This window comes from Gracilinanus agilis, chromosome 3 (genome assembly GCF_016433145.1).
Source record: "Gracilinanus agilis isolate LMUSP501 chromosome 3, AgileGrace, whole genome shotgun sequence".
Lineage (NCBI taxonomy): Eukaryota > Metazoa > Chordata > Mammalia > Didelphimorphia > Didelphidae > Gracilinanus > Gracilinanus agilis.
Window position 1 is genome coordinate 165732872 of NC_058132.1, and position 72089 is coordinate 165804960.

Sequence of the window (72089 nt, forward strand, 5' to 3'; positions counted from 1 at the left end):
CATGGTGTTCTTCATGTACAGCGTGTTCTTTTACAGGCTTCACATATGTGAAGGGATCTCTGTTCTCAACTTTGACACATGTCTGGCTAGTTAATAATATTTGATGAGGACTTATCCATTTAGGGTCTAAAATGGATTTCCTTGCAAAGTTCCTTATGCAGATCATATCTCCTGGTTTAAGCTGATGTAAGCTAATGTCTAAGGGAACTCTCTGAGTTAACAGTCCAAGGTTGTGCAATTCATCCAATCTTTTCTTCAAAGTTTTTATGTATTTATACAGCTGACATTCAGCTCCAAGGTGTGACAAGTGAGCTGATATCTGGGATGAACAATGCCATAGAGCATGACCATTGTGATAATTAGATTAAGTCTACACTGCCCATCTTTAGATTTAATCACCAAAGGTGGGAGTACCTCCAATCTTGGGAGGTCCTACCCCAGGTATGCTAGAGTGAGTGATGAATCAGAATCGACTGACCCGCCCCCTAGGCTTTCTATGAGAATCATCTATTGTGATTGGACAGGCAGGCTAGGTGAAGGCATTGGAAGTGACGCATAAGTGACCCCTTAAAAAGAGGGAGTTGAGTGAGTGAGAGGTCTTCTGGTTTTCTGAAGAGGACCTGAGGGAGCTTTGCTGGTTCGTGACTGAGACTGTTCCACATGGTGAGTTTAAAGACTGAATCTTCCTGAACTTCTATTAAGAAACTTTTTTTATAGACTCTGTGAATGAAGTTTGCTCCATTCACCTCTGGGTCTCAGTCCCTTTAACCCTCAGCTGAGGGTTAAGACCTGCCTGGATTAATTAGTGGGATAGATTCTTATTTCCTTACTTCCTCTCTCTGTTCTCAATTCTAAATAAACTTCCATAAAAGTCAATTTTGATTTGAGATTATTCTTAATTGAGGATTGATAATAGTTCAATTCTCTAGCGACCATCTTTTAATATACTGAACCCACAAAATCCCTTTTTTACCCTTACACCATACAAAAGTTCAAATGGTAATAAGTGTGTGTCACCATAGGGTTGACTTCTCAGATAAAAAAGAACAATGGGGAGTGCTTGTACCCATTTCAGATGGCTTTCTGAACACACTTTTCCAATCAAAGTTTTGATTTTCTTATTACAAATCTCAATTTGCCTCGACAACTGAGGGTGGTAATTCCTATGGAGGCTTCTTTTTATTCCTAAGGTTTTGTAAATCTCATGTAGGATGTTTTGAGAAAAGTGTGATCCATGGTCCAAGTCTATTTTGGTTGGTACTGAAAATCTCAGGACTATCTCTCTCAGAAGTGTCTTCACCACAAAGGCTGAGTTGTTTTTCTTTGCAGGGAACACTTCTGGCCATCTAGTCAACCTACCAACGATGACTAGGACATATTTGTATCCTTGACAATTGGGAATTGATATGTAATTGATCTGTAAGCACTCAAATGGGTTAAATGCTAATTTTCTACCACCAAGTCCTTTAATTCTGATCATCCTCTGATTGTACTGCAAGCACACCTTGAATTTCTGGCATGTTCTAATTGCACAAGTGGAAATTCCAGGTGCTGTCCAGAATCTTCCAATGCCATCTATGAGGGACATAATGTCCTTTGGCATGCAATGCATTGCATAGGATATTATATAAAGATCTTGGAAGAATGGGTTTGTCTGCACTAGAAAACCATATGCCTCTCACTAATTTGGCCCCTAGATTTTCTATCCAGTGCTTCACTTCCCTTGGGGAGTATGCTTGTTTGAGATTTGCTTTATCCACCAAGGAGAAGTTAAGCACTTGGATGGGACCAAATCGGGCACCATATTTGGCTGTTATGTCTGACCTTCTGTTTCCTAATGACACCCCATCTTGACCCTTTTGATGTGATCTGCAATGCATCACCTCAAATTTTGGGGGCAATTGGACAGCTTCCAGGATTTGGTTTATAAGGCTCCCTTAGGCTATTTCCTTCCCACCAGCAGTTATAAACCCACAATATCTCCAGATTTGGCCTGTGCAATAGACTACATTGAAAGAGTATTTGCTGTCAGTATACACATTTATCCTTTTGCCCTGGCCAATCTCTAGAGCTCTGATAAGACTTAGGATTTCAGAACCTTGAGTACTCATGGACTTTGGTAGAGCTGCATACCATAAAGTCTCATCTTGAGTCACAACAGCTGCACCTGTATACCGTTCCCTATCTAACACGAATGCAGAACCATCAGTAAACAGTGTCAGGTCTGGAGAGACCAAAGGGATATCAATCAGGTCATCTCCAGTCTTCTGCACTATTTCCAAGGTATCTACATAGCTATGGATGGGTTCCTCTTCTAACGGTAAGTCTGGTATTAGTGTAGCTGGGTTGATCTCCTTACAACATTGGAAAGTTAGGTTCTCATTGCCCAGAAACATAATTTGATATTGGGATAAGCTCTGGGATGTAAACACTTGCAGGTTGCTGTTTTTCAAGATGGTATCTATTTGATGAGGTGAATACAGCATGATCCTGCATCCCAAAACCAGATCTGAAGATTTTTTTCACCATTAGGGCAGAAGCTGTAATTGCTCTTATATATGCCATCCCTCTGGCATCGACATCTAGCTGGGAGCTATAATAGGCAATAGATCTAAACTGGTCCCCAAGAGTCTGCACTAGTACAGCACTGGCTATTCCTTTGACCTCATGCATAAACAGGTGAAATGGTTTTGCATGATCAGGGATTCCAAGTGCAGGGCTTGACAACACAGCTGTTTTCAGTTTTTCTATAGCATACTTGTGCTCCTGTGTAAGTTTTAAATGTTCTGACACAGTGTTCCTAGTCAAGTCTGTCAAAGGTTTTGAGATCAGACTATATCTAGATATCCACTGCCTACAGTAACCCGTGATTCCTAAAACTGCACAGAGCTGCTTCTTGGTCTTAGGCATGCACAGCTTCTGTATATCTGCAACTCTTTTTGGGAGATCTTTCTTATACCCTCTTCCAATACAAAGCCAAGATACTTGACCTTTGGCATAACCCACTGCAATTTGGCTCTTGAAGACTTGTGTTCCCCTTTGCATAGCTCTTGTAATAGATATTTACTGTCCCTTTGACATACTCAAGCATTTGGTGACATTAGCAAAAGGTCACCAACATAATACACTAGTTTATTTTCAGTCAATATGATTGATTCAAAGTCTCTCTGCAGGATCTGGCAAAAGATATTTGTACTTTCTGAGAATCCTTGTGGAATTCGCGTCCAAGAGATTTGTTTACCCTCCCAGGAAAATGCAAAAATCTTCTGACTGGACTCATGCAGGGGCACTGTAAAATAGGCACAGTACAAGTCCATGACTGTGAACCAGGCTGCACTGCTTGGAATTTCAGTGATGATATTTGCTCAGCTAGGTACCACTGCATGTCCCTTCTTAACAAAACTGTTAACTGCTCTCAGGTCCTGCACAAAACACCATTGCATTTTGCCATTTGCATCTTTCTTTGGTTTTTTAATAGGCATAATGGGTGTGTTGTACTCAGATATGGTGTAGACCAAAATGCCTTGTTCTAGGAGTCTTTGAATGATAGGCTTGATTCCCTCTGTAGCCTCTTTACTCAACTTGTACTGAGGGATTCTAGGTGGAGTGCCCTCTTTCACTTCAATCTTGATGAGTGTGGCAAATTTTAAAATTCCCACATTGGTTGAATGTTTTGCCAAAACTGCCTCTGGGATATATTCTGGTATTTCAAAGATACTCCCCATATGATGTTCCTCCTCATCGACCTCCACTTGCCCTAGGAATAGCAAGGGATGGTGCTTGAGTGACTGTTTGGGTAAGTGTAGGAATATTTGACCTGTCTTATCACACTGGATACTGGCTCCTAATTTACAGAGAACATCCCTCCATAGGAGGTTGGATGGGCATCCAGGTATTAACAGAAATGAATGATCTAAGGTCACTGGGCCTCTCTTTACTATCTTAGATCTTAGCTTGGGCACCTGTCCAGGTCCAGCCAGACACAACCGAGGGGTCCGGGGAAACGGCAACCAAAGAACCCATGGGGGAGAAGAGGGGAGACCTTGCGCGCAAGACAGACAGAGTTGTTTGGGTGGAAGCAAGGCTCGTTTATTGCAGGTCTATGACAAGAATATATAGGTTGAGGGCAGAAGGGGGTCGACAGATACTAAAGAGAAAGGAACACGGAAAGGGAGCATAAATTATGTAGAAAATCTCCTGTGGCGTCTTACTGTCTCCAAGCATGGCTGGGCCTATGATCAATATCTTATCTTAGAAGAGTGAATGATATCTATTCTTAGAAGAGTGACTATTTTATCTTAAAGTCTTGGTCCCTAACAGGCACCAACTCCATTTTCCCAATGGCTCCTTTTACTCTCACAGACCCCATTAATGCACAATTTTTGGTGCAGATTTTAACATAGACTGAGTTACTCCAGAGTCAATAAGAGCTGGATAGATTTGACTTTCTGTCTTCACCATAACCAAGGGTTCTCTGTCTTTAGCTGACTGACCAACAGGTACCAAAGGTGTTTCTATCTCTCTGTCCCCAAAATCCCATTGATCTTCTTCTAGGATTTTTGTTTGTGTTGGTTCAGGAATCTGTGAGTGTGGCTTTTTGGACTTCCAGTGCCTTAATTTGATGATGCATCTCTGCATCATTCATGGGCCTATCAGTGTCAAGTTGTATCTTGGTTTTCTCAGACCATGAATAAGGTAGAGTGTCTTACTCTTCACTGAACATGCTTTGCTTGGTTTGTGCAAAGTTAGATTCAGGAGAGGTAATTCTTTGCATTAAAGGAAATTCTTCAGAATTGGGAATGTGCTGTTGGTTCATGGTTACATCCCAATCCTGTAAGTCTATGCCTTTTTCTTGTATCTGCTCCCTAGATTCTATGTCAGTAACAGGAAATTTACCTGCAGATGTACTTTGCATAGGAAACAAAGTCAGTGTTGGAGATTCTTTCTCTGTTCCTATTGGTGTTATTTTGTTTCTCTCTTGGGTACTGATATTGTTGGGATTGAATTCCTTTAAATGCATTAACTCAGAATTTACTCCAAAGGCAGCTCTCTTTGGAGTTTCACAGGCTTGAAAGTGTGCTACAACTTTCCTTGAATTGCTAGACTTGCTAAAAATTCCCTAGCATCAGGATCCAGTTGTAAAATCCCTTTCGTATTGTATCAACTAGACTTTCCACTTTCCCCTTCAGCTTCCCCAGCTGGTGATAGAAAAGAGGTTGTACCTGTTGTTATTGAAAATGATGAGGGCCGAGATTAGAAGGGAGAATAGTATTTTAATAAAAGCCATGCTGATAGAGATAAAATCATTAGACCACGTGCCTGTAAGTATTCAAACTGTCGCCTCAGCCATTTTTACCTTTCCTACCTTCACTCTCAGGTAGCTAAAAGAGGAAGTTCCAAGTCACTTCCCCCTATTTAAAACAGTCCCTCACCTTGAATATGTAATTCAAAACAGGGAACCCATTGGGGATCACGGGAAATGTAGTTCCAAGTATCCCAAGTGATTTTAAATAACACACTGTGTCTGAGAATTTTGCACTTTCCTTTTCAATGGTCTGCAGGAGCTCATCTCCCTTGTCTGTTTCTAAGAGATCCCCATTAGAACACCTGTCTAAAGTCATTGCCCTTGTTGTTTGGCCTTGCTGTACTACTGATTGATTTAAATGATTCACAGTCTTACTACATAAAGATGCTTCTTTTCCCATACAGTAAGAATTAATGAATGCTACATCCTTCAAGCTTGAACCAAGATTTTATAGATGTGCCTGGTTTCCTTTCATCATCCCCCACATCACTGTTTCCCTTCCCATAAATTCTCTCCTTTATTTCTATTATATCATCTTCCATCTGCATCTCCTCCTCAGTCATTTCTTTGTAACTTTGGGTTATATCCACCAACCAATAATTTATGATTTCTTTTCCCAGTTTTTCTTTCCCACTTTCCTCTGTCTTATTATTGCCATTGCCAAGCAACAACTAATGCTGCTTCCTTGATTTCATAAGTTGGTATGTGGCCTTTCTCCTTGGGACACATATTCCTCTATTTTAGATAAACTAGGGGAATTACTAAAGCTAGCACAAGTATGGTCACAACATCTGGCCTTTGTTTTGTCGTTGTATCTGGTGTTATTGCCCTATTGTTGTTATTACTGTTGTACCTAGAGTTATAATAGGTGTTTCTCCTATTGTTGTTATTATTCCTGTTGCCAAAATTTATTTGTGATTTATATCTACAGTTCCGAACAATATGTCCAACTTTTTGACAAAGGAAACACAGTTTGACAGAGTTGTTATTATTGTAGGAGGATTGCCTAGGCCTACTCTAGCTCCTCTGATTGCAGCACATCAGAACCATGCTCTTTATTTCCTCTATCTCTTTGGCCTTTTGTGCCTCCTTCAGCTGCCTTTTTAACTCTGCAATTTCCTTATCCTTCTCTAAGGCCTTAGATTATTTAGACTCATTATCCCTGGATTCATGTACATAGGCTATAGTCTTTCTCAGTTCCTCAAGGGGCATGGTCTCCCATTGTGGGCAATGCAATTTTAAATAAAATTGGATATGAGTTGCACTACCTACCCTTCATGAACTGACGCCTGATATGCTGGATGTTATCTTTTGTCATCATGTCCCTAAACTCTAAGATGGTTTCTCCTGCCTCCAAGAGCCTGCCTAAAAATAGGCTTGGGTGTTCTTCTTCCCCTTGCTTAAGCTTCTTGAAGGACCCCCATGCATGGGAGCACCTTAAATGGAGCCTCATCACCTCAGCCAAATCTTCTCTGTACCTTTTAAGGTATGCCATGTTGACATTGGAAGAGAGTTCTAGATCTTGGTGCTGTTCAGGCCAAGAGGCTAGGTTGGCATTCTCCTAGTCTCAGCAATGAATTTTGTCTTCTCACTAGGAGTATAAAGCTCGGATAGTAGCAATTCTACGTCCTTGAAAGTGGGATTATACAACCTGATGGCCCGTTTTTATTCTTTGATTGATTTGTGAGGGTTGGTGTAGAACTGGGGAAACCTCCTCTTTAAAATTTCCAAATCATCCCCTGTGAACGGTTTGTAGCCCATAACATCAATTATTCCTGAGTCTGGTTGCACCACAGTCCTGTCTATTATGAGTAGGATATTGACAGGAACTGCTTCAGCCCCTGTAGCCTGTTGTTCATTGGTATTATTTTCTGTGGCCTTCTGTTTACTGTCTCCCTCCTTCTTTGGTAAAACTACTCTATGATCTCTAGCTGCATGACAGTTTTTGCATCTAGATCTCTACCTTCTTTAATCTGTTAATTTCTATGAGAGTCTTCATCTGTTCAATCATTTGTTCTAGATCCAGGTTTGTCACCTCTGCCTTCCCAAAAGTAAAAGCCAAAATCTTTCTTAATATCACAAGGGCCCCATAAAATGTCACTGTCATCACCATCCCTGATGGAACATATGCCAGAGCTTCACCCAAGGGTATTGTCAGCCATTGACAGGAATCATAAACCCTAATTATCTCCATAAAAAACTGAGGGATAGTCTCTAGCCCCAGGATTGCACATGCCCTCCATAACCCCATATAAAAGCACCACAGAGCACACTAGCATAACAATGGTTCTATTAACCAAATTGGCCATGATGAAAGCTTCCCACTCAGGTTCAGAACGAAATCCTAGGCTGGCTGGCCACACTGTTATATTTGGGAAGCTGTTAAATGCCAGGGATCTGTAGCAATCAGGTCTCACTAATTTTTTGGTCTATGGAGAGGACACCCACACACACCCACAAACAGGCTTGACAGAGGGGAGGGGCAAAATCTTTCTGAGTGCTCCTTCACTTCTCCCCTCCCACTAGGCAGTTGGAAAATCAGTTACTGAAGATAATGGTGGACAGACTTGTTAACTACAGGGCCAAGTCAGTAACTTAGGAAAGGCTGAACTCCTAAAGTTGATAACCTTCTCTAAACTATTTCCCCACAGGATTGAATAGGAGAAAATAGGAGAAGCTTGATGTCTTTGAAGCTTTAAGGCACAGAGGAAAGGTCTTATTTTTGGGCTACAAAGCAGGAGGAACTCTGCTTGAGGAAGTTGTGAGTATTTCCCTAAATATAACCAGACACTGCTCCCAATTGATTAAAGGTTTAATGATATGTGAGGAAGGGAAGGAAGGGAGAAGAAATAAGGATTAATAAGGTCAGGGAAGCCCTCAAACTGCTATGTCCAAGCAGCCCCTCCCCCCAAAGGGGACAGATAACTTGTATTAGCTGATCTGCTCTCTAAGCCTATAAATAATCTTCTCTTATATCTAAATAATGAAATAGAGATAACTGTGATGTTGATTGAATGTCAAATCAAAGTAAAGTAGGTTGGCAGCTAGGAACTAAAATGGCTTTGTTCAGATTCAAGCCTCTAGCCCCCCAAGAGCAACCAGGACCTAGGACACAGCAAACAGAGTGACCTGCTTACTCCAAACCCAGGACCCAATTGCCTTTAACTGCCCCCTCTCTCAGAGTTCTCAGGGGCCCTATGGAATTCTGAGCTGTGGCCTGACCCCCTCTCTTACAGCTGGAATTCCATTCTGCAATCTCAATCCCACAGAATTACATGTTTCAAAGTAACTAAGAAAATTAATTTATATAGACACAGTGTAATAAGACCAAAATAGTACAATAATGACCATCAATATTAACTAATACATGCTTTCTTATATCCTAGTAACCACTCTTAATTTAATCAGCATATTTCATTTTGGATCCCAGATGTTTCACATAGTTGTCTGGTATGTAGTCATCTGGTCTCTGATTCCATCTTGTCTTGAACATTCAGAATAGGTCATTTCTTAGGTCAACACTAGGGAGCTTCTCTTCAGTACATTTGCTTCTTTGCTTACATATTACTTGTAGAGGGTCTTAGATGTACCTGCTAAAATCCTTTATAAAACATCTCCATTTAGTTTAGTATATCTTCTTAAACTTTAAATCACTAAAAATTAGTTTATATGGTAAAAATTAGCTCAGACCTTGGGGTTCTGTTCTTATTAATAAGAGAGCTATAAGAAGCATATCAAGATAGGAACGCAGTTCACTTGCTTAGTGGGTGAAAGAAAAAAAACAATTGAGGATACAGAGGTCTGAACTTCTGAACATTTCAACTTATTAAGCAATGCATGGCATTTGCCTATCAAATTGGGAACAGACTTAGCACTGGACCCCAAATATAGGGAAGACACATACTTTAAATATCTATTATGGCCAATTAAATTAGATACAACACTAGATAATCAGATTTCTAATTGGATGAAAGATAAGTACTTTAGAAATTGGGAGGCATAATGGGGAATATAAGCCCTCATTGATTTGTATTGTTATCCTACTTGTTTATAGGTATTGGTAGATATTGGTAGGCTATTAGGTTAAGGGAATTAAGGTTGTTGGCTGTTGGAGGAAAATGGCTGATCTTAGCACTTGAAAGAAATCTGCTGGAGACTGAATTTACAAAAAAACCCATTTATTATAACTATAGAGATTAAGGGAAAGGAAAAGAAACAGACAGGTAGAAATAATATTGCTTATTGATATATGTACCCTAAATCTAATATCTCTCTATATAAACCTGATCCCAAATCTGTCTCACAAGAGACTTTTTCTTCCTTGAGTCAAGGCTAACTTAAATTCCTAGCTGCCTATACCCCTAATGATATCTTACTAAAATGATCTAATTAAATTTTATAAGTAATTCCTTTGTTATATATTTCTTCAAAGAATTTTTGTAATTCCCTTAAATTCTCCAGCCACAGAAATTTTACTATGAGTAAGCTAAAGATGTTGCTTTCTTCTGCCACCTTCTGGTCATGCTACTCCCTTGCAAAATGTCACAAGGAACAGCTAAGACACTTCCTCCAATGGATGATCTGTTCACCAAATCTTCGAATATCACAGTGTTTTCCTAAGTAAATCTCTACCAAATTCCTCAAGGATGATCTGAGGAAAACCAAAACCAAACAACCTCTGAGTCTCTGTCCCAGAAATGTGTCATTATTTCCAAATGCCTTCTCTAAGGCACTCTTGAAATTCTCTTCCTCTGACCTACTCAGAATTTCATGGCAATCTTAAAGTAACCTTTAGAAAATCTCACATCACTTCATAAACCCTATATCTGGCTACAATCTATTCTTAATTAGGCTAGTTAACAAATAACTCATTACAGAGGAGGAATATGAACAGGTAAAATTTCCTGAAATCTGAAAAAAGAAGCATTCTACTCTCCCCAATTGTCTGTGAACAATCAATGAAACATGGGAATAATGACTGATTGATCATTATGGTGACAGTTTTCAGATAAGATTTTCAGATAAGATGTATGGGTTGTTTGAGATGTAAAAATGCGAGAAAAAAAGAAACTACATCCTTGTAAAGAGCATCTAAGTGGCAGAGAGAGATGGTTCAGTTTCATAGCCATGCAGACTTAGGTTCAAACAATGGAATAAAATTTTCTCCTAATTTCCAGAGCCAAATAAAATTTTCTCACAAGACAAAAATTGGGTTAGATCCACAATTACATAGCAACTAAGCTAGCTATAGAATTGAATCACAAAATGGTGTTAGTGTATTTAACTTTATTCCCACAATTAATCATTCGCTTTTCTAATTTCTTTGATTCCCTCATTTTTTCACTTGAAATGTTAGAGAATTTGTTTTACCACCCATTACTTTTTAAAAAATCATTGACTAAACCTTGGATTTGATATAAACACTGCCAACCACAGGCTAAAGGAAGAATCTTAAATCTGTGATGATCTGAGTTGTAAAATGAGCCTTTCTGGTTAAAGATTTAATGTTTACCAAAGTAGATATACTGGCACTGACTCCATTATCATTTAACTGTCTGAGATGTAGTCAACAAATTGTTTTGTTGATTCATTTAACATTCTTCAATTCAATTCAAATACTAACTAGAAAAAACAACAATAAAACCCAGGATATTTTAAAATACCTCTCAAAACCTTTTAAATCACAAATATAATTTTCATTGCTTTCTAAACTTTTTTAAGTTCAATTAATTTTCCACTTGAATTTATTTAGAATTTCAACTAATTCAATTACCCCCTTAGGAAGAGTCAAAACTGATAAAGATCCAATCCTTTGAAATTAACACCATTTAAGAACTACCAAAAAGTTCATTTTGAAGAACAAAAGATCAAGAATATAAATGGAAATAATTTAAAAAAATTTGAAGGATGGGGGTCTAGCATTACCAGATCTTAAACTTACTATAAAGCAATGGTCATCAAACAATATGGTACTGGCTAAGAGAGAGAAGGATGGATCAATGTAATAGACTAGGGCAGTGATGGGCAAATTTTTTAAAGAGGGGGCTAAAGGAAAGGAAATGCTCATCTGTCAGTCTGTGTCTAAGGCAACTCTTTCGAAGTTTCACTGTATTGTATCCTACTCATTGTATTCATCAGATTAGGAATAATGTTGCGCACTAGATAGAATATTTCTTGGTCTCTCCCCCCCACCCCTGCATCTGGCCCGCTGGCCATAATTTGCCCATCACTGGACTAGGGGTAAATAACCTCAGCAAGGTAGTGTTTGATATACCCAAAGAACTCAGCTTTTGGGAGAAAAACTCACTACTTGACAAACACTGCTAGGAAGATGTGAAAACATTATGGGAAAAATTAGGTCTAGATGAATATCTCACACTCTATATCAAAATAAATTCAAAATGGGTATATGACTTAAATATAAAGAATGAAATCCCAAAGGAATTAGGTGAACATAGAATTGATTACCTGTCAGATCTGTGGGAAAGGAAGGAATTAAAGACCAAGCAAGAGATAGAGAACATTACAAAATGTAAAATGAATGATTTTTGATTACAACAGATAAAAAAGTTTTTGTACAAACAAAACCAATGCTACCAAAATTAGAAGGAAAGCAATTAACTGGGAAAATTTTATAACAAAACTCTCTGACACAGGTTTAATTTCTCAAATATATAAGAAACTAAGTCAAATTTACAAAAAATCAAGCCATTCCACAATCGACAAATGGTCAAGTGATATTAATAGACAGTTCTCAGAAGAAGAAATCTAAACTATCAATAATCACATGAAAAAGTGTTCTAAATCCCTCCTCATTAGAGACACGCAAATAAAAAGTGCTCTGAGGTACCAACTCATACCTAATAGACTGGTCAATTTGGCAACAAAGGAAAATGATAAATATTGGAGGGGATGTGACAAAATTGGTACACTAATACACAACTGATAGAGTTGTGAATTAATCCAACCATTTTGGAGGGCAATTTGGAATTTTGCACAAAGGGCTTTAAAAGACTGCCTGCCCTTAGTAACCCTAAGAGATAATAAGGAAAAATATTTGTACAAAAATATTTATAGCCAAGCTCTTTATGGTGGTAAAACAAATTGGAAAATGAGGGGGTGTCAATTGATTAGGAAATGGCTTAATAAATTGTGATATCTGATGGTGAGGAAATATTATTGTGCTGAAAGGAATAATGAACTGGAGGACCTCCAGGAACTGATGCAGAGCAAAAGGAACAGAACAAGAAGAACATTGTACACAGAAACAAACATTAAGGCACAATCGAATGTAACAGACTTTTCTACTAGCAGCAATGCAATGGCCCAGGACAATCCAGAGAAACTTATGAGAAAGAATGCTATCCACATCCAGAGAAAGAACTGTGGGAGCAGAAATTCAGAAAAAAAATCATATGACCAATCACGTGGTTCAATGAGGATACAAGTGGGTTTTTGGTGTTAAAAGATCACTTTACTGCAAATGTGAATAATATGGAAATAGGTTTTGAACAATGATACATGTATAACCCAGTAAAATTGCTTGTCAGCTGCTGGGGGATGGGGGTTGGGGAAAGAGAGGTGAGAAAAACCAAGAATTGTGTAACCATGGAAAAAATATTCTAAATAAATAAAAAATAAAAAAGAGGATAATAATAATAAAAAAATGTTCCCAGAGTACTCCTATAGAGGAATAGTACTCTCTGGCATTTCTATCACTTATTAACCATTTCTGGTTCACAGTTCATTGTTGGAAGGAGTGGTTATAGTCTTGATGGAACACAGACCATATTTATGTAAGAATGAAGAATTAAGTTCCAGAAACATGACTGTATTGCTCTGATCTCAAGGGAAGAGGGGATGGGATTTAATTTTTATGTTTAATCCCACATGTAGGCCCACAATGGAATAAACCAGGGCAGAAAATGGAAACCAAGGAAGAACTAAAGGTCCAGCTATTCTGAAATTGCCACCTTTTTGTAGGCTCATTTGATCCTATCCAAGAATACTCCACAGAATCTCAACTACAACAAAGCCAACAGACCAATATTGGTTCAGAAATTTCAAGGTAATGGTTTATTTAGAAAATCACTGAGATTTGATTAAAAATTAATTATAATAATAAATTCAGCAAAGTGCCAGGGTATAAAATAAATGCAAATAAAATGGTCAGAATTTCATTATATTACCAAAAATCTCAGCAGAGAGAGACAGAAGTAAAAATTTCATGTAAAATTAATAGAGATGTAAACAGATTTTGGGGAATCTACTGTCTTCATTCTCTATAAATATAATATATGAATAAAACTACAAAATATTTTTCATATTTGTTTTGAGTTCTCCCTTCTCATTTTTGATGCTGCTAATTGTTTTGTTTTTATTTTTATTTCAAGAACTTTTAAATTCATTTATTAATTCAGCAAGCTTTTTTCTTTGGTTATGGAAATCTCTTGTTCGATTTTTTCACATTTTTATTTTGGTCTTTACTTGAGGTTAAACCAATTATTAAAAAGTTTTCTTAGGAACCATTATGGAGTGTATAGTAGAAGTGAATCACAGGGGACAGCTGGGTAGCTCAGTGGATTGAGAATCAGGCCTAGAGATGGGAGGTCCTAGGTTCAAATCTGGCCTCAGACACTTCCCAGCTGTGTGACCCTGGGCAAGTCACTTGACCCCCATTGCCCACCCTTACCTCTCTTCCACCTATGAGCCAATACACAGAAGTTGAGGGTTTAAAAAAAAAGAGGTGAATCACAATATGAGGGGTCCTGCCACCCTAATCTTACCAGAAAGCACAATTGGCTGATACTGGAAATTTTAATTCCTTCCTTCATTTATGCATACTTCTACTTAAAACATATCGAGCCATCCTCAAGGAACTTACAATGTGAGGGAGTTGGGGGTGGACAGATACAACATACTAAAGAAGCAAGCACAGTGTGTGTGTGCGAGTGTGAGTGTGAGTGTGAGTGTGAGTGTGTGTGTGTGTGTGTGTGTGTGTGTGTGTGTGTGTGTGTAGGTAACATAAACTCCCATGGTGCACAAAAACCTAACATCTTGGAAGAAAATCTTAATGAAACTGGCTTTAGTATTACGCATAGTAGGGAGAATATTTTCCTTTGGACAGCAATTAACAACTCGCTCTAAGTATCCTGATTCTATATTGCCAAAAGCATATACATTGTTCAACCTCTTGTGTGTCCTTTTGAGACAGTTAACTGAATCATGTTGAAAAGTCATTGAGATGGTGGCTGTATAAGACATTGTGCAAAAGAGAACTTTTCAGAAAAAAGGATAGAAGAAAAAGTGGGAAGGCATAGAAGTGTCTGGAAATCAACAATCCATTGTGTGAAGTTAAAGGCTGAAGAGAAGCTTGAATCCCTTAGGAGAAAAAAATAAACTCTGTGGTACAATGAATAAACATGGACCTTGTAATTTGTTCTCTCTGAAGAGTCTGATCCCCTGGAGAGACCCTGCTGGATTCTCTCTGTTTCCAAGTGGGTTCATGAGATTTTTCATCCCCAGAATAAAACCTTCAGTTTCCTATTACCTGTTGACCCTGATGATATCTCTAGCAGCTATTTCTTGCCCTGAATCTGGAGCAAACTCCTCAGCTGAAGTCACAGTCTATGACTTTAAAGTTTTAAATATCTTCCAGGCCAGTTCAGAGGATGAGGTATGTGTTCTAATTGCCACAATAGAAAAGGGGTATCAGTGTCTCAGAAGCGGAATTTCTGGTTACTTTTATAAGAAATCTTTCTCCTTCAGGGGCTCAAAAACCCAGTAAGGACCAACACTCAAATGTCCAGGCAAAAGAAAGGTAACTGTGGAAAATATTTTTTTGCTTCTAGTTTCTCCATCTTGCCTTGACATCCAGGAGATAATAAGGATTTTATAAAGCATTACATCTGTAACCTCTGTCACTGATTGATGTATTGGTCTTTTGGTAGAGTTGAAGGGAGAGTGGGAAGAGAACACGCAAGGATAATGAGGACTTTGGCACCTTTAAGACTCTATTGGTACCTGGCATAATAATAATGAGATCCTTGGTACTTCTTAAGACTGTATTCAGGCAAAGGGACTCTGGATCCAGTCTGCAGGTAGCTACATACATGGTTCAGTGAATAGAACTCTGGACGGAAAGACTTGAGTTGAAATCCATTCTTAAGTAGTTGATAGTGGTTTTTCTTGGAGCCATGTCACTTAATCTCTGTTTGCCTGGTTCCTCTAGTATAAACTGGTGATCATAATAGTATCTTCTCAATATTATTGTGAGTATCAAATGATATTTTAAAGCAAATGTCCGATATATTATAGGTGGTATGCAAAACCAGTCATTATTATTTTATTATTAATAACAGTATTAGTATTATTTTAAATAATGAATATAATTTAAAGGTACTTTGACCATTGTCAGAGCCTCTTTGATGTATTACTTCATCTCCTCTAATATGAGGACAATAATTAATCTTGATCTAAAGTAGACAAGACAGGGAGGAGGGAAGGGACAAAGAATGCTACTTTCATGTTTTTCTTTGTGCTTTGGAGTTTGAGGAATCAATCAAACTCAGGATCAGTTTTTTTTCAATCCTCCAGCTCATGGAGACTCTCAACTCAATCAAAACCTCTGGATATCTTGGGGATGATAAGAATATAACTGGCATGGCATGGTGAGGATGGTTTCCAGAGACGTCCAAAAGTGCTCCATTTTCATAATTGGGGAAGAGCCTGCTGCTTCTGGTATGACTTCTCTCCTCTCCTTATAGATCCATCAAAAGGAGAATGCTTTTGGAAAATGACTCTTCAGTGACTGAGTTCATTCTTGCAGGTTTAACAGATCAACCAGATCTCCAGATCCCCTTATTCCTTCTCTTTTTAGGGGTCTATGTGATCACTATAGTGGGAAACCTGGGACTGATCATTTTAATCATGATGAATTCTCACCTTCACACTCCTATGTACTATTTCCTCTTCAACTTGTCTTTCATTGATCTTTGGTACTCCTCTGTCTTTACTCCCAAAATGTTGATGAATTTTATTTTAGAGAAAAATATCATCTCCTATTCAGGATGTATGGCTCAGCTCTTTTTCTTCTGTTTTTTTGTTATTTCTGAATGCCATGTGTTGACAATAATGGCTTATGATCGTTATATTGCCATCTGTAATCCATTGTTATATAATGTCATTATGTCCTATCAGGTCTGTTCATGTCTATTGGGTTGGTCTTATACAATAGGGTTTGCTGGTGCAATGGCTCACACTGGATGCATGCTGAGACTGTCCTTCTGTGATGACAATATCATAAACCATTACATGTGTGATATATTGCCCCTCCTCCAGCTCTCCTGCACCAGCACCTATGCCAATGAGCTGGTGGTTTTCATTACTGTGGGCTTTAACGTCATAGTGACTAGTGTCACCATCTTCACCTCTTATGCTCTCATCCTGTCCAGTATCCTGAGCATCAGTTCCAGGGAAGGCAGGTCTAAAGCCTTTAGTACCTGCAGCTCCCACATACTTGTTGTTGCTCTTTTCTTTGGGTCAGCTTTATTCGTGTATCTTAAACCTGCTTCCTCAGAGGTTGTGGACCAGGGGAAAGTATCTTCAATCTTTTACACAAATATGGGGCCTATGCTAAACCCCCTTATTTATAGTTTGAGGAATAAAGATGTTCAAATTGCCTTAAAGAAAACCTTGAGAAAAATGTTCTCCAGAACAGGAATAGGATTTTCATAATGTGAAATAAATTTTTTTCTTTTCTTTTTGATTAATTATAATTTTCTCAGGAAGGAATCTTTACCTTAATTCATTTCTCCCTATTTCCTATTGTCCAATATTCTTGCAGAAGGACTTCCTTTGGTTTTAAACTTTCAGTGGGAAATGTGCTAAATTGAACATCAGAAATCAGAGCTTTGATTCTGGATGTTTCTTCTCTTTGAAACCGGCCAAGTGACTTAACCTTCCTGGACTCTTTCATGTGTCATCATGGTGGTAGTTGGACTCTGTGGACGATAATATCATTTATAAAGATAAATCTGTGATCTAATACTCTCTGTGAAAATGTAAATACCACATCAAAATATTTAATAAATCATATCTTATTTACGGAAATGACTCAGTCTTTGTCAATTGTTGATTGTTAGTAATTCAGTAAAATAAAGTTGAGGGTAATTTATCTGGGAGATAGCAATAAAATGTCCAAATGATGTAGCTATAGTAGAATACTCAGACTCCCCACCTCCACTCACAATCACATTTAACTGACCACGTAGAACTTTTCAGTTCTGTATTTTTGTTATTTTTCTATCAAAATTGTTATAAAATTTGAATAAGGGCACAAAGTTTAATTTGTCTCTAACTTGAAAACCCAAAGTTATTTTTTCTTTCATTTTTTCTCTGACTGAAATCTCATTGCTTCTAGGCAAAGCTACCTTTATTGGAAGGTAATACAGATGTTTTCCATTTCTCTCAATTGATGTACAATTGGCTGGTCTGGCTCAGAAGAATAAAAAAACATTCCCAATATAATGGAAATGGTAATACATTTGAAACTAGGAAAGGATGAGAAATGGACAATTAAAGATAATAGTTATGACTAAAGAAATTTTATTTTCTGAAAAAATACTAGTAGGAAAAGTTTTTATAATAGTTATTCCATGTGAGAGACTTGATCAAGATGATTTGAATTATAAAACTTTCCTATAGGAATTTTCCAAATCTGTTCCCTCAGAATGGAAAAAGCATTAAAATTTTTCTCTCCTTTAATATTTGTCAGAAGTCAATTAGAAGAATGGGAAGACGTTTGGTGCTTACGGTTTTCTATATCCTCCTCCCTTCCTACTTTTCTAATTTACTTACATGTTCCTTTTCTGCCCACTCCTTGCAGTTAACTCTAATGGCCTACTTGCACTTCAGCTATATCAATACATCTTCATCCTAATGCTTTGCACTGGGTGGACAGTATATATGGAATACACTGCTTTCTCACCCAGAACTCTTAGAATATCTAGCTTCCTTCAACGCATTTTGAGTTCCACTTTCTTCACAATACCTTTCTAAATTTCCCTCACAATTTGTTCTTTCTTCTTGTATTATGGGGTGTGTAACTGTATAGCCTGTAGTAAAGATTCAGTTCTGGTACAGTTTATTGGTTATATTCTCCTTGATATTTTCAAGTTTTTATTTATAGTATGAGGATTTGCCATTTTTGAGTCATGAATAGTAATGAACCTCTAATGTTTAAGTATAGTTAACAGGTAATATCTGTGAGGCATATTTAAAATGCTCAACTTTTAAATCTCACAGTGAAGCACTTCATAGTTTTTACCATTTCCTTTCATGATTACCTTTCATCTTTATGGATAAACCATATGTAATTTTGTATAATGATGATATAGTCCTGAATTTCCTTCTCTTTTTACAAACAAATCCATGTGACTAAGCTATTTATTCAATAGCTATGTGTGGATATATCATTGGATTAATTTATAGGTATATTTTACATGGAGGACTTTTTGGTTCCAGTATTAGAAAGCTATTGAATTAGCTCTTTCATATGTATAGTTCTTGCATAACCTCCTCCACAATGGTCTAGGATGTGTACCAAATCAAATTCTGAACAGAGAAGTAAAAATAAAGTCACAGTGAACTTTTTTCCCAGGCCAGAACAGTTTATGAATTTCAAAAGAGGTCTGTAGATATAAGGGTGGGGGCCACTCAGGAGCAGAGTTGAACAGTAGATTAAGGTGTACTGGGTTGTGGCAATGACATCAGTATCAGGAAGAAGCTCTGTGCCTAGTGATAGTAAGGGGACTGAACACAGGTCATAAAGTTCCCAGGGTACCCCTGTCTTAGAATTAGGTACAGGAATAGGTACTAGCTGGCATCTCTATCACTTATTAATCATTTTTGGTTCACAGTTTGTTGGTGGAAGGAGCAATCATAATTTTGAGGGAACAAGGACATTATCCATGTAAAAATCAAGAATGGGGTTCCAGAAACATGACAATGTTGCTCTGAACTCAAAGGAAGACTTTTAGTTCAATCTTTAACCCCACATGTAGGCCCTCAGTGGAATAAACCAGGGCAGAAAATGGAAAACAAGGGAATTGACAGTCTAGCTATTCTGAAATTGTAGCCTCTTTGCAGGTGGATTCTGATTGTGTCACAGAATATCAGTCACAACAAAGCCAACAGACTCACACTAGGTCAGAAACTGCAATTTAAAAGTTAATTTAGGGAATTTTTGAGATTCAATTAAAATTTAATTATAATAATAATTTCAACAAAATACTAGGGTATAAAGTAAATCCAAATAAAATGATCAGCATTTCTTTATATTACCAAAAATCTCAGCAATAAGAGAGAGAAAGAAAAATTCCCTTTAAAATTACTACAGATTTTATCAGATAAAGGGGGTCTATGTTCTTTCTCTTTAAATAAAACTATATGATTACAAGGATAAAGAATTTTTCACATTTGTTTTGAGCTCCCCCTTCTCATTTTTGATGCTACTACTTGTTTTGTTTTAATGGACATCAATTAACAACTTGCTCTAAGTATCCTGATTCTATATTGCCAAAAGCATACACATTGTTCAACCTCCCACATGTCCTTTTGAGACAGTTAACTGAATCATACTGAAAAGTCATTGAGATGGTGGCTGTATAAGACATTGTGCAAAAGAGAACTCAGAACAAAGGGCAGAAGAAAGTTGGAGAAGGAGTAGAAGAGCCTGAGAATCAATACTCTCTTGTGTGATATTAAAGATGGAAGAGAAGATTGAATCCCTTAGGAGAAAAAATAAGATCTTTGGTATAGTAAATAAACATGAAGTTTTAATTTGTTCTCTCTGAAGAGTCTGATCCCCTGGAGAGATCCTGCTGGATCCTCTCTGTTTCCAAGTGGGTCCATGAGATTTTCATCCCTAGAATAAAACCTTCAGTTTCCTATTACCTGTTGAACCTGATGACATCTCTAGGAGCTATTTCTTGCCCTGAAACTAGAGCAAACTCTCCAGGTAGAGTCACAGTCAGAACTTTTAATCTTATACTTCAAAATTTTTCCCAGGCCAGTTCAGAGGCTGAGGGATGTATTCTGATTGCCTCAGTAGGAAAGGGAGTATCAGTGTCTCAGGGGCAGAATTTCTGGTCACTTTTATCAGAACTATTTCTCCTTCAGGGGATCAAACCCAGTAAGGACCAACACTTAAGTGTCCAGGCATTAGAAAGGTAAGTGTGGAGAACATTTTTCACTTCTGTTTTCTCCTTCATACCTTGCCAGCCAGGAAATATGAAGATTCTATAAAGCATCATGTTTGTAACCTCTGTCACTGATTGATATATTGGTCTTTTGGTAGAGTTGAAGGGAGAGTGGGAAGAGAACTTGCAAGGATATGAGAACTTTGACACCTTTAAATTTTTTAAAACCCTTATCTTCTGTCATGGAGCCAATACTGAGTATTGGCTCCAGGGCAGAAGAGTGGTAAGGGCTAGGCAATGTGGGTTAAGTGACTTGCCCAGGGTCACACATCTAGGAAATGTCTGAGGCCAGATTTGAACCTAGGACCTCCCATCTCTAGGCCTGCCTCTCAATCCACTGAGCTAAGCAGCTGCTCCCCCTTTGGCACCTTTAAGACTCTATTGTTATTTGGTATAATGACAATGAGATCCTTTGTACTCCTTAAGACTGTATTTAGGCAAAGGGACTCTGGATACAGTTTGAAGGCAGCTACATAAGATGGCTCAGTGGATACAACTCTGGACATTCAGTCAGAAAGACGTGAGTTTAAATCCAACTTTTAGTAGTTCATAGCTGTGTTTCTTAGATCTATGTCACTTAAACTGGGTTTGTCTGGTTCCTCCATTCTAAACTGGTGATCATAATACTATCTACTTCTCAATATTATTGTATCAAAGGATATTTTAAAGCAAGAGTCTGATATATTATTGATAGTATGCAAATGCTAGCCATTATTATTTTATTATTAATAACAGTATTAGAATTATTTTAAATAATATAATTTAAAAATACTTTGACCATTGTCATTGTCAGAACCTCTTTGATGTATTATATTTCTTCTTCTCCTCTGATATGAGGACAATAATTAGTATTGATCTAAAGTAGACAAGACAGGGAGGAGGGAAAGGACAAAGAATGCTACTTTCATTTTTTTTTAATTTCTTTTTGCTTTGGAGTTTGAGGAACATCATCTCTTATTCAGCAATGGAACTCAGAAGCAGTTTTTTTTTGCAATCCTCCAGCTCATGGAGACTCTCAGCTCAATCAAAACCTCTGGATATCTTGGGGATGATAAGANATCTTGGGAATGATAAGAACATAACTGGCATGGCATGGTGAGGATGGCTTCCAGAGACTTCCAAAAGTGCTCTATTTTCATAATTGGGATAGAACCTCTTTCTTCTGGTATGATTTCTCTCCTCTCTTTATAGATCCCTCAAGAGGAGAATGGCTTTGGAAAATGATTCTTCAGGTGACTGAGTTCATTCTTGCAGGCTTAACAGATTGATTAGATCTCCAGCTTCCCCTATTCCTACTGTTTCTAGTGGTCTACCTGATCACTTTAGTGGGAAACCTGGGACTGATCATTTTAATCATACTCCTATGTACTATTTCCTTTTCAAATTGTTTTTTCATTGATTTTTGGTACTCCTCTGTCTTTACTCCCAAAATGCTGATGAATTTTATTTTAGCAAAAAATATCATCTCCTACTCAGGATGTATGGCTCAGCTCTACTTTTACTGTTTTTTTTTTGTTATTTCTGAATGCTACATGTTGACAATAATGGCTTATGATCGTTATGTTGCCATCTATAACCCATTGCTATATAATGTCACTATGTCCTATCAGGTCTGTTCATGTCCATTGGGTTGGGCTTATGTAATGGGGTTTGCTGGTGTAATGGCTCAGACTGGATTCATGCTGAAAGTGTCTTTCTGTGATGACAATGTCATAAGTCATTACATGTGTCCTGCGTCTGCCCTCCTCCTACTCTCCTGCACCAGCACTTATGCCAATAAGCTGGTGGTTTAAATTGTTGTGGGCACTAACGTCACAGTGACTAGTGTCACCATCTTCACCTCTTATGTTCTCATCCTTTCTAGTATCCTGAACATCACTTCCAGTGAAGGCAAGTCCAAAGCCTTCAGTACCTGAAGCTCCCATATAATTGTTGTTGCTCTTTTCTTTGGATCAGCTTCATTCACATATCTCAAAACATTTTACTCACAGGCTGTTGAGCAGGGCAAAGTGTCTTCAGTCTTTTACACAAATATGGTACCTACGCTAAACCCCCTCATTTATAGCCTTAGGAATAAAGATGTTCAAATTGCTTTGAGGAACTGTGGGATCCATATTTCTGAGAGGGGTTCGAGCTGCATCACAGAATTCCATAGTGCCCCCCACAACTCTAAGGGAGGGGGCAGTTAAAGGCAGTTGGAGTCCTGGTATAAAAGTGAGGTCACCACTCTTGCAAGGATCCTGGTTCTTTGCTCTTGGCTCTGAGCAGAGGGACACTCTAGGTAGCTCAGGGGCTAAGACAATCTCTGGCAGCCAGGGCTGCTTTACTTTGTTAGACCTTCAAGCAAGTCCACAGTCTACCTTAGTTTAGCTATCTAGGTTTAGAAAGAAGAATATTTAGGGGCTTAGGTAGGAGGTCAGCTATTCAAGATACGTTTCCCCCTTTGGGGGGAGAGGCTGCCTTTTGACATAGCTGATTTAAATAGTTTTCTCTTCCTATTCCCCTTCCTATTCCATTAAACCCTTATCATCTAGGAACTGTATCTGGATACAGATAATTTGGGGAAATACTCACATCCTCCATAAGCCAAGTTCCTCTTACTAGTGGCTCTGAAGTTGATCTTAACTCCTGAGCCAGTGGGCTGCTCCTAAGACATCAAGCTTCACCTATTCTCTCCTGTGGGGAGATTATAATATAGAGAAAAATTATCATAAGGGTTTAGTCTTTACCATTATTAGCTTGGATCCTGAATTTACCTAACCAATTCCAGCCTCCATAGTTTAACTGAAAGAAACAGTAACTGATTTTAACAGCTCACTGAGTGGGGGTTGAGGAATATTCTACTCCCTCACTTTTGCTCCTCCCATCCAATCTAGTTTGCTGCTTCTCCAAAGACCTGGGATTGGGGAGACTTCATTGCCACTGACCTCTATCATCTTACAGTTTTCCTAATTCTACAGGAACACCTTGAGAAAAATGTTTTCCAGATCAGAAGCAGGATTTTCATAAAGTGATATAAATGTTTTCTTTTCTTTCTGATTAATTACAATTTTCTCAGGAAGGAAACTTTACCCAAATTCCTTTCTCTCTTTTTTCTATTGCTCAGTATTCTACCAGAAAGGACTTACTTCCTTTGGTTTAAAGATTCAGTGGGAAATGTGCTAAATTTAAAGTCAGAAATGAGAGTTTTAATCTGGATATTTTATCTCCATATTTGGGCTCTGTGGACTCTAAGGTCATTTATAAGGATAAAGCTATTTCCTGATATCCTCTGTGAAAATGTAAATACCACATAGAATTATTCAATAAATTTATATCTTAATTATGGCAAATGGCTCTGTCTTTGTCAATTGTTAATTATCAGTAATTCAGTAAAAGAAAACTTGAGGGTAATTTGCCTGGAACATAGGAATAAAATGTTCAAATGATGTAGATGTAATGTAATCCTCTGCTCCCCATTCACAAAACAAGTTTAACCTAGATCTTTTAAGTACTCTATTTTTGTTATTTTTAAATAAAATTTTAATAAAATTTGTATATGGGCACGAAGTTTATTTTGTTGCTAACTTAAAAACCCAAAGTAATTTTCTTTTACTTTTTCTCTGACTAAAATCCCATTGCATCTAGGTAAAACTGCCTTTTATTGGAAAGTGATACAGATGTTTTCTGTCTCACACAATAGATGTACAATAGGGCTGGCCTTGGCTCGAAACAATAAATAAACATTCCCTGTGTAATTGATAAGGAGATCCATTTGAAATTAGGAAGTTATAAGAAATGGACAATTAAAGATACATGTTTTCATAAAAAAAATTTTTATTTTCTGAAAAAAATGCTAGAAGGAAAGGTTCTTACAATATTTACTTTATGTAAGAGATGTGATCAAATTCATTTGAATTATAAAGCTTTCCTGAAGGAACTTTCCAAATTGTTTGAACCTCTCTAAATGGAAAAGGTATTTTAATTTTTCTGTCCTATGACAGCATTTATCCTTATGGATAACCCATTTGTAATTTCTGATAATGATAATATGGTCCTGAATTTCTCTTTCTTTTCATAATCAAATTTACATGACTATTCTATTTATTGAACAGCTACTTTGTGGATATACCATGGGATCAATTTACATGTATATTTTAAATGGAGGTCTTTTTGGTTCCATTATTAGAAAGCTATTGAGTTAGTTCTTTTATATGTTCTGTCAGGAATGATTTATTTTCTGTTATATTAACTCAATAATGTAATACATCCATTGTTATAATTTACTACTGTTCAAAGAGGTCATGTCTACTTCTTTTAAAAATTATTTCTGTAGGTTTTGATCATATGCATTTAGAATATGTCAAACTTTCTTCTTTTTGTCAAGGGAATCTTAATCTTTGTTTTTTATTGAAATTGTATGGATTTTTGTGAAGACACTTCTTAAATCTATTAAGGTCCACTTGAAAATTCTAAGAGTATGTATTATGTCTGTTATTTCATAGATATTACTTTCTTTAAATGCAATTTTCCATTCACCTTACATTTTTGACTGCCAGTAAGGCTTCTAAAGTATTTAGTCACGGTGTTCTTGATATCTTTAAACTCAATATGTCTTTCTGGGGTACACCAAGGAATTTGTAGTTATTATATCCATAGACTATACCTGGGTCATCTCTAAATTCTAGTTCAACTCTTTCACATGAATTTAAATTAATTTAAATCCAAGTTATATTTTTAGATCACGGGGAAAAAGTCATGAATATAGGAGATATTTAATGTTTCCATTGAATCCATATAACTTGATATCTTCCACATACACTGAGTGATTATACATTGTGCATTGACACTATACATTGAGCAAATGAGATATTTTGTTTTGATTTCTTTTTTTGAAACTTGGAAATGATAATTAGTTCTATTTAGGAGAGATGATAGTAAATTTAAATCTAGGAAGAACCATATTGACTTAAAACTGTTTCCCTGAAAAATGCTACATAAAAATTATTTGCTTTTGATATTATTATGTTAGTGGCATATTTTAAATAGAGCTAATTTTCTCACAGATACCAAGTATTCTTTTATCTTCAGTGGGATTATTTACTTTTTTTCTATTTGCAGCATAGAAGTCAAGAGTGCAAAACTTAGTGAAAGGATTTTGCTGCTCCTACTTTGCTTGCTTTAGTAGTCAGCATCATTAACTATCAAACATTTTTTTAAGATGGGTAGTGATAGATCCAACTTGTTCACATTTATCTTCCCTGATTTTGGTACCAGAATATAAAAGAGCTTTACTTACTCTAATAGCCCACATTTCACATTCATTATCATCATCAATCATACAATTATCATCATCATCATCATCATCATCATCACATTCTTTTTCCTTTTTCAAAATTGTCATTTTCATTATTATAGTTAGTGGAAGGAAGATGAGAGACAAGAGGGAATTTCATCATAAAAAAGGTATAAAAGATGCCACAGTAATGATTAACTAAGCCTTACCTAAAATTCTCAAAGACATAGTTCCCATTCCTGAAGCTTTGAAACATCTTTTGCAAACCATAAAGTAATATCTAAATTTGATCATTAATTGGTAACATTTAGAGTTATTTAAGATTTTCAAAGCATTGTTTATACTTCCTCTCCTGTGATCTCCCAACAGTAATTCCTGCTAACTATTTCTGATATTATCCCAACTTTCAAGAGTAGAAACAGATTTGGTGCCCCTGATCACATGGACAGTAAAATTTGAAGGTGGACTTTGAATATATATCTCTATTGCCTCTAAGTCCAGTAGTCTTTGTTTCTCTGTCTCTATTTATTAGATTTAGGTGAAGGGATGTTTCTTTTGGTCCACGTCTCAAAAAAAATTTGCCTTTATAACCTCTTATCTGGGTATATGTTAAAATGATTCTATAAATCCTGGACTTTTCATTATCATATCTTCCATTTCTGATCCAGTTTATACATATCCTTTATCTTTTACAAGATTTGATCATAGCAACTAAATAAAATTTTTATCCAAAGATGCACAGATTCAATATATCCTAAGCCCCTGCAATAGTTAGATCTAAATTAGCCTCTCTATGATCCCTTATTAATTATAATTTTATCTCATTATGATCTGAAGAATTTGCATTCATTATTTGTATTTTTATGCATTTTATAGTGTTTTTATTCCCTAATACATGGTTGATCTTTGTATATATACCATGTGTGTTGCTCAGTTCCTCGCCTCTTTCTTATTTATATTTGGTTTGATTTATCTAGTTCTGATAGGGGAGGTCCCCCACTAGCATGATTTTACTATATATTTCCTCCTTAAGCTCCTTCATTTTCTCCTATAGAAATCTAGATGTTATACCATTTGGTGCATAAATGTTTAGTATTGATATTACCTCATTGTTTATAGTACATTTTAGTAAGATGTAATTACCTTCTTTATCTTTTAATCTGATCAACTTTTACTTTCACTTTATCTAAAATCCTGACTTCTACTCCTACTTTTTTTTTTCCCTTTAGATGTTGCATAAAAATTCTGCGTCACGGGCAGCTGGGTAGCTCAGTGGAGTGAGAGTCAGGCCTAGAGACAGGAGGTCCAAGGTTCAAACCCGGCCTCAACCACTTCCCAGCTGTGTGACCCTGGGCAAGTCACTTGACCCCCATTGCCCACCCTTACCAATCTTCCACCTATGAGACAATACACCGAAGTACAAGGGTTTAAAAAAAAAAAAATCTGCGTCAACCTTTTACTTTGAATCTGTATGTGTTACCCTGCCTCAAATATGTTTCTTGTAAACAACATATACTAAATTTCTGAGTTTTAATCCACTCTGATATCCACTTCTGTTTTATGGGAGAGTTCATCCCATTCACATTCAGAGTTATGATTACTGTGTATTGCCTTCCATCTTATTTACCTTTTATGATCTTGCTCTATTCCCTCTCACTCCATTCTTTCTCATGAGTGTTTTGCTTTTTATCACCTGCCCCTCCTGTTTTCCCCTCCCTCCAATTACTTCTTCATTCCATTGTCTTATTTCCCTTCAGGAAAAGATAGAATTATATGCCCCAATGGATATACAGTTTTCCCTCGATATATTGCAGTTCACTTAGCACAGCTTCACTGTATTATGGGTTAAAAAATACATATATAATTCTGTATTGTGGAGTTTTCTCTATGTTGCGGGATTTTGAGGATGAATAACATAATGTACACAATGGAAATGCAGTACATCACTACTGTTTGCACAAATTTGCCAATGTGAGATTGTACACAGCACAGTTTTGGCTGATGGAATGAAAGGTGACCAAACACAAAGCTTTGCTCTGTATCCTGGGCTCTGATTGGCTCAGTGACTGTAGCATTGGTCTGTTTGCTCTCCCACACTGTTCCCATACATTCAGCATCTATCTTTGTCCTCTTCACATAGAAATCTGATCACTGTGCATAGTGTTGCTCTGTGGCGTGTTTTTGTGAAGTTTTTTTTTGTTTGTTTGGAAGGGTTATAAAGGCTTAAAAATATATATAATAAAATAAATATAATGCTGCTACTTCATGGATTTTCACCTATCACAAGGGTCTCTGGAACGCAACTCCGGCAATAGGTGAGGGATCACTATATTTGTTTTTCCCCCTCTGAGCCAGTTATGAGAGTTATGTTAAAGCATTGCCCATCACCACTCTTATCCTCCCCGTTTAAAATGCTTTTTCACTCCTCTTTATGTTATATAATTTACCCCATTTTGTCTCTTTCTTCCCTTTTCTCTCATTGCAATCCTCTTTTTTACCCCTTGATTTTTTTTATGTATCATATAATATACATAAATATCATACTTATCATTTCACTTCATTGCATTTACACACACATCATATCCTCATACATCATCATATACATCATATCATCATAATCAAATTACTTCTCCACCCTCTTTCAAAGTATATTATTCCTTCTATCTCCTCTACTAATAAGAGTAATTTTTGATAATTACAGATATCCTCTTTCCATGTAGAGATACACACAATTTGATCTTAATGAGTCCCTTAAATTTTCTCTTTTTTATTTCTCTTTTTTAGGCTTCTCTTGGGTCCCATGTTTGGACTTCAGATTTTGTTTTTTTAGATCTGACTTATTCCTCAGGAATGCTTTGAAATCTATCTTTTTGAATGTCCATTTTTTACTCCTAAAAGAACATACTGGATAGGTGACTTTGGGTTGTAAACCTCAATGTTTCAACTTTCTGGATATCATATTTCAGTATACCTGTCAAATCTATGGGAAAATAAAGAATTTAAGACCAAACAAGATTCTAGGTTCATCTCCTAGCTGGCTCACCAGAATGTTATGTGGGTAATTTGAGGAAAGGTGGGGTATAAGGAAATTTGAAAGGAGGATGTTGGAGACTTGCTAAATGGGTAATCTCGGTTACAGGTAGGCTGGGATTAAAGGAGATTCAGGGTATAATAGGACTGAAGTCAGGAGTATAACACAGAAGGGAAACAGAGATCTTTTGGGAGAAGAAATTAAACTAAACAGACAAACACAGCAGGCTTACAGACTGGGACTTAGACTCAAACACAAGCTGAGGGAAATAGACTAGACTGAAATTAACAAACAGGCTTTAGTTAATTTCACAGGAAGGGACCTGTTTTGAAGTAACACCTTCCTTCAAGATGGATGCCCCAGCTTCCCTCTAAGCCCAGAGTATGTTGTCTCTTTCCCTCTTCTTCCCACTTGATAACTAACAGACAAATTACACTAATAGGGCTATTGAAACAAAAGGGTTTATTTTGTTTGAAGGATGTTTGTTAGGAAGGTGGATCAAAGGAAAGCCCTATCAGTTGTCTCAGGAACGTCAGGTGGGGGAAGGGAAGTAAAGATGGAGTCTGAGTAAGGACCTGCCTTTTTAAACTCAGCTTTACAAAATGCTATGGCTATCTAAAGGTAATAAATGATGACTGTCTAACTATAACTAATGCTGTCAATTAGGTAACTCTTCACAGATTTAACTCCTCTCTAATTACTCTCCTTATTAACTCCACAAACATATAAGATAAGGGAGGGAAAGCAGGGGTGGTATTAGGAAAGGAAGATATAAAGGGTTTATCTAAATAATAATTTCTTAAGTAAATATATCAAAGCTAGGCTAAATTTTAATATTAAAGCTAGGTACTCAAAGCAGCTTGGCTCATTCACAACCTCCCTCCACGGAAGATCCAGTCAACTGCCCCTTTCTCAAGATTCCAAAAGCCTAACAGCTTTTGGAACTCAGCCAAAGCTAGAAAAAACTATATGACCCCAATTCTGTATACTACACACCTAACATAACTGATTAAAATTTTTTAGAATAAGCATCATTCACTTGTTGATAAATGGCCCGAGCCTTGGTACTGACACTTTAAGGAGTTGAAACCCAACCTATCTATAATAAATGCTCCAACTCACTAATAATTATAGAAATGCAAATTAAAGCAACTCTCAGGTTTTACCTCACACCTCTCAGATTTGTAAAGTTGACCATAAGGAAAATGACAAATATTGGAAGGGTTGTTAGGGAACAGAAATATTGGAAGGCTGTTTGTGGAGCTAAGAATTGGTCCAGATATTATGGACAGAAATGTGAAACTATATTCCCAAATCAACTAGTCTCTGATAGTACAACTAGATATATAAGCCAAAGAAGTAAGAGAAAGAGAAAAGGTACAAATAATAATAATACATGCAGAAATATTTATAGTAGCTATTCTAGTGACAAGGGATTGGAAATTGAGAACATTCTTAACAACTGGGATGTGCCTGGAGAGATTATGGTATATGAACATAATGGAATACAGTATGAAATGAAGAGAGTTTCTGATAAACCTTGGAGGACTTATATGAATTGTTATATAATGAAATGGACACAATCAAGAGAATAATTTATACTATCACATTGATATTAATAAAAAACAGTACTTCTGGATGCAATGCAGATCGATTAAGATTCAAGAAAATTGATGATAAAGAACCCTATCAACTTCTCAATAGAGACGTGATAGACTAATTTATAATATGACACAAATTTTCAGACATGGCCAGTATAGAAATTTGTTTTGCTTGATTATGCCTATTTCTTTTTGGAGTTTTTCTTTTTTGTCTGAATTGTGCAGGAAAGTGCAGAGAAGAAAATAGATGTTTTATTATTGAAAAATTTAGCTAAAACTTTAATTAAAATTTAATGAAAAATAAAGTTAGCTTTAAAAGTTCTGCCTTAGAATTTGAATAACAGTTTGTCCGTATGACAGAAACATACTGCAAATAGCATTTTAAAGATTAACAGAATATACTTTCAGATGAACTTCCATTTGTTTACCATGCTTCTATAATTAGTCTTTCCAGAAGCCCTTCTCTTTGTTTTTATTTTCCACTGCCTCTGACAGCAACATACACTGAGGCAACTTTATAATAAATCTGTGATTAACCAGTAAATTTGCTTTTGAGTTCCATATGTCAAATGCTTTCATCATTTCTATACACAAAATTATGAGTTTGTGACAAAAGTTTTTACTTTATTGCATTTTTTCCTGAGAAATTCAACTGAAGTTAGTCCTAAAATTGACAATCATTAAAATAAAAAGAAATTCTTTAGAAAACAAACACTTTCCTATATAAGGATTGGGGATAGGAGGAAAGTTATTTTCTTAATTTCAATTTTTCCTGTTAGTGCTGAGGATAAAAATATACACACACAACCACATATACACAGTTCAGTTTCTTGCAGTCAGCAAAAACAAACTCACCTATTTGGTGTCACTATTCCAAAGTCTGAAAAATACAAAAAAGAAACAGTACTGATGTTGGGAAGGAATAAGAGCCCAATTTAATTCCTTCCACTTTTGAAACATACATGCTGATTAGTATAGAAAAGCATTTTTCTCCAAGACAGAATTTTTATCTCACCTTCTTTTCAAGCCCTTACCTTCTGTCTTACAATTGTTTCAAGTATTAGCTCCAAGACAAAAGAACAGTAAGACCTAGGCTACTGATGTTAAGTGACTTGCCCAAAGTTACACAGGTAGGAAGTCTGAGGCCAGATTTTACCTATGCCAATTTAAAGGTGATAGGTTTAGACTTCTGGTGATGGAGTCAAGATGGAGCAGTAAACTACAGCAGCTCCATGTCACCATGAGAATCTACTGTGACCAAGATTAAAATATTGCCACAAAACGAATACAGGAGTGAAAGAACTAACAAGGAGACAGAGTGAAACAACTATCAAGAAAAGAAAAAACCCAAAAGGTAGGCAAAGAACATCTGGGGCACTGGGGTAAGAGGAGAGCAGAGCCAGCAAAAGGATGTAGCAAGAAGGGAAGAGCAAGCCAAGAGCAACTCCCACATCCCTACCCCACATCTGCTGTCCTAGGTTTGAAACCTAATTAGAAGCCAACATTTAGACCCCGAGATCCTGCCTGGGCAAATAGTGGTCCAAGCTAAAACACATCCCTTGAAATTTCAAATTTGTGGAGAAGTCTGAAGTCCCAGCCCAGAGCAGTCTGGGTTGAAGTGGACTGATCTGTGCGGGCCCAGAGTGAAGTCAGGAATCCCAGTCTGGGCTTGGGATGAGAATATGGTTCACACTTTGGGGTGAACACACAGTTCACAGGCCTCTTCCCCCATGTTTTTGCCCAAAACTAAGGATGGAGCTCCAGGACAGGGAAATCAAGGGTGTGTCTGATTGGATCAAGTACACAGTGACACCAAAAATTTGAGCCTCAGCCTGAGGCTAGAATTTGATCAGTCCCTGACCTGATCAAGTTCAGAGTGAGATCAAAAGCTTATGCCCAAACCTGAACCAAGTCCTTAAGCCATCAACATCTCAAGGGTCAATTGAATCAGCAGGGAAAGGGGACTCTCAGAGCTCTCAGCCCTTAGACCATCATATCAACCTCCAAGAACTGAAACTGATAAAAACCCAGAAAAAATAGCATCAAGGAAGGACTGAAGTTCAAGAGGGTACCCCAACTCCCCAGAAAACAGAGCCTACCTATAATTATACAGGAAAAATGAGCAAACAACTGAAAAAAGCAACTAGCTCTAAAGAATTTTTATAAGGGTGATAGGTTCTTTGGCATTTTGAACTGCTTCTTTGGTTCTGGTTAAATCTTTATGTACCAAGATGTCCTCTATGATTAGGATCCATCTATCTAAATCTGATGAATGGTTTTCAGATTTGGAACTCCAAGTAAAGTTTACAAAGTTAAAATCAAGCCCTTTTTAAAAAAGTTCAAGGCCCTCCATTATCTGATGAAATGCTATTTTTTAAATAGACTTGTTTCCTAGTTCTTCCCTACTGGCATCATGCATGAATGAAATAGAATGTTATTGTGCCACAAGAAGTAATGAAATGGGCAGTTTCAGGGGAAATTATTAAGATCCTTATGAAATGATATAAAAGAAAGTGAGCAGAATTAGTAAACTTATTTACACAGTTATAACTGACCACAGAACAAAATAACTTTGAAAGACTTTAGAACTCTGATTAATACAGTAATAAACTACAGGTCCAAGAGAATGAAGATGAAACATTCCACTCACTTTCTGATCAAGAGGTCAATTAAAATGCAGGAAGAGATTTTTCATTTTCATTTTTGGACGTAACTAATATGGGTATAGATTTGTAGGATTGTGTAAATGTGTATTAAGAGAATTATTTTTTAAATAAAATAATTTTAAAAGGAATAGGTAAGAATTTAGTATAAGTAAGTAAACAGGAATCACTTATTAAGTTCTTACTATGTGTCAGGCACTGTGCTAAGCATTGGTATTACAAATATACCAGAAAGGAGAAATAGTCCCTGCCCTTCAGGAGCTTATGCTAAAATGGAAAAAGATAATACCTAAAAAGAGAGCTGAAAAGGCATGGGGGAGAGGAAATGAAAATGGTGGAAGGAGAAGGTCTAGTGTTGAAGACTAGAAAGTCAGAAGTAGAGGTAGGAGGGGCATGAAGATTGGTTGGCCTAGACTCCTTCTCAAAATGGAGTCCTTGGGAGGAACTCATGAATGAGAGAAGGGCCCTAGCATGGCTGAAGGATGTTTCAGAGTGAGAAACTTGAAGAAGACAATGGATACTCCAGGATGTTAAAGAAAAAAAGGGATATAAACCCTGGTGCTGTCTATTTGGGGTGACAGACTCTACATTCCGAGCCTGCCAAGCTGGCTTAAGATCCTCAGATGTTAGATGGATCTAGGCTAAGTGAGAGATGAGGTTGCCTGAAAGATCACCAAATGTGCTAGTAATCCCGGGGTTTATAAAGTTCAGCTTAGCCAAGCCTACGCCTCTTTAACAGTGCCCAAGACAAAGTATTAAGTGAGGTGTTGCATGATGATCAACCACTCCTCTAGCTCCTTGGCTTGAGGTTGGGTTTGATGATAAAGGGTTGATTCAGCTTGGTATTGATTTATTAAATGGATAATGCTAATAATCTGACTGCGGTATGATAAATCCCTTTCCCTATAGTTGTAGATGTCACTACTCAGGAAAGGAGCACAAATCTTTAGCCGGATTAAACTTTAACAGGATTTATTGCTTATCTTAAGGGTTAGGAACAAGGAATCAGGCTAGAGGTTTGGGGATGCTATACTATGGCTAATTAAGTTAAGGTAATCTAAATCTATAAGTAATAGGTTGATGTCAGGCTGGAGATTCTTCTCCCTCACACAGTCCCCAGTTTCACCAAGCCGTAGTGCAAACCAAAGGACAGAGAAGGAGAATGATGTTCTTCTTAGCAGCTTGATGTTATTCTCTCTCAGCCTTATTAGTATCGGGAGCAGTGAACTTCCTATGGCACTCAGGTATAGATGCTGGATTTGCAGGTCTACGGCCTACCTTCCCATATACCACCCTCCTCCCAGAATTCCCTTCTCCAATTGAGACCCTGGGTGGTGCAGTCCAAGGGTATTTATTTATAGAGGTGGTCCCAACTGTCTCTTGGCCCTGGCTCATGCCACCTGGGTAAATTCTAAGTTCTTTAACTGAAGATCCTGTCACTCAAGCTGTTTTCCATCTTGTCCCAGAAGTTCCTTATCACAAGGGTAAGGAGGTCTGAGGTGCTGAGGCAGCTGAGGCAGCTGGGGCATGATTGTAAAGCTCAGCAAATTAGCAGAAGAGGCAGGATAGAAATGAAAATGGTGGGAAGGGCATTTAAGTAACAGGATACAGCATGAGCAGATATAGAGGTGGGAAAATTCAGGGTATGTTGGTCCACTCTTAGTGTTATATGGCATACTTGTAGGGAAGTACTGTGAAATGAGGCTAGAAAAATTGGGTAGTATCAGATTGTGTAGAACTTTGAGGCAGTGTTTGAACTCTACCCCTAAGAAGTCATTAAAAGACTGAGCAGTTCAATGACAAGGCTAGATTGATCCATAAGCAGAAAGAGTGTCTTGCAGGACAATCGAAGAGAAAAGGGAAAGAAGGGAAGGAAGGATGGAAAGAAGGAACCAAGGAAAGAAGGAAGCAAGGAAGGAAGAACAAATCTACTTAGGAAGCTATCACAATAGTTCAAGTTAATGATAATGAAGTACTATATAGTAGGGTAGTGAGAGGAGGAATAGAGTAGGAATAGAATTGTTTTGATGATGGAACTAAGACTGAAGTAACTTTCAACTTTGATGCCAAAGACAGAGTTAGGCAGATATGCATGAAGTTTCTGAGGACATAATAGGATTCCCCACAAGAAATTACTTGGAAAGGTCATTTTGAATATTTACATTTAGCAATCAATGATGCTTATTTCTGACTTAATACTTGTTTATTCCTTATAGATCCCAATCCTTTGGGATCTTTCCTAAAGATTTTAATTGCTTTATCATTAATTGTGTCTTCTACCAAGAATCTAGTCTCAGGAGATGTGTCATCCTGTGGGAATCAAAGCCTATGTATTTCTATTCCCCACTTCAATACATTAAAATAACTAGGATCTCATTCTTTCCCCATCATGTCCTAGGAAGAAAATGTCTTCAGGAAAAGCAACCTGAGTTTCTTGAAAGGTCAGAGAAAAATCCAGATTTTTCTTGGGGGGTGTAGATGAGGGACTTGCTTTGTTTTAAATGTTCCAAATAATCTAGAATTGTTGAATTTACATATTATTCCAAAATCTTCTAGAAGAAAAGAAGGTGCTGCCATTTTTGCTTATACATAAAAAGCGACTACTATTAACAGCAAATTCTGAAAGGAAAGCTGCCTGACTCCTCTAAAATTGCTTGTCTAGCAAATGGTAAATATGAATCTTCCTTTTTCTTTTCTCATTTTTAATAGCTGTTTTCTAGTTCCCTGGATCTATTTAATAAGGTTTTGGGACTCTCAGAAGTCCTCTGAGGGTTATAGATATATAACCTTACAATGCCTTAAACCACTACAGTTATCAATGACATTTGTAAGCATGGGAGACAGATATTCAATAAAATTGTTAGTCTAGTAATTAAGTCCCAGAAGATGTACTACTAGAAAATTTTCTTCCTTTGAAGCTCCATGAATGATTTTTCCAATTCCAGTTGTAGAGAGAGTGAAGGGCAAAATCTGAAACAATTAAGAAAACAAAGGTTCAAGCTCCTAAGCACATTGGTTTATTAAACGATGCATGCCAATTGCATAACAAATTAAGATGAGGTCTTCTCAGCTTTGTCACTAGACTCCAAACACAGAGGGAGACAGATTTTTATGCTATGAAAGAAGACAAATAAGATATAAAGCAAAATGCAAGATTAGGTAATTTGATTCTAATTGGAGGAAAGTTTAGGGACTATGTGATTTGGAAGGGGAATAATGAACAAATGCAATTCTTTGAAATCTGAAAAAGGTCTCATTTCCCAAGTGTCTATATTCAATTGAAAGAATAAAGAAACAGTAACTGATTGACCAATATGGGGTCATTCTTCAGAAAAGGCATACGGGTTGTTTGAAAAGTATAATTGTGAGAAAACTTGGATCAATCTTTGGATCTGACTGGGTTTCTGGTCAAAATAACCCAAGTTCTTAGTTAAGGGTCTCTAAGTAAAAGGAAGAGGTGGTCCAGATTCCCAGCCATGCAGAGCTAGGTTCAAATAATGCAATAAAGTTTTCTCACAATTTCTATAATTGAATAAAGTTTTTTCACAAGACAGAAACCAGACTAAATCATAATTGAAAAGAAAGAGAACTGAGCTAGATCTATAATTGAGTCACAAGCTGGAGTCAATGTGGTTCACTAAATTTCTACAATTCTCTCAATTCCTCTCCTTTGATTATTGGGAGAGGGTGTCAGCTCCATCCTCTCTGCATCAGTAAGCCAAATCTATTTTTTCATATCTCCATAATCAGAATTACATAAGTTAGACTACAGATCAAACTATTTGAGGATTCACAATGTCATAATTCTGAGAGGAAAGATTTACATGTTATCAAGATAACTTAGAAAATTCAGCAAACACAAACACCATGGAACAAAAAGTCTGATCATCAATATTAAATAATATCAAGTCTCCTTGTATCTTAGTGACTTAATCCCAGTGTGCATTTAACCATTTAATTTTGTCTTGAGTCCTAGATATCCCATGTAGTCATCTGGACCTTGGAAATATATTTTCTTAGACCTTCTGGAATAGGCCTCATTCTCAAGACAGCTCTGAAGAGGATACCTGGATAAATCTATTAAAATCTGCCAGTAACAATACTTAATGCAATTTAGTATGATCTATTACTCAATCTACTACATTTGGTTTTCCATTAACTAGTTCATGTTGTGGAGACTAGCTCAAGCATTATGGTTTTGATCCTATTAACAACAGAGCTTTCAGAATATATAAGTAGGAAACCGTAATTCATCTGAAACTTCAGAGATGTTTAGTTTTTATATTTCCTGATGCTCCTTTCTTTACCTAAAAACCTGTACCTGATAGGAGAACTTAAGGAAATTCATGAGGGTTTAACCTGTAAAATGAACTTTTCTGTTTTTTGAAATTATTAGATTCTTTAAAGTGGGAAATTAATTTCATTTTCCTTACAGTTATTAATGCATTTTATATCTAAAAATATTTAATGCTATTGTGGGAACTTACTAAAACCTACCCAAAACCTGAATTTCTCTATTGGATACATTTTGAAATCAATCATATACATATAAGCCTTTATTGCATCTTTGCATTACAGAAGTTCTTAGGAAAAGTAATCTAATTCTATTGCTTTCTCAAAGTTTACAATTCCATTTAATTAGAAAACTTTTACATTATATCTTTACCTTATTACTTTGTTTAATTCTTCCTTTGGGAGAATATCATCCCTATGTTATAACTTGACCACAAATACAGATTAAAATTATATTATTTTTTATACTTGTGCCCTATTATAGTAACTCAGATATTACAGTATCAATCTAATAATTAAGAAATTTAGTATTTTACTTCCAATCTTCTACTGCTCACCTGCCTTGAGTATAGAAATTTGCTATGAAAGGAAAAGGAGGAACATAGTTATAATAATGTCAAGATGTCCCCACAAAGGCACAAACTAACTTGACACATACATAATCAGTGAAAAACTCTAACTCTATTTGATTCCAGGCTTGCAACATATCTGAAAACTGATCATGTTATTTATCAGGTGGGGAAATTTACTTTTTGGAAAGGAAATAGTATAATGGGAAAAGTGAGTCAAGAGCATCCTATCTTAGTCCATGTCAAGGTCATCCCCTCATTTTTTCCCAAGTATAGACATCCATCTCTAGAAGTTCTCAAACTGTAACATATGCCATTTTCTACCACTGGCTTCATGACAATTCAGACAAGCATCCCTGTAAGCAAAACTGAAAACAAGATAGCAAAATTTTACTACTAATGGACAGTGTAGGACTCAAATATTATTAATTTTCTCTTTTTTCCTAAGAGTTACATTTCATTTACCCTTTACTTAACAAATTAAAAATAACCACATTCTGGGGTTTCAGACCTATAACAAATATCTGATAGGTAATTCATATTAATATAATGAAGTTACATCTTTAAATCATCCTATTTTTCTTGGTCAATTTTTTTTTTTCAATAAGTTCTGACTTTTTGGGATTATATTTGAAGTTTTCTTGGTAAATATACTGGAATGGCTTGCTATTTTCTTCTCTAGATCATTTTACAGATGAGGAAACAGAAGAAAATTGGGTTAAGTGACATAGTTGGTAAATGTTTAGGGCCATTTTAAAAATTAAGTCCTCTTAGTTTCAGGCCCAACACTCTAGCCACTGCATGACCTAGATGCCCCATGTCACCACATATATCTTAGTAAATTTATTTTGCAATGTGAAATCAGTAGGGCTAATAAGATCTTATCCTTCCGGAATATAAAATCTCAAGGGACCCCACAGATAAGGCTATCTTAAAGGATCTCTACAACTTTTACCCCAAATTGCAAATTAATATTACCTCTTTTAGAAGAAAATATGTTTCTATTTTACAATATAAGAAAAACAAAAATAACATACATAATATCATGTATTTAAATCATGAAACAAAATTTATTACCAATAAGATGACAACAGTTCAACTGAATGCATTTTCAAATTTCCTTACATACAAAGTACTCATTTTATCACTTTTGGCATTCTATACCAATCACATCTAACATCCAATGTAGAATGATCAATATGGAATAATCATATCCAATTAAAGAAGTAGCAATAATAATAAGTCAACATTTTAATAGTTCTTATACTATGCCAGACACTGTCTGAAGCATTTCATAATCTTTATATCATTTGATCCTCACAATAACCCTGGGAGGCAGATACCTTTATTATTTTCTTCTTTACAGATCAGGAAACTGAGGTAAACAGCGATAAGGTAACTTGCTTAAGATCACAAAGCTAATACATTTCTGAGACTAGAGTATAACTCAGGTTTCCCTTCATTTTCCTGTTTTTTTTTTAATTTGATGCCACAATTAAAACAAGAACACATTTCACTGCCTTGTAATTTAGTTTCAAGATAAGTGTCAACTAAAAGAAATCTAGATTTAGAACCACAAAATTAAAATTTCAGTTTCCAGCATTATTAGGCACCTGTGATTTAAAATTTAGAGCCCAGAGTTAAGAATTAGCTCATTTTCAAAGGTTCCTACGGTACTTTCATCTTCCCATATCTTTTTCTTTATTTCCCTTTAAATCACCTCCAAAAGCAAATCAATCTTTTCCCAGAGGTTTTTCAGTTTTAATTCTGTGCTAAAGATAGGGAGAGATTCCTATTCTCTTTGTTTGGAGCCCATGAGATTCCAAACCATGCCCCTGGAATGGTTTTTCAGGAGAAGAGTACAGTATATCTTAATCATATCCCAAACTACTTAAACAACTAATTTTATTCCATAGAATTTTCCTTTGCAATTCAGCACAAAATTTTATACACCTATGGTTTCTAAGAGTTTAAAAATCCATTCTTTTTTTCTATTTTTCTTTAGTTTTCTAGTTTTGCTTTGTCATGAGAGGATATGATATAATTTGCAGTGACTTTGCAAGAAAGTATTCTTTGTATCAATGTAACCCCTAAGTTCTATCCATCCAGCCAGGACCTCAATAAAAGCAACCCTTGGTTTGAGCCACTTTTTTTGGGTCAATATCTATTCACATTCATAATTAACGAACTTTCCCATAATTAATGAGCTTTCATTATTGCTGCTTCTTTTTTTTTTACTAGACCAGCTAAAAGACAAATTACCTCAAAGCAAAATATATTTAATTAAAAAGGCATTACAAAATAAATGACAATATGGATCTCTCATGCTCAGAGGAATGCATTCTCCTACAAATGATCACATCAAGAAATGGGGACGAAATCTCATATGAATACCTGTGTGACAACAGAATACATTTTATGGATCAGATGCATGAGGAACATGTGTGGTTAAAGTATGTGGGTTTTTAGGATGATTCACATTTCTACTTTTTTCAGAGTAACTGAAGTCTGCTGTTGATTTCATCAAAGACTCTATGTTCTCTTCTCCATTGAGTTGGATTTCTTTCCTGCTACATTCTATTTGCTACTATTTTCTCTGCTGTGCACCTCAAATGAGCTTCTCTTTGCAGCTCTTTTCTGGTAGTTTCCATTGAGCTGCTTTCTTCTTAGTATCACTGTCTGCTCTCTGCTTCCTCTGATGGATAGTAGCAACTAGGCAGCCTCTCTTCTGTAGAAAGATTTCTGTTAGCTATAATTCTAGAATTATTTACAGTCACCCACAACCAGCCAACCAGTAAAAGTCAGCAAGTCCTTAGGTCTAAAATCTCTGTCTTTTGAATTCTTTTTCTTTTGCTCCCTTTTGAGGGTTCTTTCATTTAAGCTCTTATCTGACACATTCCATCATTATCTTTGGGTTGGGATTGCCAACACCAGAACTGTTGTTTTCCAAGGCCACTGGCTATAGAAAAAAAAATTCAGTGTGGTGTGTTATTATTTCTCAGGGTAAAATATGTCAAAGATTGGAGTTATGGATTTTAATGAAGCAAGCCAAGTCCTTAAAGGACAGGGAGGGAAAAGAAGCCATATCTGGAAGTTTTCTATATATGGAAGGGGAAGGACAAGTCCTATTTATTTATGTAGAGCTAGAATCTGGTGATATAAAGTACTAATTTGAGGTATTAGATGTAGGGACTTGTTTCTGCATCAACAGTAAGGGGTCAGTACCATGATGAGACAATCTAAGAAGGGCCCATAATCCAGGTTGAAGTCCTTGGTTGGAAGCTTTGATATTAGGTTAGAAAGAAGGTATAACTTTCATGCAGATTTCACACTTTTTAATACTTAACTTTGCAATTTGTTTTATTTTTATAGCTACATAAAGTCATTTTTAATAAGAATTGTTTCATTTATTGTATTTATATCCCCAGAAACCTTGGAAGATAGAAGGCACTGAATGCTAGTTGATTAAATGATTTTTGAGATAATAGCAACTTCCAGCTTCTTCTAACTCCTTCCAGGTTTAGCAGTCCATACAAATTGAATAATAATGTTGCTAATGACAATGTATTTTTTAAAGCTCATATTTCTATAATTCTTCATGTTTAAAAAATGTTTCCCTTGCAATTTCCTCCTCACAGATAGGCATTTCTTATGCATTCTCTCACCTTGATTACTGGAATAATTCCCTTATGGAAATGGTTTGATCTTTTTTATATAAAAGGAAATGCATATTATGTTCAGAGACCTGGTAAGGTCTGAGTACTGAGGTTCCAGAGACTCACACCCAATACTCAGGCATCATGGTGACTCCATTTAGCAAATAAAGTTTCATATAATCCCCTTCTTCTCTCCCTTCCCATTTTTGGCTGCTTTAGTTTGTATAATATGGAACTTTTACCATCACTCTGTCTACTCTTTCATGTAGGAAAAGCCCAGAACAGTTCTTTCAGAGGAAGCTACCCTTACTTTGTAATGTAGCCAGAACTGTAACTTTAGAATATAAGACCCCTGAAGGCAGGAGCTATTTTTCATTTACTTTGTGTTTCCAGTGGCTAACATAGTGCTTTACATGTAGCAGGCACACAAGAAATGTTGGATAGATTGGACTGAATTGGACACAGGCACTGAGACTTTTAACTTATTATTCTGTCTCACTTATTTCCATAGACTAGATTGAGTTCTAAGAGGAAGTATCCTGTTTTTCCCTTAAGGACTGAGGTCAGGAGATACCTAAATTATGTCCAAATCCATGCTCTATGCAACCATTCATTCACAGTAGCTAGATTGTCCACTAGGTGCTATGGAAGAGATAAAAAGGGAAAAGGAGATATAGGTCCCTTCCTAGTGAGCTTCTTCCATATTGGTTCCATTAGTCTATGCCCAGAAGGAGGTTTTTGATTCTATGATATCGATCAGTGTTTTGTGCGTATTTTGTTTGAAAAGTGAATTCTGGAGCTTCTAAGAAATATATTTTTAAACGCTTTCCCCTGAGATTCAAATATAGAGATGTCTTTGAGCATCTCTTTCATAGATGCTCACAGAGCAGAGTACAGTGGTATCTTGGGTGACTAATCAGCTCTGGTCCTCTTATGTGGCCTTTCCAATGTACTCAGGGAACACTGGTGGGGACAGAATATCCAGGAGTAAACAGAATGGATTGGAATCATAAAATGTTTGAGTTGGATATGATCTTAGAAGTCATCTATTCTAACTTCTGAACTCAGAGAGGAATCCAATCTACATAATTTCTACCAGGCATTTATTTAGCTTTTGTCCTAAAACTTCCACAAATGAATACATTCTCAACTTCTAAAAGCAGCATCTATATGGGCAGAAATGTACCACTTTTTTCTGCAGAGGAATCTTGCCTAGAATCTAACTCTTCTTTTCCATCTTCACAGTTTTTATCGACAGGAAAATGGCCACAGGAAACCATTCTACAGTGATGGAGTTTATCCTTGCAGGGCTCACAGATCAGCCAGAGCTTCAGCTTCCTCTTTTTCTCTTGTTTCTTGGAATCTATGTGGTTACTGTAGTGGGGAATCTGGGTATGATCTTATTAATTGCTATCAGTTCTCAACTTCACTCCCCCATGTACTATTTCCTCAGTCATTTGTCCTTCATTGATCTCTGCTACTCCACTGTCATTACCCCTAAAATGTTAGTAAACTTTGTGTCTGAGAAGAATGTCATCTCTTTTCTGGAATGCATGACCCAACTCTATTTTTTCCTAATTTTTGTCATTGCTGAAGGTTACCTCCTGACAGCAATGGCTTATGATCGTTATGTTGCCATTTGCAGTCCTTTACTTTATAATGTTCTCATGTCTCAAAGAATGTGCTCTGTAATGATGTTTGTGGTATATTCCTTGGGATTTTTTGGTGCCACGGTTCATACTAGCCGTATGGCAATGCTATCCTTTTGTGGATCTCACATTGTCAGACATTACTTCTGTGATATACTTCCCCTGTTAACCCTCTCCTGCTCAAGCACCCATATTAATGAGGTTCTTCTTTTTATTATTGGGGGAGTTAACACCTTAGCTCCAACTCTGGCTGTTCTTATCTCTTATACTTTCATCTTGTCCAGTATCCTACGAATCCGCTCTACTGAGGGCAGATCCAAAGCCTTTGGTACCTGCAGCTCCCATCTCATAGCCGTAGGAATCTTCTTTGGGTCTATCACTTTCATGTACTTCAAGCCCCCTTCTAGCAATTCAATGGAGCAAGAGAAGGTATCCTCAGTATTTTACACCACAGTGATCCCTATGTTAAACCCTCTGATTTATAGTCTGAGGAATAAAGATGTGAAGAATGCCATTAGGAAGGTTATGGGGAATTGAGACTTCTGAGTGTCAGAATTTCTCAGGAGAGAAAAAAAACAAACCCATTGGGAAGTTATTCTCAATTCGTTTCTTGGAATCATCTCTTTCCTGGAAAGCTGTTCTCTTTCTTCTGAGAGAAGCTGGGGTTCTCACCATAATTAATGAGAATGTTGTTTTCTTAACTGGTACCTTGAGGTCAGAAACCAAATAGGCCCTTTTAAGCTTAACACCTCTTACAAGGATATGTGCTTCATAAATAGTCAATAAATGCTTGTTAAAGGAATAAGCTAGAAAAATGAGTTTCCCTTCAAAAGCTTTCCTGTTCTGTAGTCATTGATAGATTTTCTCTTCTTCCCAGGGATTAAGATTAATATGCAACTCAGTCCTGATCTTTTCCAAAGTATTTAATAATTCATGGCTCTTGGTTTCTAACATGATTCCCATGTGAACCAAGGAGAAAGTTTGAAGAAGGTTTCAAGAAGATCATGGACTGACCAGGAAGAGAAGTTAACCAAAGTCTAGAAGTGGTTCTTCTGATCTATCTCTCTTCCTTTCACTCATATATTTGTATATGTACATGTGTATGTAAATGTGTATATGTGAATATGTATTATATTTTTATGTGTATATGTATATGCAGGGGTGTGCTTGAATGAGTTTAAAATGGTTAAATTTTCAGTTTGAACATTTATACCTCATAAATTAGAAAATGCATAAAATCAGAGTTTGGTTTATTGTTTTGTTGATTATATAGAAAATGTTGGTGAAAACGTTAATAATACAGATTAAACTAAAAAGTGTGTTGTGCATACATTTTTCCCCTGAGGATCTAGTTAAACATTTATGAATTGAACACTGTATGTATGTGAATATATGCCATTGATTACATAGTATTTGAGCAAATTAGTTTCACAATATTATAAGTGTAATGGACTTTAGATTTCATTTATTTCAATTCCCTTATTTTATAAATAAATATCCTGAAACTCAGAGAAGTGACTTGTTTATGGTTACAAAGATAGTAAGCTGAAGAGCTGGGCTTTATTAACACAAGCACAACAACAACAGCCAGGATTGGGTTTATAGATGGTGTCAACATTTGCAAAGTACTTGGCACATATTATCTCATTTTTAAAACAATTCTTTAAAGTAGGTTCCAGTAATGTCTCTGTTTCAGGTGTTTAAGGTAAAGAAAATGAGGCAGAGAGGGGCTAATGATGTGGCTAGGCTTATACAACTAGTTAGTGTTTAAGGCAAATTTAGAACTCAGGGCTTAATTCTATCCAGTGTATCACCTAGTCACTCAAAGCTCAGGTCTTTTGACTTCAAGTTCTTGGGGGAATTAATACTGTACCATGCTGCCTCTTGTGTGTGTGTGTGTGTGTGTGTGTATGTGTGTGTGTGTGTGAGAGAGTGTGTGTGTGTGTATGCATGCACACATAGATAAATTTAAACTACATAATATTACCTCATATGTATGCTTGTAATATATGTATATTTATGCATTTTCTTCCATATCTGTAATTTCATTGATGTGTGCAGCACCCAGTATGAAAATTCCCTCCTCCGTTTCAGATCAGTAATTTATTGATAACTTCTTGGCTTAGAGAGTTGCTAGGACTAATGCTAGTTTAAGTGATGGCCAACATCACTGGTTCTCTACCTGGATCTTTATGCACTATATAAATGTGCTCCCTCTAGATCCCTATTCTCTCCAGGCCTCAAATCCCCTCAGTTTTATTCAGTAAAGTGAATTATTAGAATATTGTATGTGAAATAATCTCAACTTATTTGTAAACACTAAATAGGTAAGAAGCATAGATCCTGATGCAGAGACAGGTATGGACCCCTTTGGGTAAGCAGAAATGGAAATGCATTGATGTACTACTAAAACGTACTTTTATACACATAAACATCAATAATATGTACACATATATGTCCACAGGCACAGATATAACATTCTTGAAATCTATTTATCATCTCCGATAATCTGATAAGGACAGCTTAGTTGATAAGAAGTAAGGACACTGAAGATCTTTTATCTCATGCTTCCAGCTCTGTCTCTGGGAGCATGGAGTTTATTATATATATTTCAAGACTCATTTCACACAAGAGAACCCCTGCCCTGAAACTTTGCAGATGTGCAGAAGTTACAAATTATGTCATATCAAAACACAAAAAATCTCATTTGACTTCAGAATAGAACAAGGCCAAGGCTGAATTTTGGCTGGCCCATTATCAAAAGGTAAGTCTGGGAATACTTTCTCAGGGACGAATAGCCCCCACTGGAGGAGGTTTTGCCTAAATTTTGTCCATTATTGACCTTGAGGTATCTAGAAACAGATTAGAGTCCAGACAGCCTTTTTCTTAATTTCTGTCTTTAGTCTTGGAGAGAAATAGTTAACCTCTTAACTGTTGTTTTGCTAGGAACTTAAAGCTTTTCAATAAGGAAAGGTGTGGATCAGAAAAGAAGTCAAAAGAGGAGTTTCAGATTTTTATCTATTTGAGACTGTTTCTCTTATTGGCTTCCCACGTAACAAAAGTGGAACTGAATATCTTTCTACCCATTCACATAGAAGCCAATTCTACAATGTCTGCAGGAATATATAGTAGCAATAATTTGAAGTCAGTCAATTGACCAGTCAATAAGCATTAATTACCACCTATAATGTACCAGGCACAATGCTAAACAATGGACATACAAAGGAAGAAGGAAAAATGTTCCTTGATCTTAAAGAATTTGCATTTTATTGGGGGAGAGAACATTTAGAAATACCTACATACATATATATATATATGATATAAGGTTATGGACTGGACTTGTAATTTATTGACATATAGATCTCCAAGATGAAGAAACTTCCTCTACCTTTGTAGATGGGCACCTTCTCTATAATTTATAATCTTAAAGAGAGAAAGAGTCTGGGGGCACAGAAAGTTTAAGTGACAACTATGGTCATAGTATGCATGACCAAGAGGAGGAACTTGGGTCCTGGTCTTCTGGTTTCAAGGCTGACTCTTCATAACTTATATGTAACCATGCAATAAATCAGTAATTTTTTGAGGAAAGATTTTAACTCCTTGGGGAATTAGGGAAAACCTCTTATAGATAGCAGTGATTGACCAAAGCTTTGTATACATGACAGTGATTGCTCCGAGCAGTGAAGAAAAAATTAGGTATTCTAAGAACTGAAAAGTAAAGAGAGGAAGCATTTCAGATATAAGGTACAGCCTATGCAATGGCTGGAGATGAGAAAAGGAGTATTGTATGTGAGGAACAGTAAAAAGGGCAATTTGGTCAGACTGTTATCAGTGTGAAGGAACAATCTGGTCTGCTTCTGTTAATGGATCAATAGACATATAATCTCAGAAACAGTATAGCATTTAGTACTGTATTATGTACTTGAGAAACAAAGCAGATATGATTTCTGCCCTTAAAGTGTTTTTAATATTGGCATTAAAAGCTCTTCATAACCTAACTTCTCTACTCTTACTTTTCAGTCTTATTACATCTTCTTACATAGTGTTACAATTCCCAGAGACCAGGATGAACTCTTTCTCAAGCCCATCCTGTTTTCATGAAACTAGATTAGGAGATTTTAGCTTTGGCACAATCCATGCTGTGTTCTCAGGTATTGCTGGCTAAAACCCAATTTTAACAGAAGGAGGTTCAGTTACTCTGATGAATACCTAATGGAGGTGTTCATATGTCAGGTTTTCTTCCCCTTCAGTAGTAGCAGAATAGGATTATGAACTGCTCCATCTTTCATCTGATTGTTCCTGGTCTTCTGCATGTAACTGAGCAGTGGTTGTGCTCTCACCTTTTTTTGCATCTACAGCTTTTGATAGATGAGACCTGGGACTGGATATGGTTGAGCCCTTCTTTTATGTTGTCCTCTGAAGTTCAAGATTACCTGTCTCACCTCAGCCATTGTTGGCAATGATTTCTGTTTTGGCATAGCTGTGGTCATGTGTAATCTTGCCTGAATTCTCAGCTTTCACAATATTTATCTATATTAATCTCTGGACATATTATTCCATCCTAAGGATAAACTCATGAGATTTTTCTCCTTTGAAATGTGTGGTATTACAGACAAAATTAAATAATTTTCTTATCTTTGTCCCTCATTTGTTTGCATATATTTATGGTAGGTGACATCTGGCTGTGCATCACTGATGTTTTTCACAGCCACTACAACTATTGCTCTTAGACCCTCTTTCAACTTTATCTGAATCAAGGGTCTTTCAGTGTCTTAGGCCTACTCTTATTTTTCCATCCCAAGCCTCCTCATGTTTTTCTACTGGAGGACACAGCTCACATCCAAAGAAAATAGCAATTTGGGACAATAGTGTCTGTCTACCACAGATACATGGCTTTAGCCTTACTCACTGATGAAATGTAATTGCTGAATTTAATTGTGAAAAATTTAGTCATTGTAGGATTGCCTCCTGAGGATGTTTTCCATTAATTCTAGCAGCCTCTTGGTTTGTCCTTCATAATCTATCTTGACTAAAGTCATATTCATGAGGTGGTACTCATTTACAAAAGATTTCTGGTTTTCCTTTGCAAGTCTTACAGTTGAAGAAGAAAGCTGCTTTCTTTACTTGTGTATAGAAAGGGATGAGTTGATCTTCGAATACCTAGGTTTCTTAACAGGATGCTTTCCTTAGTAGGTTGTAATAGTATTTTCCATAGTCCAATGTCCTTCCCAGATCATCAGGCATTCACCAACTGTAGCCTTTTCCCCTCAGTGGTTCTAGAAGGCTGTGATAAGTTAAATCATTGCCTTGAGAGGCTTTTGCCTTTTTGAGCAATTCTGCCTCTTTAAGGGGACAGATGAGTATGAAAATCATGGGAATAACTTCCTAAAGTTATTTCCTCAGGCATATCGTCATGGTCCAAATTCCCAGGTAATACTACAAAAGCTTTCTGAGTTGTCTCATTTTCCCTAACAGGAGTAGGTTTAATTTTACATTTTTCCAATCATTGCGCTTTTCTACTCTATATTTTTAAAAATGTCCTCATTCTCAAGGTCTAGGTCTACCAGTAATATTGCAAGACTTTTCTTTTCAATTGTAAAAGCAAGACAGTATCATTCAAGTACACTAGTTGCCATCTTTTCTACAGACTACTTCTCATGTGTCCATATTAATGCACAAATATTAATGCAATTAATAAATGCAAAGTGTCATAGCAACAATAGTCTTTGGATTGTTATAGTATATGCTTGCAATAAAAGAGCATGAAAACATGAATTCAGATCATGAAAATAGTACCAAATAATTACTTTTTATGTATCAACATAAAGCAATTATACATTTGCTATGTCTTTAGGTATACACACACAAAAACATACGGTTTTCAGACTTTGGGAGATCAATAAATTCAACAATTGTATGGCAATATTCTCATAATACCAGGTTAGGGTGGCTCTAAAAGAGAATGGACAAACTTCTTATATTTCAAAAAAAAGGAAAGAAAACAAACATTAAAAATTACATTAAAATATTTTCCAGCATCCAACCAGAAACAAATTATCTAGACCTCTAATGTATTCATTACCTAGCTACTCCCCTAAGATTTCCAGTACCCAACTCAAATAAATTGGTTCAAAATGCTAAAACTCCAGGTAAAACATGGGTCATTTTTTAAAAAGATCATTGTGCATTTGGAGAGAAAATAAACAGGAAACAATTGAGAATAAAAGGAAAATATTAATGTCTTTCCAGAAAAGGGGGATCCCTTATGAGATGAGTCCCTGCAGGAGCCCCCGCATATAACTAATGAGGTTCTAGGAATCTTATAAATAGCTTTATATCCCCTAGTTACATCATTGATATCTCAGATGACACCAGTGAACACTGTTTCCTTTTCTACAGTTTAAAAGGACACTGGATAAAGTCCCAATTAGAAATAATCATCTTCAAATCAAATCAGTTGCCAAAGCACTTCAGAGACTGAGTTCTATGCCTTAATTCCCATCAACACTAAAAAGGATTAGAGGGCTTTATAATAGGACCATAAAAACCTTCACAGAAGACATCTAGCTGTCAGCACTCTGTGGGTGAAGAAGCTCTAAGTGGTAATGCTGGAGGGTGAGTATTAGATTAATCTGACATTATTCTTCTTTCTAATAGAGATTCACGGAGATTTAACCCTTTGCAAAAGAAAGGACATCTTCACAGACTGTTCTAACCATCGTTAACAATGGCCTGGGGCTGACTACTGGGTGATTTAAAAAAAAAGAGAGAGATTTTGGATGGAGTGACCATAGCTCAGCCTTATAGAACTGCAGAATTTTAGAGTTGGAAGGGTACTTCAATCTAGTTAATTCCCCTCTCTAAAACCTCCCCAATATACACCCTAGTAGTGATGGCCATCTAGCTTCTCCTTGAAGACCTGTATTGAAGGAGAACCCACTACTTCTAAGGTAGTCCATTTCACTTTGGGTCACGTATAATCATTATGAATTTTATCCCCACATGAAGTTTAAATCTGCTTCTTTGCAACTTTTGTGCATTGTTCTTAGTGCTGCTCTTTGGGCACAAACTGAACAAGTTAAAGCCCCTTTTCCATATGACTGACCTTAAAAAAACACTTAGAAACATTTATCATGTTCCTTTGATTCTTCCACTCTCATAGCTAAAATTTTACAAACTATCCTTCCTCAATTATGAGAAATAGAACTGGACAAAATATCTCATATGTGGTTTGACTAAGATGTACATTCATCAACTCTTCTTTCTTAGAAGCTGTGCTTCCTTTAATTTGCCCAAGATTACACTATATTTTCTGACTACCACATTATATTGCATCCTATTGAGTGTTTAGTATACTAAGAACCCCAGATCTTTGTTAAATAAACTGTTAAGCATTCCTTCCTACTTTTATGGTTTTTAACCTGATTCTTTTAAGTGTCTTGAAGGATTTTGCATTTATCCTTAGTAAATTTAATTATATTAGATTTGCCTCATTGTCATAACCTATCATGATTTTTTTAATCATGTTTTGTTCAAAATGTTAGTGATTTCTCCAAGATTTGTCATAATCAGATTTAATATGCATACCATCTATGGTTTTATGTAAGATATAGATCAAGGTTATACATACATTTTTATCTTAATTTCAAATGTTGATCAATAAATGCTTTGCCAAAATTTAAGTACTTTATATTCATAGTTTTTTCCTGTAACTAGTTGTAGGTAAGATGGGTAAAATCTGAATTAATTGAGGAAATGAAGTTTTGAACTTCCAAGCATATCTGTTTATTAAACAATGAATCCAAATTGCATAGCAATTCAGGACCAGACCTTTTCAACTTGGCACTAGACTCCAAATACAGGGGAGACTGGTTTTTATGCATCAAAAGAAAATAATTAATAGTCTACAATATAGGATATAAGATTAGACAATTTGATGTCTAATTGGAGGAAAGATTAAGGACTTTCCAAATTGGGAAGTGGACACTGAATAGGTGGAATTCCCTGAAATCAGGAAAAGAGATGTCTCAATCCTCTTTTAAGTATCTGTCTTCAAAGAAAGAAGGAAAGAATAATTGACCAGTAGAGGGCCAGTTTTCAGATAAGACATATTGATTACTTGAGATGTAATTGTGAGAAAAATCCTTGCATCAGTCTTTGGATATGATTGGGTTTCTGGCTAACATAACCTAGGTCCTTAGTTAAGAATCTAAGCATGAGAAAGAAGTGGTCCAGCTTACCAGACCTGCCTAGGTCTAGGTTCACATAATGCAATAAAGTTATCTTACAATTCCTAGAGCTGAAAAAAGCTTTTGCATAAGGCAGAAATTGGACAAGACTAGTAACTGAATGGAAAGGAAACTGAGCTAGATCTAGAACTGAGTCTCAAGAGGGAGTCACTGTGGTTCACTCAATTCCCCCACAATTTCCATATAGGAAAAGATAGAGACAGAAAAGGGTAAAAATCAACATTATAATTTTATTCTTCTGACTGAGCACTAATTTGAAATTTGAATTAATGAAGACTTCTTTTTTCCTCTATCATATCTACAGGTTCTTTCCTCCTCTTACTCTACACTCAAAAAGAATGGAGAAAGGAAATTACTCATTAGTAACTGAGTTTATTCTCATAGGACTGACAGACCAGCCAGAGCTCCAGCTGCCACTCTTCCTCCTATTCCTGGGCATTCATGTAGTTACTGTGGTTTGGAACCTGGGCATGATCATATTGATTAAACTCAGTTCCCACCTTCACACTCCCATGTATTATTTCCTCTGCAGTTTGTCTTTCATTGATCTTTGTCAATCAACTGTCATCATTCCCAAAATGCTGGTGAACTTTTCATCAGAGAAGAATACCATCTCCTACCCTGACTGCATGGCTCAATTCTATTTTTTTGTCTTTTTTGCCATTTCTGAATGTCAAATGTTGGCTGTGATGGCATATGACCGCTATGTTGCTATATGTCGCCCCCTTCTTTATAGTCTTATTATGTCCTTTCAGATGTGCTCATGGTTGGTGGGTGGGGTGTATGCATTGGGCCTGATTGGGGCCACAGTTCACACAGGCTGCATGATTAGATTGCTCTTTTGTGAGGAAAATGCCATCAATCATTACTTTTGTGACCTCCTTCCACTCTTGAAGCTCTCTTGTTCCAGCACCTATGTCAATGAAGTGGTGGCTCTGGTCTTCAGTGCATTTAATATCCTTTTCCCAACATTGACCATTATTTGCTCTTATGTTTTCATCATTGCCAGCATTTTAAAAATTCAGTCCACTGAAGGCAGATCCAAAGCCTTCAGCACGTGCAGCTCCCATATTGCAGCAGTTGGTGTCTTCTTTGGCTCCACTGCATTCATATATCTGCAGCCATCTTCAGTCAGTTCCACGGATCAGGGAAAAGTGTCCTCTGTTTTTTACACTATCATTGTCCCTTTGCTAAACCCTCTCATCTACAGTCTGAGAAATAAAGATGTCAAAATTGCCTTTAGGAAAGAGATAGACAGAAGAAAATTCCAATGAAAGGAGAAATGTCAGATTAATGAATTTTATGGTACTAAGATGCTCTTAACTGATGTCTGTCCCAATGTATGAACAATGCACTCATTCATTCATTCCACTCTCTAAAGTGAGAGAATATATAGACCCTTTTATACATTTCCTTTATCTATTACAGAGTAGTGCTCTCTGTAAACAGTCGATATATTATTAAAGGAATTCATCAATAAATTTATATAAATGAGTTTTCTTTCAAAGCCCATTCAATATTTTACTTACTGATAGGTGTTTTCTTCTTCTGAGGGATTTAGATTAGCCTGCAACTCAGTTCTGTTCTTTTCCAAAATACTTATGAATCCATAGCTCTGGATTTTCAACATATGAAGTTTCCAAAGCAAACCAGTGATCATGGACAGCCCAAGAAGAGAGATCAGTCAAAAGCTAGAAGTGGTTCTCCTGACCCATATCTCTCTTTATCTGACTTACATTTTGTAGATATATGCATATATATATATATATGAGTGGGAATATAAATATGTATTATATGTGTTTGTGTATATATATATGTGTGTGTGTGTGTGTGTGTGTGTGTGTGTGTGTGTGTGTGTGTGTGTATGTGTGTGTAAGCAAGAATAAGTTAGAGCCAGCTCAAAAGGATTCTGAATTGTTTGTTCAATTTTCAGTGTGTGAACATTTGTGCCTCTGAAATTGGCAAATTTTACAAATCCGGGTTTTATTTATTCTTTTGTTGATTGTGTTGAAACCTAGTTTAAGAAAATGTTAAAAACTTTGGTTAAACTAAAATGTGTGTTATATGCAATGAAACATGTATATACATATATGATAATTATTAATCATTTATCAGTGTGACTTTGCATGTATGTGTATACATATGCCATGGATTACCTAGTTTTAGAGAAGCTTAACTTTATAGCACTAGAAATACAATACTTTATTTTATTCATTCATTCATTCATTCATTCATTCATTCATTCATCCATTTATTTATTTAGCCTTATCTTCTGTCTTAGAATAGATACTAATTATTGGTTCTAAGGCAGAAGAAGCAGTAAGGTCTAGGCAATCAGGATTAAGTGATTGCCCAGAGTCACAGAGCTAGAAAATGTCTTAGGTCAGATTTGAATCCAGGACCCCCATCTTCAAGCCTGACGCTCTATCCATTGTGGCACTGAGCCACCCCAACTTTAAATGTCATTTAGTCCACCCTCCTCAATTTGCAGGTAAATTTCCTAAAACTCTGAGAGGTGAAAGAATTTGCTCTTGGTTACGTGGGTCAAAGGTATAAAAGCTGGGATGTATGAACAACAACAATAGAACACTGGGAAGTATTTATGTAGAACTTTAACATCTTCAAAATATTTCATGTTATCTCATCTCATTTCATCTTTGCAACAACAGTTTGAAATCAATGACATTATTATCATTGTTTTCTAGGTTAAAAACTGAATCATAAAGAGGTTAAGTGACTTTTCGGGGTCACACAGACACTAAATGGAAGAGCTGAGATTAATAATGATAATAATCAGTGACATTATTCATAGTAACCAACACTTACATAGATGTAGATAAGGGGGTTTAGCATTTTAACACTTGCAAAATATTCATATGTGTTACCTTAAATCATCTAATCTTCACAATAAATCTTTGAGGTATGTGGCATTATTAACCCTATTTGATAGTGTGGTCAGGGTCCCGAAGATATTAAATGTCTAAGGTTTAGAATTCGGGGATTCTTGACTCCAAGCCTCCCACTCTATATATTATTGAGTTGTTTACAATTTTGACTTGGGACTTGTAAGAATGCAATGCAAGCTGGGGCATTTTGGAACTTTGGCAGTTAGAACACTGAGGAAGCAGGGCCAGTGACTGTTGATGAAGAGCAAGGGGTTTTGGGACAGAAGAGCCAGAAGGAGCAACTTGTGGGGGAAGTCTCTGTGGAGGATGGTTGTTTTTGGCTGTAAGACCCTAAAAGTGAGCTTTGGAGGTTTTTCCTAAACCTTTCAAAGAAGAACAGCAGTTTCTCCTTGATATAATCTTTGGTTCCTGAGTTTCTCTGATAACCATCAACACCATCAACTGGGTTGGCTGGTGGAGTGGTGTCTGGACTTCCTTTGGGGATCCGATCCCCAGGTCCCATTGGCTTTGGGCATTGCTCAATAATATTCCCCTGTGTTTAATATTGACCCTAGCTACAGAAAATACAATAATGGGCATAGGAAAGTGAAGCTGTGTTCCAGGAACACGGGGATCAGATTTTGGGCTCTGAATCTCTGAAGGTACCTGGCGTCGTCAAGGACTTTGGGGGGATTCGGGAATTACCCTGCTCCCTCTTTCCTGTCAACTCTATTCCCTTTCCTTCTATTATTAGTTCCTGAAATAAACCTTGCCGTGTTATCCTGTTGGTGGTGAAAGCTATTGGTGGGAGGCAGAGTATTAGGGTTAGTGAAGGGAGGCAGGCTGAACTCCATTTTAAGCCTGACCTCCAGTTGGGAATAAGGGGGAGGCTTCTGGGTACCCTGACTGGCACCAACATCCTATTGGGGTTACATTCTTTTCACTTTGAGGGGACGACATCCCTTTAACCCCAGCATGATTTACTGGGGTCCCCTGTTTTCCTCAGAAACCCCCATTTTGTCTCCCAGTAAGGAGGAGTGGCTGTGAGGGAGGAGAGGTCATTACACATCTATTTAGTGGTTTCCTTACTACACCCCAATCCTCATAATCACCCCCCTTCTTACAGACTTCAAGTTTATTGTTATTAGGACAGTTAAAATCTTACCATGGGCACCTCAGAGGTGTAGAGATAGAATGTAGAGCCTGGGGTTAGGAAGACCTGAGTTCAGAAATCTGGTCTCCAACACTCATGACCTGTGTCACCCTGAGAAAGTCATTTAACACTGTTTACCTCGGTTTCCTCAATTGTAAAATGAGTTGGAGAGGCAAATGGCGAATCACTCTTCTATCTTTGCCAAGAAAACTCCAGCTGGGGTCAGGAATTGTCGAACACAGCTGAGATGACCAAACAACAATAAAAACACTGTACCACATCCTTCATATATGGAGATATATATGTACATATATTTGGGTTATATCATGCTGCTTCATATTTTATAAATATATATATATATATATATATATGTTTTTATCCACACCTGTGACTCTCTGCGTGAAAACTTCCCATTTTGCAATTTATTTGTAATTTCTACTTTTTTTTGAAATTTTCAGTTTGTAATTTCTAATCTTAGATAGTAACTTGGAGTAATGGCAGTTGAAGTAGTGGCCTTTCTGACTCCAAAATTGGGTGTTTATATACGGTATAAATATGTTTCTTCCAGATGCCTATTTCCCTGACCCACAAAACAAAACAAAACAAAAACATAACCTCAAAACAATACTTTTATCTAGTTTAGTGAATACCTAGAGGTTTGGGGGCTGAAATGATCTCAATCTCTTCTTAAACTTTTCATTGGTAAGAGGCAAAGATCCTGATGAAGAAGTATATATTTCTAATAAGTTGAAATGACAATATAGGATGAACTGATAATTCTCTTTTTGGATATTGCCACCAACTGAAATTACTAGACAACAAACATGCTTTTCAACTTCAAAAGCAAGATAGTATCATTTAATTGCATTTGTTTCCATATTTTCTAATGCTTCTTTTGTATCCATATTTACAAAGAAGTATGAGTATAATAAATAATTATAGTATCATAGCAACAATGGTCTATTGCATTAATTTAATGAGTCAGCAAAAAATAGTACAGCAAAAGACATGACTTTAAAAACATGAAAAAGAACTGACATTTTTGTGTATCTGTAACAATTATGTATCTACATAATAGGAGCATTTAGATTTCTAAAATTAATTGGAAATAATTCTACTACTAATATCAAATTAGAATGAAGCCAAGGTAGATTGAATATCTCCTTATGCCGACAGAGATAAGGATAAAACAAATATAAAAATTACATTAAATAGTTTTCCAGGATACAACTAGAAAGAAACAAAATCATCTGTATATCTGAAGAATATATGCTTCCTATTGGTGTAGAAATATTCAAAGATCTATTGATAGGTAATACTGCCAATCATATTTATTATTGTACATAGATATTTTAATAACTGATATATTTTGCCATATGGCATATCATTTTAATAACTGGTTATATACTTTTGGTACAACAATGGGCCATGAGTAGCCTTTCTAAAGGTTTTTATAGGACAAAGTAGGATGGATACAAATGGAATTTTTCTGAAGGGCAAATGGGAAGGTAAAAATGCATATATCAAAGAACTAATCACAAAGGGAAAGACATATATCTGGTCAAATAAAGTGACCAGCAAATGCTGGAGCTAAAGCTTATTTCTGAAGCTGAAATTTTGTGAACAAAGAACTAACTAATCTAGATAGTATCTCAGTTTTAAAATAGGGGCAATAAAGTTCAGGCAGAGATTCCTCTATTACTTATCAAAGGAGATAATATTTGGTATTTCTATTACAGACTTCACACTCTAGCTACAAATATAATTAGCTGTTTTAAGGGAATGGCAGTAATAAAGTAGACAGAGAAAAAATTCTCTTACCACAATACAAATAGAAAAAAAAAACATAATTCAAATGTGTTTTTAGAATAAGATGAGAAATAAAACAAAACTGAATAAGACAATAAGACAAAACTGAAAACAACATGCAAAGTCTGCAACTTTTTAAGTCAAAATCAATTTTTTGCTACTTAAACTACTAGCTTAAGGTAACAACTTCCTGGTATTCCTAAATTATTTTCTGTTTATTTTTTAAATTGAAATAAGTAGAAACAAAACTAAAAATGTGCTTCTTAGAATTAAATTCCGAATACTTGGGAGGCTTATTTTCAAATAAATTTTTATTGATATCTTTTATTTCTTTTCTATCGCCAATATTTCTCTAAATATTCCTTCCTTGCTCTTACTTAGTGAACTCTCTCATGTAGCAAAAACTATTTTTGAAGAAACTAAAGAAAAAGATAAGACAGAAAAAATTAAGCAAAACTTATTAAAACTTTAAAAATATGAAAATAACTGGAGTATATGGAGAAGGACTAAGAGAACATCACATGGAGCAACAGAAATACTGTTTGGAAAAATTACTTATTAATGTCTACCTCAAAGAATTGATATACAGAAATAAATAAGACAAGTTTATTCATGTCTTTTTTTTGTAAAATACCTTTTCTAATGGGAGAGGGAAGGGAAGGAAGGAATTAATTAGGAGGAAGAAAGAAATAATTAAAAATATACATTTTTTCCTCACCTGTTTTATGGTCAGCTTTAAAACTGCAAGTGAGACAAAATCTGTCCCCCAGGTCAGAGTTTAATGCTTTTTTTCCTTCACAGAGGCAACCTCCATTTTGGCTCCTTGACACATTATCTCCTCTCCTAATAAATTTCTCTATTTTATAAGCTACACACAGTGGTCTTGTAATTTCTTCAGTGAATCTGTCCACAAACCAGGTCAGACTTCATCCCAAAACATTTTGATGCTGAAACCTGGGACCCACTTATCAGGTAAAAGTGGGCAGTTCACTTGACTCTTGAACTCACTGGTGGGTAGGATATACTCTGAACTCTCTTCTCTGTTAGAAGCCCCACTTAGGATGGATGCTCACCTTCTGGAGTTGGACTTAGCCAGGAAGACTGCCTTCAGACTTTGATTTCTCTATAGTCAGAAGTTCTGAATGGCTTTCTCAATGAGCCCACTTGAATGTGGGTGATCCACCTCTCTGTAGGGTCAAGCTCAATCCACTATGATGGGACAGAGAAAAAAATATACTGTGTCATTCCTCCTATCCTGTGTATACTTTAAAAATTGGAAAAAAATTGGAATTAAGCAATTTGGAAAAGATACAAATGATATTTTATTGTAATACCAAAATCAAAGCCCTCTCTATCTCCTCTTCCATTCTAGCAGCCCTCATTGTAAGTTTATTTAGGTAGTAAATCAGGGAAATAGGATTAGAAGAACATTAACTATTTCATGTCTGTCTTTGTAAATCCGTGTTTTAGTCTGCCTTTGTGCACAAGCTAAGATTTAAGAAAGAAAATCTCTATATTTTGTGATCTGTTTCTCTCCTTTGAATTACTGAATGTTGCAGATGAAGAAGATAAAGAGTTAAATGGAATTTAGGTGTGAAGTCCTAAATCCTCAGATTATCTTTTAAATGAGTTTCTAGTTTTGAGTAGATGTTCCTTAAATTCTAAAAGAAGAAACTAACTTAAGTGAAAATGAATTATTCATTAGTCTTAGCCCCTGTTTTGGTCTGATCAGCCAAAGCAGAAGCATGTAAGAATAGAAGTAAAAACATTTGTATATCCTCTTTCCTCTTTGCTGGCCACATTGAAGGAGACAGGAAACAAAGAACTGACATAAATAATTGGAAACTAATCATTTGGTAAAGTGTGAAATATTTAATTTCTCAAATTGGATTTTCTAAATTATGTTTATTTTACAATTAGGATGTGTGCATGTGTGGCTTCAAAATTAACATTTTAATTCTTAATTGTCCTTGCTAAACTTAGAAATTTTTCAGATTCTGAATATGAAGTCAGGATTCAGTCTTTTCAAATTGCCTATCAGATTTTATAGGATTATAGATGTCCTATGTATTGTTGATTTTACAAGTTTCAATAATCTCATGTATAGTAATGATCATAGATTTGGTAAATGTTACGTATATAATTATATTTGTAAACATTCTTTTAAAAGGTTTTATAGTTAAACTTTATTACAGAAATTATTCTAACATGGCAAAGATTAATTGGATATTATTTGATTTACCTAATATTATATTAATCTCAATGGTAAAAGAGTGTGTTATATCTTAACCTCTAAAAAGAGGAATACTATTGTGAGGATCTAAACAATTTATTTAATATGTTTAAGCAATTAATAATAAGTTAGTGACTTATGAAGGGTTAAGGAAAATAATAATTCTATTAACATGATATTAACTACAATAATTAAAAGAGTGAATTTTAAAGTAATGTTGCTCTGAAAACTTCTTGTGATTCTATTGTTATTTTAATTGAGAAAGTAATTAGCATTTTGTAAATTCCTTACAATGATTAGTTGTAAGACCTTACCAGCTCCTGTTTGAAAATTAGGATGTTCTGAGGTTTTGCAGTTAGGTAAACTTAAGTCTTCCAGACATTATGAAAGTTTTTTTGATTTAAGATTGAATTTTCATATATAAAATTTTAATTTTATATCCTTAAGAGTTTATTAAAAAACATGTTCTTAAAAATTAAAATAAAACTTGACTGATATTTTTTCTAGCTTTGAAAATACTTAATCAGACTGCTTATTAGAGAGGTGGTTAAGGCTATAAATGTAAGTATCAAGCAAGCCCTGTTATCAGCACAGAGAGTGTAAGGTTTGTTTTGTGGTCAACAAACCACAGGTGGTCAGTAAATAGATGAGAGAGAAATCACTGGCTACTTAATTAATTACAATAATTCAATAATTATCAGAAATTTATTGCCATCTTTATAGAAGGAAGAGACAATTAAATGCCAAGATTTTTCAAAATCAAGGAAAAGTACTTATAAGCTTCTTTACATATTTAAAATACTAGCATTAAAAAGGAGAAACTTTTAAAATTCTTAATTTAATATGGAACATCTGTCAGCTATTTTGGAATACTATTGAAATATACACTTTTAAAAGAATGATTTCATCAGTGGAATGTAAAAATTAATGTGATTGCTTGAGTAGTTAGAGCTCTTTTTTCCCCAGAAATCTTGGAAGTTTTTAATTGGACATAATTCAAAAGTAAAAATAATACTTAATGGAGTTAAGTTTATTTTAATCATGGTGGTGAAAGAATGTAGAAGAAGGAGTGATATGGTTGCTGGATTAGAATATGAAACAAACAGGTTGTTAAGGGAGTTAAATAAAAATCCATTTGAAAATTATGGGGCTTTTAATTAAAGTCCATTGGGATAAATGTAATGTGCAAGTTCTAAACAACTAGGAATGATAGGAATAAAAAAAGTTTAAGAAAGTTGTAATCTGTTTATGATAATTGAGTAATCAGAGTTTGAATGTAAACAATGTGAATGTTTTGATTCTAATAAGTTTAAGCTATTATTAATATTTAATACAGTTAAGAGATCATTCTTCTATCTTCCAGCATGAATGTTTTATAATTAAACAACCTAGGAAATGAAACCATCATTAATTATAGAAAGAAAGATTTGAGATGTTAGTGGAAGTTGAACTCTCTCCCTTTTATGGTTCAATGAATAGGGGAGAAGGTATATGAATTGAGAAATAGTCAAAAATTGCTAGAGTTTTAATTTGCATATTTCCGTAAGACAAATTAATATCCTATCTATTTTGTAGTTGTTTAATTGGAGTTTAAGAATTGTCTTGTTTCCTCACTACAACTTTTAACAGACAAAGGTGGGGCAAACTCAAGGCCCCAAAGAACTCCCAGAGAGCATTATAGTGATATGGGAAAAATCTTATCAGTTAGGTCAATTATTGAATGATGAGACTCAGTGAAGACTGGAAAAAAAATTTGGAAAAAAGAGAAAAGAAAAAATATTGATTAAAAATGTGTGTGGAAACTAAAGAAAAAAACCATATTGATTTTCCTTTACCTATAACTTTTTGGTCTAGGTGAACAAGGTCACCAGCCCTTCAAAAGATGAATCTTGTTTGGGTTATGGAATTTCAAATCAATGAAATTGGATTACTGGGAATGCAAATTTTTCAGCTCTATGGTGTGATTGGTGAGATCTGCCATTTGAGGTAAAGGCTTTTGGGACTGTAACTGATGTTATTTTGAGTTTTGTATTTAGGTATAGTTGGATGATTGAGGTTATCCACCTTTTAAGGGAAAAGCCACAAGGTATTCAGATGAATGTGATCTGAATCATCACAGGTAGAGCTCTTTATCTGCCAAAGGTCAAGGGTGACAATTCTCAGAGCCTCTGAGGGTAAGATTCTCTTTTGACCCAGTATCCCCATTTTATCATTTCCTTTCAAATTGGAATGTTTTCCACCTGATTTTTCCCAAGTCTGGCTGTGAAGTGCAATGGTTACTGTTTGATTGATTGATAAACCTGACACTGAAATCAAGGACTTAAATCACTCTGTGCCTTTAAGGCTTGTACTTAGAAGGACCTGTGTTGATATTGTTATAATCTTTTCCCTGATTTTTCCTTTTATGAGAAATTTCTATAACCAGAGCAAAGAGCCAAAGGGAGATATGAGCATAAAATAAATTGTAAAATATGACTGTTTTCAATCTAATGTGTCATTCTATAGCCTAAACAATCAAGTGAACTGATAGTTGAAGTCCTTGAAATTTGAATGTGCTTAACAACCAAATATGTTCTACTAAAGGCAATTCAATGGATATAGGATGTACACTATTTTCTGTATGCAATTGGGAATTACTCAAGGGTATCTGTATCCTACCTCAAGTTTTTGTTTCATTTAGAATATAATCTCTTATATGTAAGTTCATTTATGTAATCACTGAATTGAAAAAGATGAAGTTGTATTTATTGCTTTTTTCTTTTTTTTTTTTATCCTGGGACTCCATTCTAGGAGCATAGGGCCACAACCAGTAGGCAATGGGACACACAGTCACTCAGGGTCACCCAGCTGGGAAGTGTCTGAGCCCAGACTTGAACCTAGGACCTTTCGTCTCTAGGCCTGGCTCTCAATCCACTGAGCTAGCCCAGCTGCCCCTACTTTAGGTTGCAGTTTCTTTAGCAGATGTAGTTTTTACAGGGTGGGGTTGCTAGCCCCACGCCCAACCCTCCTCCTTTTTTCATCCGGGCTAGGGACCGTCCTTGGCCCAGCAGTGGTAAGGGTGGGCAGTAGGGGTCAAGTGACTTGCCCAAGGTCACACAGCTGGAAGTGTCTGAGGCTGGACTTGAACCTAGGACCTCCAGTCTCTAGGCCTGGCTCTCAATCCACTGAGCCACTCAGCTGCCCCTATTGCTTTTATATAACTTTAAAATCAAGTCAATCTCATATCAATGTTAGAGGAGTTAGCTTCTGTTATTAACTTTTGAATGCTAGGTACACAGCTTGACTCAATCCTGATTCTGGATAAAAATAACTGAAGCAATCATGGTCAGTTGTAAAAGTAGGAATAGTATTTGATTTTCTGGAATTTATGTTAACAACAGTGTCAGATTTTATGACCAAGAGAAATAATTCTGTTTACCTTTATGTCTCTTCTTAAGAGTTAATGTCTGAGAGTATCAATTATATGACTGGAATTTATCAACTGTTACCTAACATATTTTGAGTATGTGAGTTTTTAGTAATCAATTATTTATATTAGCTGTCAAGAGAATAGAATGGAATAGAAACAGTTGTGCATACCATTGGGATGTTTTTGTCACAGGCTGGGAGTAGTGGGACCTCCAGCTTTAATTTACATCAATTTAAGTTTGGATCTTTAGCTCAGAATTATGGCCCAGGATTTCTTGTATTTCTGATGGAACCTGAGGTGGAGAAATCTTTCTTCAAGAGCATGTTACTTATGTGTTCATAAAAGCTGTACAATCTACTTTGTAAATCTTTTAGCAGAAACATCTTACTTAAGAATCTCTACAAGCAACTTAGAACCAAAGAAGTAAATATACTCAAGAGGAGACCTATCCCTGACTGTCAAAAAATGATTTCTTAGATGGACTTTGTTGGCATTGGAGATAAGCTACTAAAAATCAAAGAAACCTGATATTAGGTAATGTTGTTAATTGCTATTGCATTATCTTAACTTTTGGAACCACTATAACTGTACACTAATTTCTTCTGTTTACAAGTTGAAAGAATAAACATAGGGCTTAAGACTTCATGGTTTGGGGGAGCCGGGCAGTGTTTGATCAGAGGCCAGTGTCCCTATCCCCAACAACAACAAAAAAGATTTCATGGTTATCTTCACTTCTTGCCCCCTTTCTATCTATAATTCTGATTATTGCATACATCCTACTCTATTTGTAATTCAGTCACTTCTCTAGTTGCTTCTAGGATCAAAGCTACCCAAAAGCCTCTGTATCAACACCCACAAGAATTTCTGCTCCCTCTTTTCAATAGGCATGGACATCTCTATGCCCCATTTTTCAGTTTCAAAGAAGCTACCAAAGGCAGACCATTACCCATTTTCCCCAGAAATTAGAGAGGGAGAAATGGATAAATTCTAGGAGACACATGAAGGACTCCTTGAGTTTTTGACCTCAGGAAGAAGAACACATCATCCCTGGTAAACACTGATAAGTGAACAATGAGGGCATGCATGTTCCATATTTTTGAGATCTGCTTATTTCACTGACAGAAAATATTTCCAACTTTAGGCATCCTCTCTCCCTATGTTTCTGAAGATCCCTTGTATGTTATGTAGTTTTTTTCTCCTGTAAAACATATATAAGCCTAATCTTCTTTTTTTTCAGAGGGGGAACTTCCATCTTGCCTCCCAGCCATATTAACCTCACTCCTAATAAATTTCTCTATTTTGTAAGATTCACACAATGAGCTTGTAATTCCTTGGATAAGTATCACCACGAACCAAGTCAGACTTTCTCCCACAACAGGACCAGTGAAAAGAACTGAGCTCAAGACCTGGTTTTGCTATTGACTTGCTCTATGACTTTGGGCAAGTTGTTTATCCTATTTGGGAATATTTTGGGAGTGTCTTGAACTGAAAGAAAGTTGGTGGGAATTATAAACCTTTAAATCCCTTTCTAGTCCTTTTATTATCTGTATCATTCATCTTGTGAAACCCTAGAGATTTAAGAGCTAATTACAATAATGATTGGCCAATAGAAGGATATGTAGGAAAACTACATTCCCATACACCTTTCTAAACTAGAAAAAAACATCTCTTTAATTATCAGGAGCAATTCAATCCATGGATGAATTGCATAAATACTCTATTTATCTTTAATGCAAACCAGAGATATAAAATTGGTTTAAATGTGGGAAGATAAATTCAGCCTACAATAGTTTGAGATACATGTAAGCCCATTAATTCATTATTTCAATATTTCATGTTTCACTAGCTTGTTCTTCCTACTATTATTTTCCTCAAGGCAATTTTGACATCCTTATTTCTCAGACTGTAAATGAGGGGGTTTAGCATAGGCACAACAATAGTGTAAAATACAGAAGACACTTTCCCCTGATCCATGGATCTGATTGAAGATGGTTGCAGGTACATAAAGGCAACAGAACCATAGAAGACACCAACTGCTGCAATGTGGGAGCTGCAGGTGCTGAAGGCTTTGGATCTGCCTTCAGTGGACTGAATTTTTAAAATGCTGCCAATGATGAGAATGTAAGAGCAAATAATAGTCAGTGTTGGGAAAAGGATATTAAATGTACTGAATGCCAGAGACACTACTTCATTGACATAAGTGCTGGAACAAGAGAGCTTTAAGAGTGGAAGGAGATCACAGAAGTAATGATTAATAGCATTTTCCTTACAGAAAAGCACTCTCAGCAAGCAGCCTGTGTGAGCTGTGGCCCCCACTAGGCCAAATGCATAAACCCCACCCACCAACCATGAGCACTTCTGAAAGGACATGATAACATTATAAAGAAGAGGATGGCATATAGCAACATAGCGGTCATATGCCATCGCAGCCAAAATTTGACATTCTGAAATTCCAAAAAAGGCAAAAAAATAGAATTGAGTCATGCACTCAGGGTAGGAGATGGTGTTCTTCTCTGACACAAAGTTCAGGAGCATTTTAGGAGTGATGACAGTTGATTGACAGAGATCAATGAAGGACAAACTGGAGAGGAAATAATACATGGGGTTGTGAAGATGAGAACTGAGGCCAATCAATATAATCATGCCCAGGTTCCCCCACACAGAGATCACATAAATCCCTAGAAACAAGAAGAAGAGGGGTAGTTGGAGTTCTGGCTGGTCTGTCAGCCCTATGAGGATGAACTCAGTCACTAGTGAATAATTTCCTTTTTCCATTCTTCTTGAGCATAGATTAAGAGGAGGCAAGAATCTGTAAGCATGAGGGAAAAAACAATAACAACAACAAAGAGAATGTCCTCATTATTATCAGTCTTAAAAAAAGATCAGACAGAATAGGAAAATTAAAGTATAGATTCATCTAATCTTTTTGTACCTGTTTTCCTACAGCCACTTCATATTCACATTCATTAATGCAGGACTTTGAAAAGAGTTAGGCCTGACTTCTCAAACATACATAATAATTATTTAATTATCATAACCACTCATTTTTTAACCTGTAGTATAAGCGACAAGAATTTAATTAGGTAGTGTATATGTAAAAAGTTAAGGGAATATTGCAACTCTTGTTCATAGAGCTAGTAAGCACAAGAGAAAGAACGAAAAATTAATTCTTACATGACACCAATTCTAGTAGTCATTCTACTGAATTCTAAATAATGCCTTCCCAATTATTAAAACTGCTCTGAAAGTAAGAAAGACAATGCTGATATAATCCAATATCGATGCAATTCAAAAAGAAACACAATTATTTTATCTCTTCAATTTAATAACTTATCTGTAAACTTTTTACTCTAGGTCTTAAATCTTATAAAACACTTTCCACATTCTAGTGCCCCTGGATCTTGCCACTTGGAAATGATGGTTTCTGTGTCCTTTTTTTGCAATAATGAAAAAGGATCTCAAAGAAGTACAGTCATTGCTAAAGGCACACAATTGGAAAGCTATGAACAATATAGGAAATCTGGTTGTTCTTCATGGAGAGAGTTCTTAGGGGCTTAAGATAGTTTTTAACTAAAATGGCATATCATTATGATGACCAATCAGGGAGCTGCAATGTACAATGTATATAATTTTTGGTAAAGTATTTGATAAAAAGCTCTATTAGAGAAAAAATGAAAAGATATGATTGGACAAAATTGTAATTTAGTGGACTCACAAAAATAGTCATAATTTTAAAATACCATGAGGAAAGGAGGTCTCCAAGAGAGCGCCTCAGGAATTCCCAATCGGTCTTGTACTGTTAAATATCTAGGAAAGAAGCATAGATGGTAAGTTTACCAAATATGAACATAACGCTAAGATTGGAGAGATGACTTGTAGTTTGACTTAAACATGATCCAAATATATCACAAAGGATTAAAAATTAGGCTAACTCCAATAGGATGAAATTTAATAAAGATATAAATATAAAAATATGAAGAGCAATTAAAAACATGTTTCAGAAGTCTAGAAAATAAGTTTAAAAATTCAGCTTGCCAGAGATGTGGGGTTTATTTTTAGCAGTCTACAAATTTAGTTAAGAAATATAAGTTGGTGATAAAAAAAAAAAACTAATGAAATCTTGAGTTAAATGAAGAGAGCCAAACTTGCAGGAAAAAAAGATGAAATACATCTACCTTAATCTACTTTGGTCAAACCATATCTGGGATATTTTATCCAATTCTGTTTGCCATAGTTTAGAAAGGACATTGACAAGGTAGAGAATATCCAGAAAGTCATTATGATCTTGAATACATGCCATATAAAGATAATTTACATGATTGTAAAATATTAGCCTGGTGAGAGGAAGAACTGGGGGACATAATAATTGTTTCCAAATATTTGAAGGGCTCCCAGGCTGAAAAGAGACCAGACTTGTTCAGTTTGCTTCCAAAAAGCAGAACCAAGAGCAATGAATGAAAATTGCAAAAAGGTAAATTTGGGTTTGAGGTGAGGATACAATTTTTAACAATTATACATAAACCAAAGTGAAATAGGTTTCCTTGGCAAGAGTAGGTTTCCACTTCAGAACATGTCTTCAAGTGGAGCCTGGAAGACTATTACTGTTATAAGGGTATTTACAAGAAGTTGTGGGATATGGCTTGGACTAGCTGGAAGGACCTTTCTAACTTTAAATTGGTATAATTCTATAATTCTGAACTGGCATTCCTCTTACCTTCAAATTCTCTTTCTATTTTTTTAACCACCTATGCCCAACCTTTAGCACTGTGAGTAATACATAAAATAAAACGTGGAAAACTTTCTTTTACAAAGTTCCTAAGATTCCATGAATTTCTATTTAGAAGGAAGAATAATTGCAAATTAACCATATATTTACCCTCTTCTTCTGAATTTTAAAGCCTCTTCACCCAGAGAGTTCTGGCTGTTAATTATGTTCTCTGAAGATTATTATGGTACTGCCATAGATCTTTCTAATCTTTTTTTTAGTGTTGATAGAAATTAGGCACTGAACTTAGTATTCCTAAATGCTCTGGTAACTGATTTCATCTGAAGATGATGATTTCTAATTGTGACTTTCTCCAGTGTCCTCTTCAGTTATAGGGAAAGAAAGGAACAGTTTTCATCAGTGTCAACAGAACTCTTGAAGATATAACTTAAGATCTTTATGTCTCTTTATAAGATTCCTGGGACCTCATTAGTGATATACATACTGAAGCTTCCACAGAGACTTATCTCATAAGGGATTTTCCTTTTCTGGGAAGAAGTCATTAATATTTTCTTTGATGTGCTTATTTCTTTCCTTTTTATTTGCTCTTCACTTACACAATTAACTTTTTGGAATATGATTCCTAGATAATACATAAAAATTCTGGCATCTGTAATCAATTTATTTGACTTGGATTTTGGAAGTTTTGGCATAGTGTCTGAAGTATAAACAGTCTTCATGGTAGAAGTAGCTTGAATAAAATATTCCTGACAGATAAGGAAATTGGACAACTGGGAGGCTGGAATGTTCATGGGAGAAAGAAGAAGAGGTAGAAGAAGTGTGTAAAATCAGATGCCATACTTTTTGGAGAAAGAGATAAAATTGAACTAGATTTCTATAATTGAAAGTAACAAGGATCTCAATAAGATAGTGGCTGAGTGAAATGGATAGGTTGAATATCTAAAAGTGAGTGAATTATGATGTTTAGGTTTTTTGACTTGTGATATTATTCTAGAAGGCCTATAAGCATTAAGATGTATCTATGTACCCTGTCTTGGAAATCAGTGTGTTTTGCTTTTAAAGAAATGGTATGTGCTTTTTGCCTTATTCCTTTTTGCTTCTTATCCTTGTGATTGTCCTTTACTTAATTCTACTTTTAATCCTCCAGATTGTTCATTTCACTTATATTTGTCTCCACTAGGTATTATCTCTTTTTGTTCTTTGGGAAGATACAATAGTATAGATTCAAGTTTTTCTGTGATGTGAATTATTTTTGCTGTGCAGGCCATAAATTTTGCCATTTGTTTCTTTTTCACTCCTTCTTTCAATATTATGATTTCTCTCACAAGCTTGTTGGGAATATCCTGCCATAGTTCCATGCATTCTTGGGAATCCACATAATATTTTGTTTCATTATGAGTTGATTAAATTGCCTTTGTCTTATAATATTTATTTAGAAATAATTGAAATGAGCAGAACCAGAACACATTATATTCAGCAAACAGAAATATTATTGGAAGAATAACTTCTATATGGTCACCTCCAGAGCAAAACTGATAAATAGAAATAAATGAAATGTAGTTTTTAATATGCATATATCTTTTAGTCAAATGAAATCTTCTTTAAGAGAGGAGGGAAAGGAAGGTTAGTTTCATGAGTATTTTTACATAACAAATAAGACCAAAAAAAAAAAAAAGAAATGATTATAGTTACTTCAGTGTATTGCTAGCTGTCTTCTCTTCAGTTTGTCCTCACACAAATGGATTCAGTCCTTAGACTGCTGCTACCATCATCCCTTTTGGTATTCCTCTGGGAATGCAGATTACAAGCTTCCAAGTAGTGTGTTTTCCACTAACATTCAACCTGTAGACACATTGCTTGTTTTTGTTATTTAAGGTATTCTATCCAGTAAGAGCAAAATGTTACTCCCTTCCAAGTTCAGGTAAACTATCATTTAAGTCCAAGGAACTTAGGTTTAAGAACTAGTTTTGCTATGGATTTGGTTTGTGACTTTAGGCAAATCATTTATCTTCTTTTGGTTTGAAATAACAGATTGATTCTGTGTCTTTTTTACATGATCCTATTTACAGTTACATGTCCTATAACTGCCCAAGACAAGATTCTTTGTCTCTAAATGTAATTCAGAAATTTAATTGGCTGTAATGAGTTAAGTTTAGAAATTTCAGTTCTCCTGTTAATCACTATTCCATTCTTGTGTTAAGGAATCCTGTTACTCTGGATGATATAGGTGAACACAGCAGGTAGTCTGATCTTAGTATCTTTATGCTGCCAGTTTATCTTTCAATAATATCTGTTTTATTATCCAAAGAAGTCTGATGCAATATCTCTAACCTTGCAGGTACACTCAAACAATGAATTTTTCTTAGTTGCAGGAGGGAAGGAGGGGGTTGTTGCTAACTTTTCATTCTCAATTTCCAACTAATTATATTGTCCCTCACAATTCAGCTCTGTAACTATCAAAATGACTTAATTATTTGTGATTTTGAGCTTTTCTAACCAATTATAACTTGTTTCCTGTCTACTAAATAATGCTCTATATTCTGTACTTATTTAAAAAGTATAAAATGTGTATCCAATCCTCAGCTTGGACTCTTAGCTTTGCTGGGGAAGCTACAATCATACTTATTGCTAAATTCATGCGTTGCAAATAAATTTTGCAAAAACCATGATAAGAATTTTGTAGTTCAGTTCACCTTATTTTGATCATAATCAGGTACTATTTAGTGAACTGAAAAATAGGTGGCTTAGACATATACATTTGGAAATCTTCTCACTCAAAATTCTCTATATCACTTATCATGTGAAAATGTAAGGATTTAACTAGTTATTTTAATAGTCATTGTGCCCAAAAAGGCTATCCATAAAAATGCATTTCCCCACAGATTATTAAATTAGCAAAGTCTTCTCTTTATACATCAGAAGCATGTTAATCTATGATTGAATTGTATAAGTACACTCCTGATCTGGAATGCATATTAGAGAGGTAGTAAATTGTAAGACAAGACCCAGCCTACACAGATTTGAGAAGTATCTTCAAAACATCTCTGATTTGGGTTTCTCCTTAATTTAAAAAAAATGTGGGGCAGAGTATCTGGTTGGTATAAATCAGGTTCTCTCTCTCTCTCTCTCTCTCTGTCTCTCTCTCTGTCTCTCTCTCTGTCTCTCTCTCTGTCTCTCTCTCTCTCTCTCTCTCTCTCTCTCTCTCTCTCTCTCTCTCTCCCCCTCCCTCTTCCCATCCTCTCTCCCTCATCCCACCCCTTGCACAACATCTCAGTATCTACATAAATAGTTTTTCTGACATTTTCCTATTCATTAGAATGTTATTCTGTCTATCAATTTCTTCAAGGCAATTTTGACATCTTTGTTTCTCAAACTGTAGATGAGGGGGTTTAGCATGGGCACAATGATAGTATAAAACACAGAGGACACTTTTGCCTGATCCATGGAACTCACTGAAGATGGCTGTAAGTACACAAATGCTCCAGAGCCAAAGAAGACACCAACTGCTGCAATATGAGAGCTGCAGGTACTGAAGACTTTGGATCTTCCTTCAGTGGACTGAATTTTTAAAATGCTAACAATGATGAAAACATAAGAGGTAATGATGGTCAGTGTTGGGAAAAGGATATTGAATGTACTGAAGGCAAGATTTACCATTTCATTGACATAGGTGTTAGAACAAGAGAGCTTCAAGAGTGGAAGGAGATCACAGAAGTAATGATTGATGACATTTTCCTTACAGAAGAACACTCTAAGCAAGCAACCTGTGTGAGCTGTGGCCCCTACCAGGCCAAATGCATACACCCCGCCCACCAACCATGAACAAATCTGATAGGACATGATAAGACTATAAAGAAGGGGATGACATATAGCAACATAGCGGTCATAAGCCATCACAGCCAACATCTGACATTCACAAATTACAAAAATGACAAAAAAATAGAATTGAGTTATGCACCCAGAGTAAGTGATGATATTCTTCTTCCACATGAAGTTGACCAGCATTTTAGGAGTGATAACAGTTGATTGACAGAGATCAATGAAGGACAAACTGCAGAGAAAGTAGTACATGGGGGTATGAAGGTGAGAACTGAGTCTAATCAATATGATCATGCCCAGGTTCCCAACCACAGTGACCACATAGATGCCCAGGAATAGGAGGAAGAGTGGCAGCTGGAGCTCTGGCTGGTCTGTCAGTCCTATCAGGATAAACTCAGTTACAAGTGAGTCATTTTCTCTAGCCATTCTTTGAGAGTATAGAATAAGAGGAGATAAGAACCTGTAAATATGAAGAGGAAAGATTAGTCTTTACTATTTCACATT

At 35.9% G+C, this 72089-nt stretch overlaps 5 protein-coding genes and 1 pseudogene across 5 annotated transcripts; 4 read left to right on the forward strand and 2 right to left on the reverse strand.

Moving 5' to 3' along the window:
* The first annotated feature begins 16064 nt into the window (after positions 1-16064).
* LOC123241312 (olfactory receptor 8B3-like) lies at positions 16065-17041 on the forward strand. The gene has a single exon (XM_044668989.1). It carries the CDS (start codon positions 16088-16090, stop codon positions 17039-17041), a length of 954 nt encoding a protein of 317 aa, XP_044524924.1. The 5' UTR covers positions 16065-16087.
* Positions 17042-21785: 4744 nt separating this feature from the next.
* On the forward strand, positions 21786-27080 carry LOC123241313 (annotated as a pseudogene).
* Positions 27081-36857: 9777 nt separating this feature from the next.
* Positions 36858-43839, forward strand: LOC123241314 (olfactory receptor 8D2-like). The gene is made up of 2 exons (XM_044668990.1): positions 36858-36895; positions 42912-43839. The coding sequence occupies exon 2, from the start codon at positions 42916-42918 to the stop codon at positions 43837-43839; it is 924 nt and encodes a 307-aa protein (XP_044524925.1). The 5' UTR covers positions 36858-36895; positions 42912-42915.
* Positions 43840-51889: 8050 nt separating this feature from the next.
* Positions 51890-52825, forward strand: LOC123240652 (olfactory receptor 150-like). The gene has a single exon (XM_044668363.1). The coding sequence runs from the start codon at positions 51890-51892 to the stop codon at positions 52823-52825; it is 936 nt and encodes a 311-aa protein (XP_044524298.1).
* A 12057-nt stretch (positions 52826-64882) lies between these two features.
* On the reverse strand, positions 64883-65827 carry LOC123241315 (olfactory receptor 150-like). The gene has a single exon (XM_044668991.1). It carries the CDS (start codon positions 65813-65815, stop codon positions 64883-64885), a length of 933 nt encoding a protein of 310 aa, XP_044524926.1. The 5' UTR covers positions 65816-65827.
* A 5251-nt stretch (positions 65828-71078) lies between these two features.
* On the reverse strand, positions 71079-72038 carry LOC123240653 (olfactory receptor 150-like). The gene has a single exon (XM_044668364.1). The coding sequence runs from the start codon at positions 72009-72011 to the stop codon at positions 71079-71081; it is 933 nt and encodes a 310-aa protein (XP_044524299.1). The 5' UTR covers positions 72012-72038.
* Positions 72039-72089: the final 51 nt, after the last annotated feature.

Bases quoted from the DNA above. Each gene is read 5' to 3' on its own strand.
- LOC123241312 (XM_044668989.1), top strand. From the start codon at position 16,088: ATGCTTTTGGAAAATGACTCTTCAGTGACTGAGTTCATTCTTGCAGGT.
- LOC123241314 (XM_044668990.1), top strand. From the start codon at position 42,916: ATGGCCACAGGAAACCATTCTACAGTGATGGAGTTTATCCTTGCAGGG.
- LOC123240652 (XM_044668363.1), top strand. From the start codon at position 51,890: ATGGAGAAAGGAAATTACTCATTAGTAACTGAGTTTATTCTCATAGGA.
- LOC123241315 (XM_044668991.1), bottom strand. From the start codon at position 65,815: ATGGAAAAAGGAAATTATTCACTAGTGACTGAGTTCATCCTCATAGGG.
- LOC123240653 (XM_044668364.1), bottom strand. From the start codon at position 72,011: ATGGCTAGAGAAAATGACTCACTTGTAACTGAGTTTATCCTGATAGGA.